General features: G+C 45.3%; 2 protein-coding genes across 4 annotated transcripts; both read right to left on the bottom strand.

Moving 5' to 3' along the window:
- Nucleotides 1-39,170: 39,170 nt before the first annotated feature.
- Nucleotides 39,171-46,392, bottom strand: LOC123452645 (casein kinase 1-like protein HD16). 2 transcript variants are annotated; one of them, XM_045129343.1, is made up of 17 exons: nucleotides 46,250-46,392; nucleotides 45,138-45,604; nucleotides 44,174-44,299; nucleotides 44,013-44,086; nucleotides 43,863-43,932; nucleotides 43,722-43,777; nucleotides 43,572-43,643; nucleotides 43,370-43,464; nucleotides 43,125-43,191; nucleotides 42,911-43,040; nucleotides 42,607-42,822; nucleotides 42,384-42,514; nucleotides 41,197-41,371; nucleotides 41,022-41,112; nucleotides 40,238-40,395; nucleotides 39,624-39,812; nucleotides 39,171-39,510 (listed from the first exon to the last, which is right to left on the bottom strand). In XM_045129343.1, exons 2-17 carry the CDS (start codon nucleotides 45,549-45,551, stop codon nucleotides 39,451-39,453), a joined length of 2,124 nt encoding a protein of 707 aa, XP_044985278.1. In that variant the 5' UTR covers nucleotides 45,552-45,604; nucleotides 46,250-46,392; the 3' UTR covers nucleotides 39,171-39,450. The 2 variants fall into 2 exon arrangements, with proteins under 2 accessions (XP_044985278.1, XP_044985279.1); XM_045129344.1 differs by having other exon boundaries at nucleotides 45,138-45,596; nucleotides 46,250-46,313.
- A 1,034-nt stretch (nucleotides 46,393-47,426) lies between these two features.
- LOC123452644 lies at nucleotides 47,427-53,904 on the bottom strand. 2 transcript variants are annotated; one of them, XM_045129341.1, is made up of 4 exons: nucleotides 53,556-53,904; nucleotides 48,263-49,345; nucleotides 48,021-48,164; nucleotides 47,427-47,931 (listed from the first exon to the last, which is right to left on the bottom strand). In XM_045129341.1, the coding sequence occupies exons 1-4, from the start codon at nucleotides 53,643-53,645 to the stop codon at nucleotides 47,614-47,616; spliced, it is 1,635 nt and encodes a 544-aa protein (XP_044985276.1). In that variant the 5' UTR covers nucleotides 53,646-53,904; the 3' UTR covers nucleotides 47,427-47,613. The 2 variants fall into 2 exon arrangements, with proteins under 2 accessions (XP_044985276.1, XP_044985277.1); XM_045129342.1 differs by lacking the exon at nucleotides 53,556-53,904 and adding an exon at nucleotides 50,605-50,846.
- Between the last annotated feature and the right edge of the window lie 18,185 nt (nucleotides 53,905-72,089).

The raw sequence follows: 72,089 nt of genomic DNA, 5'->3' as shown, positions 1-72,089 counted from the left end.
AGTTAACACCGCCTGGAACACCACAGCGTAATGGTGTGTCCGAACGTCGTAATCGTACTTTGTTAGAGATGGTGCGATCTATGATGTCTCTTACTGATTTGCCATTATCTTTGTGGGGTTATGCATTAGAAACAGCTGCATTCACTTTAAATAGGGCACCATCAAAATCCGTTGAGACGACACCATACGAACTGTGGTATGGCAAGAGGCCTAAATTGTCGTTTCTTAAAGTTTGGGGATGTGATGCTTATGTCAAAAAGCTTCAACCTGAAAAGCTGGAACCCAAAGCGGAAAAATGCGTCTTCATAGGTTACCCAAAAGAGACAGTTGGGTACACCTTCTATCTCAAATCCGAGGGCAAAGTGTTTGTTGCTAAAAACGGAGCTTTTCTCGAGAAGGAGTTTCTCTCGAGAGAATTGAGTGGGAGGAAGATAGAACTTGACGAGGTTGTCGAACCTCTCATCCCTCTGGATGGTGGCGCATGGCAAGGGGAAACCTCTGTCGTTGCGACGCCGGTTGAGGAGGAAGTTAATGATGATGATCATGAAACTCCAGTTCAAGTTTCTGTTGAACCACGCAGGTCAACGAGATCACGCGCTGCTCCAGAGTGGTACGGTAATCACGTCTTATCAATCATGTTGTTAGACAACAATGAACCTGCAAATTATGAAGAAGCAATGGTGGGCCCAGATTCCAACAAATGGCTAGAAGCCATGAAATCCGAGATAGGATCCATGTATGAGAACAAAGTGTGGACTTTGGAGATACTACCTGAGGGCCGCAAGGCTATTCAGAACAAATGGATCTTTAAGAAGAAGACGGACACTGACGGTAATGTGACCGTTTATAAAGCACGACTTGTGGCAAAGGGTTTTTCACAAGTTCCAGGAGTTGACTACGATGAGACTTTCTCACCCGTAGCGATGCTTAAGTCCGTCAGGATCATGTTAGCAATAGCTGCATTTTTCGATTATGAAATCTGGCAGATGGATGTCAAAACGGTGTTCCTTAACGGTTTCCTTAAGGAAGAGTTGTATATGATGCAACCCGAAGGTTTTGTCGATCCTAAAAATGCTGACAAGGTGTGCAAGCTCCAGCGATCCATTTATGGACTGGTGCAAGCATCTCGGAGTTGGAACAAACGCTTTGATGAGGTGATCAAAGCATTTGGGTTTATACAAGTGGTTGGAGAATCTTATATTTACAAGAAAGTGAGTGGGAGCTCTGTGGCGTTTCTAATATTATATGTGGATGACATATTACTGATTGGAAACAACGTAGAGCTTTTGGAGAGCATAAAAGGTTACTTGAATAAAAGTTTCTCTATGAAGGACCTAGGAGAAGCTGCTTACATTCTAGGCATTAAGATCTATAGGGATAGATCGAAACGCCTGATAGGACTTTCACAAAGCACATACCTTGATAAAGTTTTGAAAAGGTTCAAAATGGAACAGTCCAAGAAAGGGTTCTTGCCAGTTTTACAAGGTACAAGATTGAGTAAGACTCAGTGCCCAGCAACTGATGAAGATAGAGAGCATATGCGCTCCGTCCCCTATGCTTCAGCCATAGGTTCTATCATGTATGCGATGCTGTGCACTAGACCGAATGTTAGCCTGGCCATAAGTATGGCAGGTAGGTTCCAGAGTAATCCAGGAGTGGATCACTGGACAGCGGTCAAGAATATCCTGAAGTACCTGAAAAGGACTAAGGAGATGTTTCTCGTATATGGAGGTGACGAAGAGCTCGCCGTAAAAGGTTACGTCGATGCAAGCTTTGACACAGATCTGGACGACTCTAAGTCGGAGACCGGATACGTATTTATTCTTAATGGGGGTGCAGTAAGCTGGTGCAGTTCCAAGCAAAGCGTCGTAGCAGATTCTACATGTGAAGCAGAGTACATGGCTGCCTCGGAGGCGGCTAAGGAGGGTGTCTGGATGAAGCAGTTCATGACGGATCTTGGAGTGGTGCCAAGCGCATTGAATCCAATAACCTTGTTCTGTGACAACACTCGTGCCATTGCCTTAGCAAAGAAACCACGGTTTCACAAGAAGACCAGACACATCAAACGACGCTTCAACCTCATCCGCGACTACGTCGAGGAAGAGGACGTAAATATATACAAAGTGCACACGGATCTGAATGTAGCAGACCCGCTGACTAAACCTCTTCCACGGCAGATTTATTACAATGTAATTCACATGGTGATGTGAGGGCTAGATTATTGACTCTAGTGCAAGTGGGAGACTGTTGGAATTATGCCCTAGAGGCAATAATAAATATATAGTTATTATTATAATTCATGTATCAAGATAATAGTTTATTATCCATGCTATAATTGTATTGAATGAAGACTCATATACATGTGTGGATACATAGACAAAACACCGTCCCTAGCATGCCTCTAGTTGGCTAGCCAGTTGATCGATGATAGTCAGTGTCTTCTGATTATGAACAAGGTGTTGTTGCTTGATAACTGGATCACGTCATTGGGAGAATCACGTGATGGACTTGACCCAAACTAATAGACGTAGCATGTTGATCGTGTCATTTTGTTGCTACTGTTTTCTGCGTGTCAAGTATTTATTCCTATGACCATGAGATCATATAACTCACTGACACCGGAGGAATGCTTTGTGTGTATCAAACGTCGCAACGTAACTGGGTGACTATAAAGATGCTCTACAGGTATCTCCGAAGGTGTTAGTTGAGTTAGTATGGATCAAGACTGGGATTTGTCACTCCATGTGACGGAGAGGTATCTCGGGGCCCACTCGGTAATACAACATCATACACAAGCCTTGCAAGCAATGTAACTTAGTGTAAGTTGCGGGATCTTGTATTACGGAACGAGTAAAGAGACTTGCCGGTAAACGAGATTAAAATAGGTATGCGGATACTGACGATCGAATCTCGGGCAAGTAACATACCGAAGGACAAAGGGAATGACATACGGGATTATACGAATCCTTGGCACTGAGGTTCAAACGATAAGATCTTCGTAGAATATGTAGGATCCAATATGGGCATCCAGGTCCCGCTATTGGATATTGACCGAGGAGTCTCTCGGGTCATGTCTACATAGTTCTCGAACCCGCAGGGTCTGCACACTTAAGGTTCGACGTTGTTTTATGCGTATTTGAGTTATATGGTTGGTTACCGAATGTTGTTCGGAGTCCCGGATGAGATCACGGACGTCACGAGGGTTTCCGGAATGGTCCGGAAACGAAGATTGATATATAGGATGACCTCATTTGATTACCGGAAGGTTTTCGGAGTTACCGGGAATGTACCGGGAATGACGAATGGGTTCCGGGAGTTCACCGGGGGGGGCAACCCACCCCGGGGAAGCCCATAGGCCTTGGGGGAGACACACCAGCCCTTAGTGGGCTGGTGGGACAGCCCACAAGTGCTCTATGCGCCAAGAGAAGAAAATCAAGAGGAAAAGAAAAAAAAGGGAGGAGGTGGGAAGGGAGGAGGACTCCCTCCCACCAAACCTAGTCCAACTCGGTTTGGGGGGGAGAGTCCTCCCCCTTGGCTCGGCCGACCCCCTTGAGGGTCCTTGGACCCCAAGGCAAGGCCCCCTCCCTCCCACCTATATATACGGAGGTTTTAGGGCTGATTTGAGACGACTTTTCCACGGCAGCCCGACCACATACCTCCACAGTTTTTCCTCTAGATCGCTTTTCTGCGGAGCTCAGGCGGAGCCCTGCTGAGACAAGGTCATCACCAACCTCGGGAGCGCCGTCACTCTGCCGGAGAACTCTTCTACCTCTCCGTCTCTCTTGCTGGATCAAGAAGGCCGAGATCATCGTCGAGCTGTACGTGTGCTGAACGCGGAGGTGCCGTCCGTTCGGTACTAGATCGTGGGACTGATCGCGGGATTGTTCGCGGGGCGGATCGAGGGACGTGAGGACGTTCCACTACATCAACCGCGTTCTCTAACGCTTCTGTTGTACAGTCTACAAGGGTATGTAGATCACTCATCCCCTCTCGTAGATGGACATCACCATGATAGGTCTTCGTGCGCGTAGGAAAATTTTTGTTTCCCATGCGACGTTCCCCAACACCATTCATTCGAGCTACTAACACGATGACACACCGAAATTATTCCAGATGAATTTTGTATACAGATGACCAACATGCAGTGACTCGGCCGCCCTGCGTGCCGTCGCTCAGTCGGACGCATCATAATCAGTCGGTCCTCCCGCGCGCCGCCACTCGGCGAGACACATCTTCGTCACTCGGTTGTATGCGCCTTCATCAGTCGACCGCCCCATGAGCCGCCACTTGGCGAGACACATCTTCGTCACTCGGTTGTAGGTGCCTTCATCAGTCGGCCGCCCAGCGCGCCGCCACTCGGCGAGACGCGCCTTTGTCACTCGACCGCCCCCCGCGCCGTCACTCGGCTGGAGACTCCTTCGTCACTCGGCAGCTTCGCGTGTCGTCACTCGGCTAGAGGCTCCTTCGTCACCTGGTTGCTCTGCGCGTCGTCACTCGGCCGCCCCGCGTGTCGCCACTCAGCTAGACGCGTCTTCATCGCTTGACCGCCCAACACGACGCCACTCAGCCGAACGTGTCTACTTCACTCGACCGCCCCGCGCGTCGTCAGGCAGCTAAGTCATTTTTCTCAGACTCCATTCTATTAAATAATCGTTTCTACATTACCGAGTGTCGAGGAAGTCGCACATGACGTTCACTCGGAGGCCACGCCACTGAGTGTACCTCTGTACTCGGTTGTTTATTTTTATGTGGGAACACTTCACTTCCGGTTCGTTTGGGTCCAGTACTCAAACGAGTTCAGCCGGATCCTTCACTCTTTTAGACTCTTGCTGGTTCTGAACCAGCAATCACGTGGCACACCCAGTGGGTGTCTATGGGTGCAATTTACATGAACTATTTCAGAAAAGATCATGTTACTTTGATAATTTTTTATGCTGGCTTGTGCTATTTTTCATACACAGGTTACTCGACGCATCCGTGCGCCATCCTCGTCGCTGCTCAGGCTCAGTCGCCGCAACGATCATTCATGCGTTTTCACGTGTTCGGAAGCCCCCGCAATGACGTAGTGGACACGGCCGCCCCGCGTGCTGTCAGTGGGTCGGATGCCTCCTCGACATACATCACTTGGCCGCCCCGTGCGTTGCCACTCAGCCGGACGCGTCGTCAGCGCTCGGATGCCATGCGCATCGCCACTCCGTGTGGCACGTCTTCATCATTCGGCTGCCCCGCGCGCCACCGCTCAGCTTAGCTGTGACTCCGTGTCGCCTAAGTTAAAAGTACTCCGAGTACGGACACGCTCGACACTCAGGAACTTAGCTGCGACTATGTATCGCCTAAGTTAAAAACAACTATGAGTACGGACATGCTCCACACTCGGGGGCTTAGCTGCGACTCCGTATCGCCTAAATTAAAAACAACTCCGAGTGCGGACATGTTCCACACTCGGGGACTTAGCTGCGACTCCGTATCGCCTAAGTTAAAAACAACTCCGAGTGCGAACATGATCCACACTTGAGGACTTAGCTGCGACTCCGTATCGCCTAAGTTAAAAACAACTGCGAGTGCGGACATGCTCCACGTTCGGGGGCTTAGCTGCGACTCCGTATCGCCTAAGTTAAAAACAATTCCGAGTGCGGACATGTTCCACGCTCGGGGGCTTAGCTGCGAACTCCGTATCGCCTAAGTTAAAAATAACTCCGAGTGCGGACATGTTCCACACTCGGGGACTTAGCTGCGACTCCGTATCGCCTAAGTTAAAAACAACTCCGAGTACGGACATGCTCCACGCTCGGGGGCTTAGCTGCGACTCTGTATCGCCTAAGTTAAAAACAACTCCGAGTGCGGACATGTTCCACGCTCGGGGGCTTAGCTGCGACTCCGTATCGCCTAAGTTAAAAACAACTCCGAGTGCGGACATGTTCCACACTCGGGGACTTAGCTGCGACTCCGTATCGCCTAAGTTAAAAACAACTTCGAGTGCGGACATGCTCCACGCTCGGGGGCTTAGCTGCGACTCCGTATCGCCTAAGTTAAAAACAACTCCGAGTGCGAACATTTTCCGCACTCGGGGACTTAGCTGCGACTCCGTATCGCCTAAGTTAAAAACAACTCCGAGTGCAGACACGCTGCACAATCGAGAACTTAGTTGCGACCCCGTATCACCGAAGTTAAAAAATAAACTCGGAGACTTGACTTTGATCTAGAAATCATATAATGCAAATTCAACAAACATTCAACATGACAAGCACTGGAAGTCTTAAACCCTCTGCCAGACTCATCTAGTCCGACAGAGGCTCGGGGACTACACCCAGTGGGTGCACTGAGCGTGCCCCCGCAGGAAGAGAAATACAAAAAAGAAACATTCTGCTTGGTCAAGTCCACCAACAACATCCAAGTTCAACAGATTCAACAGATTCCAACCGACTACCAGCAGTCAGTCAGAGTCTCAAGATCATGTTGGTCACTCGGATCTACTTCAATTCTTAAGTTCACTCGGACGTACTACTCAGCGGAATCGATCAGGGCGAATGATGAAGACTTCAATCAACGCATAATTTTGCAAGGCCCTGAAGCACGTTCAAGTTCGGTCTGCTGCTATAAGATTTACATCGACACCTTCACCACTCGGACCCTGATCCATTCGGGGGCTAATGACGGGGATATAGCCCTAGGGTAGGGTCATAGGTCTGACCAATACGTCCTACCCAAGGGCACCTCATTATTAGTTTAAGGACTACAAGGGAAATTCCTACTGGATCGTGACAACATCTAATCCACTCGGGACGGATCCACTCAGACAAATACATTCCATCCACTCGGATGACAGTCAACCACTCGGCTGTATGACTCACTTGGTCATGCAAATACCAACAGTCGGCAAGACATCTGTAGTGGGCTGACATTATGGCACCAATGCCTCATCTTGTAACATAAGAGGTGAGGAGGTGGCGCACTCTATATAAGTCACCCCCCTCCACATAGCTGGGGACATCTTCTTCTTCTCCTCCTTCGGGCTCATTCTTTCCCTCGAGCTCTGTCTCTCTCTCTCTACACCATGTAACTCATGTCCATGACAAATAAAACAAAGCCTCTCCGGAACACGAGACGTAGGGTTGTTATCTCCACTGTGAGAGGCCTGAACTCGCTAAAACCACCGTGTCACCCATGTGCATCTTGATAGATCATGCTCCGTTATCCTACCCTCTTTCTATTATCGGAATCGTTACCACGACATTTGACGCCCACCGTAGGGCATAGCGTCTATCGAGCCATGATGCATATGGTTATTTCTTCAACCACCAACGGCAGCGAAAGAAAAACAGACATCCGTCCAAGCAGCAACAAGGGTGTGAAAGCAGGAAACTCCGACCTTGCACAGTTGACTACGCCTCCACGTTGGCTACCGGTGCCGTCTGCCTTGTCGTCGTCCCGCGCGGCTACCGGTGTCTTCTACCTCGTCGTCGTCGCGCGCGGCTACCAAGGTCGTCTGCCTCACCGTCGTCATGCACGACCGCCTGCGTGGTCCGTCTCTCCGCCCTACCCGACGATCTTCTTCAGCACATCCTGTCCTTCGCGCCGGCCAAGGAGGCCGCGACCAGCGCCGTCCTCTCGCGCCGATGGCGTCCGTTGTGGCTACCGGGTCCGCCCGAATTAACAGATATGGGAAGAGGTTCACTAATACTAAATCGATGACCAGGACGATGGTTCCCTACGAGATGCATAGCGGTGGCGTCGACCAACGGAGCCACACCACAACATCGTCTTCTTCAACCTCTTCCTTAGGAAAGACGCGCATGAGCGGTGGCGGTGCAACGACGATAGAGGCTAGCGCCCTCTTCCCCGCATCTTCTCCCACCTGATGGCTATGGCTACCGGGTTCTGGTTTCCTTTGTTACCGGTCTCCGACCACTGGCTGCTTGCTGTTTGGTCGGTATCCTCTTCACATGTTTGATCTAAACTTCGCATCGTCCGTCGGTTCTTCTTGCTTCAGTACAAGAACCAAAAGTAATAGTTTGGTTTTTTGTTGTACGTGGTTTGAGGGATCTTCTTCTTTGAGTTCAAAGTAAAATAGCTAATATTGCAAGTGAATGAGTGGATCTAGCGTCCTCCGGATAGTACCAGCTTTAGGTGGGATTTCAGTTCAACCTTTTGCATCTACGAAATAATATTTCTAGAATATTTTATACACTATTTGCATTGTATTAGATATATAAAGAGAAAGTTTATATTGTCAATAACTATCCATATTGTTTCCTACGTTTGAGTTCGCATGTCATTTTAATGGGTTTAGATTACCATGGCTACGTCTTCTTTACACACGTCATTCTTCTTCTTGCATTTATACAAATTAGAGGAAGGAAAGGTACTATATTTAAATGTTAATTAGGCAACATAAATCTTGTTTAATTTAAACTAATGCCTTTAAATGTTGTCCATATTTCATCTTCAGCTACCCTCTCTCTCCCCCATCTCCACCTTTCTCTCTCCCTCCCTCTCTCCCGCTTCTCAAAATTGATTTAAATTTGCATGGCTTAATATCATTTTGCTCAAATATTTAGAGATACAGAGAACATTCAAGCGATAATCAAACATGTCCCTCTTGTTGCACTCATGCTTCTGCAACAAGGACCTCGTTGCAAAAAAATTGGACCATTTTCCCAATATTTGCAACATGATCCTTGTGGTGCTCATGCTTATGCAAAAGGGTCTTGTTGCAAAATAATTCAGACAATTTTTTTCTCCATATATGCAACATGAGTCTAATTACGCAACAACGACCTTGTTGCAGAACCTTTTTGAACCATTTTTTTCTCCTATTTATGTAACATGAGTTGTATTGCAAAGTTTTTGCAACAAGAGTCTTGTTGCAAAATATATTTTCCTGTAGTGGGAAGAAGAGCACGGCTATGGATGGGGAGGCGTGTGCGGCCATGGATGAGGGAGGTGAGTGCAGTTGTGGGCCATCGTTGAGCAACACCGTCAATTGCTGCTACTATTTGCAACACTGTCGTTGTTGCATATACCACAACATATGTCTGGGCCTAACCGCCATGGCTATGGCCATGGACAAGCCCAAGCTCGGGCCGACCCCTTCCTGCCACGCCTGTGCGCCCCAGCCTCGGTCGTGCCCCCGCAGCGTGCGCACACCGCGAGCTCCACCTGGCCCTCGGTCCTCTTCGCAGACTTGATTTGGGAGAATGGAGGTCGTGCAAGATTGAGGAAGGAAGAAATGGCTGGGGCATGGCACTAGTAGAAAAATGGCCTTTTGTCCCGGTTCGTAAGGGCCTTCTGTCCCGGTTTTGGAACCGGGACTAAAAGGTCGTTACTAATGCCCTCGGCCTTTAGTCTCGGTTCTTACACCAACCGGGACAGATGGGCCTCCACGTGGCCGCTGCGGTCAGGCCAGGCAGGGGGGCCTTTAGTCCCGGTTGGTGACACCAACCGGGACCAAAAGGCATCCACGCGTCAGCACCTGGCTGAAGCTGAGTTTTTTTTTTGCAAGGGGCTGGTTTAGGGGTTAATTTAGGTTGTTATATACACCAACCAAGGAGCATCCATGAGCAAGCACAAAAAGAAATAATTTTATCTTTCATCAATGAGCATCCATGAGCATGCACAAAATTTCATCAGGCACACCACCATCATACTTAAAAAGTGAGTAGCAGTTCAACACTATCGTACTTAAAAGGTTTACACTATAAAGATTAAAGCTCCATGAGGTTCTTAAGATCTTCACTCCTGCTTCTTCACCTTCTCCTTCATCATCCTGATGCGCTTACCAGAATTGGCATGGCCCTGTCGCCCAGCTGTGGGATCACCATCGCTAGGCCATCGTCGCTGCTACTTTTGTTGTAGCCAGAGTCGCTGCTACTTTTGCTATAGCCAGAGTTGCTGCTGCCGTAGACATAGCACCTGATGCATTACTCGCTGCTCTTGCTCCCATTGCCTTGCCAAATGCAAAAAAGTTTTTTTTTAAAATGGGTGTGAGACATAGCCTAATGGATAGGAAGAAGAGACAGAGCGTACTGGCATCGTCGTCGTCCTGGTAGCGCCTCTGACACATAGTCGTGTCGAACACCTTCACGGCAAACGTGGCGTTGTCGTCGTACCTGAAGACAAGAAAGTACCCGTGCCGCAGGTCGTAGGCACGGACGAACTGCTTCCAGCCATGATCTAGGTACATGCTTCCATCGGTGTCGAACGCCACCTCCATGTCCCACAGCTTGCGAAGCCCGTTGCCGGCGTGCCTCAGCTTCATGTTCTATGGTCAATGACCGTCCAACATCTTCACAAAATTGTCCGGCAGCACCTGCCTGCTGGAGGATTTCTCAAGTATAATCGTGAAGAACTCCATCTCTGAAAAGCAGCAGAAGAGACCAATTACTACCCTTTACAACATTGTCAGTACTCGCTGCTCCTGCTCCCATTGCCTTGCCAAATACAAAAAAGTTTTTTAAAAATGGGTGTGAGACATAGCCTAATGGAGAGGAAGAAGAGATAGAGCATAATGGCATCGTCGTCGACCTAGTAGCGCCTCCGACACATAGTCGTGTCGAACACCTTTACGGCGAACGTGGCGTTGCCGTCGTACCTGAAGACAAGGAAGTACCCGTGCCGCAGGTCGTAGGCATGGACGAACTACTTCCAGCCACGATCTAGGTACATGCTTCCATCGGTGTCGAACACCACCTCCACGTCCCATAGCTTGCGAAGCCCGTTGCCGGCCTGCCTCAGCTTCATGATCTGTGGCCGATGGCCGTCCAACATCTTCACAAAATTGTCCGGCAGCACCTGCCTGCTGGAGGATTTCTCAAGTATAATAGTGAAGAACTCCATCTCTGAAAAGCAGCTGAAGAGACCAATTACTACCCTTTACAACATTGTCATACAACATTTATAGCAACATGATCATCAGTATTAGGTAGGACCTAATTAAATACCCTCTTTAAGGTAAAATAGCATAAAACAATATAGACCCTGACTCGAGGTCGGAGGGGGGTCGGTGACTGGGACGACGACGTGGATGATGGAGGGGGCTCCTAGATTTCTGCATAGTGCTCTCCAATTTTAGCATTCAAAGTATGAGTACTTTTCCAATTTGAGAATTCAATAAGCAAAACCAAATCGTAAAATAAAGTAGTATTCAAATTAGCATGCATTCAATTATAAGCAAAACTACATCATCTCTTGTCATACATATAGCATCTCTAATACAGCTAGAACTGTAGCGCCCGACGGGTATCGTCGCAGGCGGTGGACACCCAAAGATAAGGAACCATCACAGGATCATAGCTCTAGTGAGATCCCTGAAGAACCTGCCAGGTATTGTCGAACCTGCCCTCCAATGCAACCATGTAGCGACGGACGTGCTCGTCCTCCTCGCTGACACGGTGACGTACCACCTCTGCGGTGTCCGGAAGCCTCGGCACCGTCACTGGCCCACGCGACCGCCACCAAACAAGGATCGGGTCAACAACGGGCTGCCTCCTCACCAACCTACGTCCCCCGGAAGGTAGCACCTCACAATACCAGCCCGGCGGAGCCCAGTCCCGAACAAGGCCATGATCAAGCAGGCTTCCACCGCCGAGTCGACGACGACGAGGATGCGAGATAGGCATCGTCGACGTCGATGCGGGGACTACTTCTATATATAGTTAAATAAAGTAGTTTATTAATTAAATCAACTAGTTCAACCATTAAGCATTTACTATAAATAAATAAAGTAGTACTTACTAAAAACAAACTGCTTCTATATATAGTAAAAATTCTATGAACAGAAAAAAATCATAAAAAATTGACATATTCGATCTTTGCATATATATGAACATACAAACATGCATATTCAACAATAATATCACCAAAAAAATCTTTTAACAGAAAAAAATCTAACACAATATGAACAAATTAATTACACAATATGAAAAAAATCTAACTGAAAAATCTATGAACTACACATCTAACAAAAAAATCTATGAACTACAAAAAAATCTAACAAAAAAATGTAAAAAAAATCTAACAAAATCTAACTCAATTAACTACACATCTAAATTATACTACACATCTAAATTAACTACTACTAACATCAAATTAAATTAGCAAAATGTTTGCTCACGGCGACGGTGTCGGGGACGGCGACGGCGACGGCGAGGTGCGGCGCGGGGCGGCGCGGCGCGGCAACGGTCGACGGTGAGGTGCGGCGCGGGCCGGGGCGGGGCGGCGACGGGCAGGGGCCAGCGGCGTCGCGGGGCACGGGGCGCGGGGCGGGGGCGGCGACGACGTCGGGGCGGCGTGAGACGGCGCGGGGCGACGACGGTGACGGCGAGGCGGAGACGGACGGGCAGCCTGGCGGCGTCAGGCGACGGGGAAGAACGAATTGAACCAAATTTTCGCGAGTGCTGCTTATATAGGCAGAGCATTGGTCCCGGTTCATGGCACCAACCGGGACCAAAGGCCTCTGTTTTGGTGCCACAAACCGGGAAAAAAGAGGGGCATTGGTCCCGGTTGGTGCCACCAACCGAAACCAAATGGCGTGTGCTCGTGCGGTGCGGTGCTATGTTTAGTCCCACCTCGCTAGCCGAGAGGGGCTCAAAGTGGTTTACAAGCCCCGACGAACCAACCACTTTGAGCTCCTCTCTACTGCAGACTTACGGGTCTAAAATCACTCTCTGTGCTTGTGGGCCTATTGGGCCTACTGTGGGCCTGCATCCTGGCCCTAGTAATGGGTTTCTAGTCGTATGCAGGCCGTGGTGGCTCTGTAGGTGGCACTTTTTTTAAAACAAATCATGTTTTTTGCTTTCTTTTTTATTTCTAATTACTTATTTATTTTCTTTTACAATAATTATTTTTGCTATTAAAGTTTGTAACAAAATTCTAATTACTTATTTATTTTCTTTTATGATAATTCTTTTTGATTTTAATGTTTTGAACAAAATTCTAATTACTTATTTATTTTATTTTATGATAATTCTTTTTTCTATTAAAGTTTGTAACAAAATTCTATATAATTTTAGTTTTAATAATACTAGAGGTTTATAAAAGCTTTTTAGTTAATTCTTTTATTTTAAATTTTTCTCAGTTTTTTGCTTTCTTTTTTGTTTCTAATTACTTATTTATTTTCTTTTACGGTAATTCTTCTTGCTATTAAATTTTGTAACAAAATTCTAATTACTTATTTATTTTCTTTGATGATAATTCTTTTTTCTTTTAATGTTTTGAACAAAATTCTAATTACTTATTTATTTTCTTTTATGATAATTCTTTTTACTATTAAAGTTTGTAACAAAATTCTATATAATTTTAGTTTCAATAATACTAGAGGTTTATAAAAGCTTTTTAGTTGATTCCTTTGGTACGAGTTCTAAGGATGTTACAAAGGCATTTTATTTGGTACAGGTTTTAAGGTTGGGGCTCCACGAGCACCTTTTAGTACCGGTTCGTGGCAATGAACCGGTAAATGAGTTTTTTAGTTGATTCTTTCTGCAGCTGTGTTTTAGTCCCACCTTGCTAAGCGAGAGGCACTCGCAGCGGTTTATAAGCCCTGAGTGTAGAGACGATGAAGGGAGAAGCGCAGTGCTCACCTGCACGTTGGCCTGAAGCTAAGCAACGCGCAGGTGAGCATTGCGCCTCTCTTTTATTTTGGCATGGTATCATCATTTCATCCACATAGCATATCCAAGAAAGTTGAGAGGGTTACGGCAAAAACTGGATGCACTTCGTGTACAAAATGGACAATCTCTTTCGAAGTATCAGGATTTCATACGGAAACTTGTGTGTTACAACATGCATTTCAAATGAACTACAAAAAGGTTGAAAGTTGGCATGGTATCATCATAATAGTTGTGGAGGAAGTCTTCACTTTTTCTTCGCTTGTGTCCTTTCCTTATTGCGCCGTAACTATGGATAATCTTCATCATTTATCAGGATGCTTGGGTCAGCCTTGACTTTGAAGGGAGGAATTTCATGAAACTTTTCATAATCTTCGGACATGTCTGTCTTGCCCTCCACTCCCACGATGTCCCTTTTTCCTGAAAGAACTATGTGGCGCTTTGGCTCATCGTATGATGTATTCGCTTCCTTATTTTTTTCTTTTTCTCGGTTTGGTAGACATGCCCTTCACATAGATAACCTGTGCCACATCATTGGCTAGGACGAACGGTTCGTCAGTGTACCCAAGATTGTTCAGATGCACTGTTGTCATTCCGTACTGTGGGTCTACCTGTACCCCGCCTCCTGACACATTGACCCATTTGCACTAAAACAAAGGGACATTAAAATCTACTCCGTAGTCAAGTTCCCATATGTCCACTATGTAACCATAATATGTGTCCTTTCCCCTCTCGGTGGCTGCATCAAAGCGGACACAGCTGTTTTGGTTGGTGCTCTTTTGATCTTGGGGATCCTGTAAAATGTATTCCCATTTATCTCGTATCCTTTCCAAATCGTAACAGTGGAAGATGGTCCCCTGGACAACGAGTACAGCTCATCACAAACAGTGTTTTCATCTCTGAGACTTGTTTCCAACCAACTGCTGAAAGTCCTGATGTGTTCACATGTAATCCAGTCGTCGCACTACTCTGGGTGTTTGGAGCACAGACTGTTCTTGTGTTCATCGACATAAGGGGTCACCAAGGTAGAGTTCTGTAGAACTATGCAGTGTGCTTGAGACCAAGAATATCTGTCCCTGCATATTATTGTCTCCCCTCCAAGCGTGCCTTTTCCAGTCAGTCTCCCCTCATACCGCGATTTAGGGAGACCTATCTTCTTAAGGTCAAGAATGAAGTCAACACAAAACCCAATGACATCCTCTGTTTGATGGCCCATGGAGATGCTTCCTTCTGGCCTAGCGCGGCTACGGACATATTTCTTTAGGACTCCCATGAACCTCTCAAAGGGGTACATATTGTGTAGAAATACGGGGCCCAGAATGACAATCTCGTCAACTAGATGAACTAGGACATGCGTCATGATATTGAAGAAGGATGGTGGGAACACCAGCTCGAAACTGACAAGACATTGCACCACATCACTCCTTAGCCTTGGTATGATTTCTAGATCGATCACCTTCTGAGAGATTGCATTGAGGAATGCACATAGCTTCACAATGGCTAATCGGACGTTTTCCGGTAGAAGCCCCCTCAATGCAACCGAAAGCAGTTGCGTCATAATCACGTGGCAGTCATGAGACTTTAGGTTCTGAAACTTTTTCTCTGCCATATTTATTATTCCCTTTATATTCGACGAGAAGCCAGTCGTGACCTTCATACTAAGCAGGCATTCAAAGAAGATTTCCTTCTCTTCTTTGGTAAGAGCGTAGCTGGCAGGACCTTCATACTGCTTTGGAGGCATGCCGTCTTTTTTGTGCAAATGTTGCAGGTCCTCCCGTGCCTCAGTTGTATCTTTTGTCTTCCCATACACGCCCAAGAAGCCTAGCAGGTTGACGCAAAGGTTCTTCGTCACGTGCATCACGTCTATCGAAGAGCGGACCTCTAGGTCTTTCCAGTAGGGTAGGTCCCAAAATATAGATTTCTTCTTCCACATGGGTGCGTGTCCCCTAGCGTCACTCGGAACAGCTAGTCCGCCGGGACCCTTTCCAAAGATTACGTGTAAATCATTGACCATAGCAAGTACGTGATCACCGGTACGCATGGCGGGCTTCTTCCGGTGATCTGCCTCGCCTTTGAAATGCTTGCCTTTCTTTTGACATTGATGGTTGGTCGGAAGAAATCGACGATGGCCCAGGTACACATTCTTCCTGCAGCTTCCCAGGTATATACTTTCGGTGTGAGCTAAATAGTGTGTGCATGCGTGGTATCCCTTGTTTGTCTGTCCTGAAAGGTTACTGAGAGCGGGCCAATCGTTGATGGTTACAAACAGCAACGAGTGCGGGTTAAATTCCTCCTGTTTGTGCTCATCCCACGCACGTACACCGTTTCCATTCCACAGCTGTAAAAGTTCTTCAACTAATGGCCTTAGGTACACATCAATGTTGTTGCCGGGTTGCTTAGGGCCTTGGATGAGAACTGGCATCATAATGAACTTCCACTTCATGCACATCCAAGGAGGAAGGTTATACATACATAGAGTCACGGGCCAGGTGCTGTGATTGCTGCTCTGCTCCCCGAAAGGATTAATGCCATCCGCGCTTAAACCAAACCATACGTTCCTTGGGTCACGTGCAAACTCAGCCCAGTACTCTCTCTCGATTTTTCTCCACTACGACCCGTCAGCGGGTGCTCTCAACTTCCCGTCTTTCTTACGGTCCTCACTGTGCCATCGCATCAACTTGGCATGCTCTTTGTTTCTGAACAGTCGTTTCAACCGTGGTATTATAGGAGCATACCACATCACCTTCGCAGGAACTCTCTTCCTGCGGGGCTCACCGTCAACATCACCAGGGTCATCTCGTCTGATCTTATACCGTAATGCACCGCATACCGGGCATGCGTTCAAATCCTCGTACGCACCGCGGTAGAGGATGCAGTCATTAGGGCATGCATGTATCTTCTGCACCTCCAATCCTAGAGGGCATACGACCTTCTTTGCTGCTTACGTACTGTCGGGCAATTCATTATCCTTTGGAAGCTTCTTTTTCAATATTTTCAGTAGCTTCTCAAATCCTTTGTTGGGCACAACATTCTCTGCCTTCCACTGCAGCAATTCCAGTACGGTACCCAGCTTTGTGTTGCCATCTTCACAATTGGGGTACAACTTTTTTTGTGATCCTCTAACATGCGATCGAACTTCAGCTTCTCCTTTTGACTTTCGCATTGCGTCCTTGCATCGACAATGACCCGGCGGAGATCATCATCGGGCACATCATCTGGTTTCTCTTGATCTTCAGCAGCTTCCCCCGTTGCAGCATCATCGGGCACATCGTCTGGTTCCTCTTGATCTTCAGCAGCTCCCCCCGTTGCAGCATCACCGTATTCAGGGGGCACATAGTTGTCATCGTCCTCTTCTTCTTCGTCGTCTTCCATCATAACCCCTATTTCTCCATGCCTCGTCCAAACATTATAGTGTGGCATGAAACCCTTGTAAAGCAGGTGGGTGTGAAGGATTTTCCGGTCAGAGTAAGACTTCGTATTCCCACATTTACTGCATGGACAACACATAAAACCATTCTGTTTGTTTGCCTCGGCCACTTCGAGAAAAATATGCACGCCCTTAATGTACTCGGAGGTGTGTCTGTCACCATACATCCATTGCCGGTTCATCTGCGTGCATTAGATATAATTATGTGTGTCAAAATTAAGAAAATCAGACAAATATCTATCTAAAGTAAGAAAATCAGACAAGTATCATAAAGAAGATAAGAACAAGAGGCTCACCACGGTGGTGCCGGCGACGAGATCGGCGCGGGCGATCAACGGCGGTGAAAACGGGGACGGGGCGTGACGGGCCCCTAAATCTATACAAATCTCAAAAAAATGGAGCTCCTAGGTCGAGCTTCGAGAGGAGAAAGCTTAACTAGTGTGGCTCGGGCATTTCATCGAACACCTCATGTGCATAGGAGGTGAACACCTCATGTGCATAGGAGGTGAACTAGAAACCTCGCCGGATTGAAAAAACAGAGCACTGTGGAGTGCTCTGCCGCGGCGGTGGGTATATATAGGCAAGTTATTTGTCCCGGTTCGTGGCATGAACCGGGACTAAAGCCACCCCTTCTGTCCCGGTTCATGCCACGAACCGGGACCAATGGTTGTGGGCCAGCACCGAGGACCATTGGTCCCGGTTCGTGGCTCGAACCAGGACAAATGGTTCTACACGAACCGGGACCAATGCCCATGAGGCCCCGGCCGGCCCCCTGGGCTCACGAAGCGGGTCTAATACTCCCCATTGGTCCCGGTTCTTGAAGAACCGGGACTAATGAGCTGGCCAGGGTCGAACGATAGCCCTGTTTTCTACTAGTGTGGGAGGAGATAAGCTTGAGTGTGTGTGAACGGTTTGGATGATACATGGCTAGAAGGGGTATGTGATCGAAAGGACATTTTGTCCATGCGATGAAAGGGATCGGACGATGTACGAGGTGGTGGATGCATGAAAATCATGAGCCGGATGAATAGAATCGTTTTCCTTAGATCATAACATGTTTAATAACATAAAATATAGGTTGGTCCTAGTAATTATAGACACACAAAAATAAGCTTATTAAGATTTTTAGGCTCTCCCACTATCCGTCACTGGGTCTCAGTCATTAATCTAATGACAACACGAATCTTATTTAATTTAAACTAATGCATTTAAATGTTGTACATATTTCATCTTCAGCTACTCTCCCCCCTCTCCCTCTCTCTTCCTCTCTCCCGCTTCTCAAATTGGATTTAAATTTGCATGGCTTAATATCATTTTGCTCAAATATTTAGAGCCACAAAGAACGTTCAAACGATAATCAAAACACATTATTTTTATATGACATAATATTATATAAGGATCGTGTTGTAAGCCCCTGTCTGTTAATTATGGTGCCATTTGTGTGATAAATCATGCTTACCCATTAGAGCTCCAGAAAAATGACAAGATAAGGGAACCTAAAGATGAATTTTTACGTTGTTGCATAGGGTACCTCCAACACTTATAAGTATGAGAGTGGCTTCTCCATGATTGGATTCGTTCTTGGGAGTAGCTATTTGAAGTTTCAAAGTAAATGAAAAAAATGTACTATCGCAACTAGAGAGTTAAACCATGCATGTTACTAAGGCTGCTCATAGTGGAGAGTAACATATAGTAGTATCATGCATATGTTACTATTGTATGATACTACCTTCATAGTGCATAGTATCATAAACTAGTATCATAGATGATCTCATTTATTGACATGCATAACACATAGTAGCATAGCATTTAACATGTTACGGTATCTAGCTATGTTACTCTAATCCTCTCTCTCTTCTTTAATTACTTGTCACATCACCATGTTTGCTAGTCCCAAAACTATGTTACTAGCTATGATACCCCCACTATGACCACCTAAAACCTCTACTGCTAAAGGAGGAATTTGGTACGTCATTCGTCTCGCACCCCCTCGATCGAAAGAAAATCGTCCATAGACCCCGTGTCCCCCCTCCCTCCCACTGATTTTTCCACCACAAGCCACATAGTTTTTTCCTCAAAGAAAAACCGAGCCTACCCCCCACATCGCCGCTGCCAGACTCCTCACCCACGCCTCCCTCAATCCCTAACCAAGTCGTTGCTCATCTCCCCTTCTCTGACCATAGCCGCCGCCGCACCCCACCCCTTTCCTTCTCGCCCTCCACACATCTTCCCATACCCCTCCCCTATAGCCGCACATCTACTTCGGCCCCGACCCTCCACATGTTTTGCAAGGGTTTCAAAAGGATGGCGTTCCTGTTGAAGGTCGGGAATGTCCTCAAGAGATTAGCGGGCTCCGGCTCATCGATGCTCTAGGCGGTTCGGTCCATGTCCTCCTCCAAGGTCATCGTTTGATATTCGTCGGATTTCTCCCTCTTGTACATCTCATCTGTTACCTTTGCACCCTGAGATGAGATTTTCTTGTTGGGGGATCCCTCGTATATTATACTGCCCTAACTTGTCATGTCCTAGCAGGCATCTCGTATGGCAGGGACGAGACTATTGACACCAAATTTTGGCATGGTTAAAAACTTAATTAAGGTGACCTCATATGGAAAAGTACTCAACATGAGAAAGTTATACATCACCGAATGGAACAACTTTGATGCTTAGGTCATCACCTTCCAACCTCATATTAAGGGCCGAAATTGTACTCCTAGAATGATAATTTAACTTCGTGAGTGTTGTTCGGCTGATTAAGCCCCCAAGATGACCTCATTTGAGAAAATGTTCTACATGGATTATCTTCGTCTTGTCTCGTCGATCGATTTTGATATAAAAGCCATCTCAATCCGATGCAAAAGTTAGAGCCATCGGAATGCGGTCCTATCACAAGCCAAAAAGTGGCGCTCAATCACACATGTGTCTGATAGGTAGCGCCCTGATTTCTTGTTTTGCACGAGCATTTCGGCACACAACGCAGCCCTTAATCGAAAAATGTTCAACACAAAATTTGTTTGTCTCATCGAAACTATTAAATTTGCTTTTAGGCTCATCTTCATCCGAGGTCTTTCTTGGCCTGTGAGACCCAAAAACCCGAACTGCTGTCTTAGACTTACCTAAATCTGAGTTCGGTTAATTTTGAAAAGATTTGGACGGAGTTTGAAGTCTTTTTCTTATACGAGAAGTTCAGCCGCCTCAATACACCACAAATTCTAACATTAAAATGGCCGTTTGCGTCAACTTTTAACACCATCGATGTAACTGACTCTACAAATTTACATCATGTGGCAATACATGACAAACTTTTCCCCTAGCTTTATAACAAGAAACATCTCATGTATCAAGGACGATAAACCCAACATAGATTTTGATTTATTCTTTCAATGAGGGTCAATTTTGTTAACTTGAAATAACATACTAAGTGGATATGAACACACACATCCATCCTCAACATAGTCTCCATCTCTACCTAATAATAAGATAAATACTGCTTCTGGTCGTATGTCGTGATGTTTTTGTAGAAAGGTCCCTGTTGTTTCTGTTAATTAATCCGTAGTCCGTTTATAACTGAGACATAACCGTTTTTTTGCGTTTTACGCAAGACCCCCTTACTTTTACACTAAATAACCTGTGTTCCAAATTTTAGTCAGAATGAATCGTTTTTTTTTAATTTTACGTAAACCCCTGACATATGCATTAATAACCTCGGAGTCTATTCAGAATAAATATGTATTTTCAAATAACAATATCTTTTAAACCGTAAATTCAATTTAAACATGTTATATATGAAATTTGATTAGAAAAATGTGTAGAGTTTGAATATGTTGTTATTTTACATGTTAAATATTTTTTAAATACTATATAGGATACAATATTAATCAATATTTGTCTTTATTTCGTATCGACGATCTGTAGTGTAACATGTAAACTTAAGCGTCAATATTTGGAAAATGTTATAATCTTTGGGCATGATGTATTTGCACTAGGTTCTTTTTTTGTACATATTTTATAATCTAAAACCTTACGTACGTGTCTTTTTTTACAGAATCCACGCACGTTTTTGCCAACGGATTATACTTTTTTTGTAGTGAATACACAAACAATTTTTATAGGTTGTACATGCACTTATAAAATTGATGAACATCAGAAGTACATGGAGGTTTATTTTAAAAACATCTGAACTATTATCTGATAGTAATTGAATGTTAATAATTGAATTTTTTGTTTGAGGATAACAGTTGAATTGATAAGTACAATCTTAATTTGTGTTCATCTATTGCATGTGATGGATATACATATAGACTTTTTTGAATAGACTTAATTTATAAACACGGCCTCCTCGATATCGAACAACACCACGTCGATGATACCTGAGTGTGGTCGTAGGTGCACACCATCAATATAACGAATCAGAATCAAAATTGAATCAAAATGATAACGGCTCAGGTAAAAAAAAACTATCTGTTGCAACGCACGGACTGTTTTGCTAGTTAGCTAGGATACACATGTAGACGTTGGGTGTGTGTGTGATGAACTTGCTAGAGTGGGGCGTACATAGGTTCAAACTGCAGTGTGGCTGATCTCAGGTCCGAGTGGGGTTAGAAAAGGACACGGTTACTTATCCTTGGTGAACACGGGCAGGGCTGCAGTTTCTACCAGTCTCCGTCCACTGCTCCGACGGTGAATGGAGGGGGGTGGGCTCCGACGGTATGTTCAATTAGGTAGGGCTCGGTTTTTGTCCAGTGTCCCCAGAGCGGTGAGGACGGCGGCGTGTCGATAATAAATTGTCTCCGGTCCCTTCCTCACCATGACGATGCTCAGGGCGTTGAGGGGCCTGTGCGAGCTGTGCGCTTGCACAAGGCCCCCAAAATTCTAGGACCCCCAACTAGGGTTCATATGTATATGTATATAGTCTGGAAAAAAATCAGTTATATAGATCAAATATGCAAAGAGTTCACTGCCAGCCAGGGTCCGCTCCGCTTGAGGCTTTCTTGGGTCTGGCCTTTGGAATTGCCACGCACACGTACTAACAAATTGTCTAGCGTGGAAACTTGCCAGGCCCGCCAGGGACATTGTATTGTACTAGCGTGGAAACTTGTAGGAACGAGGTGGATGTGCATTGATCTACTAGCGAAACGAAAGTCCCAGCGCACTACTTTCCTAACCTCCGGCACCGATTCCTCTTCTTTCGGACTGAAACAGCGGCAGCAATCGAGATCGCTTTGCAGGTTGACGTGCGCAGCGAGCCGACAAGTAGAATCGGACGCCGGACGCCGCCGGCAGGCCGCCGCGCGCCCGCGCCGGCGGCCGACCGGCACTGCCGCAGAAGCGTCCAACAGGAACGGTAGTTGTGTGGTGCCCTCCCTACGCTCTTCCCCTTTTCTCTAACTTCGATACAAATTACAGAGATAATCACCTGATGCAGTCTAGTTCTGGAAGAAAATACGATTGCCTTCAAGCTTAAGAAGAAACAGAAATTAGAAGATGCTCAATCTCAGCATGGCGCTCTTGATAAATATGTTGTGAAAGGGCCCCAAACTAATTCTGACAATCAAACTCCAGATGCTAATATTGATGGAGATCAAGATGTTAATGCAGTAGAGGTTGAGGTTGTCGCCGCAAAAATTTAAGAAGGTGATCATGGTCATTGTGATAATGCAGAAGAGGTTGAGGTTACTGCTACAGAAATTGGTGAAAATAGTGATGTCAATATTTCTGATGAAGATCATGACCCTAATATTTGTAGATGTTAATCATGTTGCTCATGTAGGATTAGGAAAGAAAGCCAAACCGAGTCCTAGTAGTATTAGGATTCCTAGTCCTAGTCTATTTCCATAGTCCCTTGTGGACGTGTATAAAAGACACCCTAGGGGTGTTGATTGTAATACCAGAGAAAAAAGAGCAAAGCAATAAAACAAGGCACGTCAAGAGCCTTTGGCTATAAATCGATTCGGTGCAAAGTTTCTTGTTCTGCTACCTAGAGTTGATCGAAATCAACTAGAATAGCTCCGGCAAGACGCGTATTATACGCTGTGTGGCTACGGTCGATCCATCAACCTGGGTGGCTGCTTGCTTGCTTGTTTGCATAGCCAGCTTTGTGCGCGTGTGTAGCTCCCGGGTGATTTGATCCAGCGATTCGAAGCCAACATTTGGTATCAGAGCCTCGACGATCTACGATCTACGATGACGGACAGCGACGCTGAGTCGGTCAAGTCCGGCAGCGGCGGTGCCAAGGCGAACAAGAACGGCGACAAGGTGAAGAAGGGCGTCAAGTCAGCAACCAGTGGTGGAGGAACGAGCGGCGCTAACGTCCAGGCGCATCGCAACATCCCCATCCAGTACCCGATGCTCACCGACGCCAACTACGGCGTGTGGGCGGTGAAGATGAAGATTATTCTTCGATCCCTTCGAGTGTGGGAGGCCATCACGGACGACGACGTCGACGAGGAGCGCGACGAAGGTGCCATGGCCGCCATAGCCCAGTCTGTGCCGGATTCCGTGCTGATGACACTGGCGGAGTTCGAGACGGCAAGAGAGGCGTGGAACGCACTCAAGGAGATGAGGATCGGAGAAGATCGCGTCACCAAGGCTCGGGCACAAGTGCTGAAGCGCCAATTTCACAAGTTGCAGATGGAGGAAACTGAATCGGTGAATGACTACGCCATGCGTCTTACTACTTTGGTGGGAGAGATCCGCGCGCTTGGTGCAAAGCTCGATGAGACCGAGATCGTGGAGAAATTTTTCAGTTCTGTCACTGATAAATTCACGTACATCATCGGCACGCTCGAGCAGCTTTACGACATCGACGACATGACCATAACGAAGGCGATCGGACGATTGCGGACATGGGAAGAGAATGCTCGTGGCTGTCGGAAAGGCAAAGGAGGAGGTAGTGACCAACTCATGTACTCGCGCACAGACTGGGAGGCCCCAAGTAGCAAAGGAAGGCGTGACGGTGGCGAAGGCTCAAGCAACACGAAGGGCGATGGACAAACCGGAAAAGGCAAAGGAAAAGGCAAACCACAAGGTCGTGGTAAGGCGGGCCAATCTAAAGAGCAGAAACCACGGAACTTGGACTTGTCTGAGGTCAAGTGCTATAACTGCAATAAGATGGGTCACTTTGCGAAGGATTGTCCAAAGCCTAACAAGCGGGAGATCAAGGCAAATTTGGCAAAGGAGGAAGACGAAGGTCCAGGTCTTCTGATGGCCGAAGTTTGTGATCTCGCTGAAACAGTGGTTGTCAAACCAAGCCGGAAGGTGCTACTTCATGAGAAGAATGTGACACCTAAGTTATCCGGGGATCACAACGTGTCGTGGTATCTCGACACGGGTGCCAGTAACCACATGACGGGATGCAAGGAGAAGGGTTGATCGAGGTTCAACATGTGAACACGAAAGACCAACTTGCCGATATTTTCACCAAGTCCCTCGGTTATGGCTTGCCAAGAGTGATGATGATTCGTGGTTATGGCATGCTAGATTTGGACACGTTAACTTCTACGCCTTGAAGAAGATGTCAAAGATGCAGATGGTATCCGGGATGCCAGTTATCGACCATGTTAATCGAGTATGTGACGGGTGCTTGGTTGGAAAACAGCACTGCAGGCCATTCCCTGCTCAGTCTACCTATCGTGCAAGTGATGCACTCGAGCTGCTCCATGGTGATCTATGTGGCCCTATCACCCCGGCAACTCACGCTGGAAAGAAGTATTTATTCCTTGTGGTAGACGACTACTCGAGATATATGTGGGTCATTCTCCTACGATCTAAAGATGAGGCGTTTGAAGCGTTCAAGAAATTGAAGGCTGCAACAGAGATGGAACACAAGCTGAAGGTTCGCGCTCTACGGACAGATCGCGGCGGAGAGCTTACGTCGAATGAGTTCAACGACTACTGCGAGAAGATTGGCATAAAGAGATTCCTCACGGCACCTTACACGCCGCAGCAGAATGGGGTCGTTGAAAGGTGCAATCGAACCGTTGTTGACATGGCAAGGAGTTTACTCAAGAGCAAGAACCTGCCAGGGATTTTTTGGGGAGAAGCTGTCTCGACGGCGGTCTATCTTCTCAACCGGGCTCCAACGAAGGCGGTGATCGGCAAGACTCCGTATGAAGCAATTTACGGACGTAAGCCGAATGTGTCTCATCTACGGACATTCGGGTGCGTGGCACATGTGAAGACGGCGGAGCCGCACCTCTCAAAGCTTGCCGATCGTAGCACCAAGATGGTGTTCATCGGATACGAGAGCAGTTCTGGCACCAAGGCATACCGTTTCTACGATCCACAAATCAAGCGTCTACGGATTTCACGCGACGTCGTGTTTGAAGAAAACCAAGCGTGGAATTGGAGCGCCGCAGCCGACGATGCTCCAAACAGTAACATATTTGCAGTTGAATTTCCAACTGATGATGATGCAGGGGAGGATGTCCAGGTGATTGGCAAGACACCCAACCAAGGTGACCACAATGGTAGTGATCATCATGGTGCCGACACCGACGACGACGCGCATAGGTCGCAAGGAGATAGCGACAACGCAGCGCACGACACAGGCGGAGATCTCGACGACAACATCGACAACGAGGCGCATAGTGACGATGACAATCAAGATGATGGTCACGGTCACGACGACTACGCCGACGACACGGATGTCGATGACACACCAAGGTCTCAGCCGTCTTCCTCAAGTGCATCAACATCGACACAATTTGTGTCGCCTCCTTCGCAAGCCACAACGGACTCCTCAGGGCCTCGTCGCTACAAGACCCTCAAGAAAGTCTACAAGTACACAAAGCCAGTTACGCTCGAGTACTCCGGACTATGTCTGTTCGGAGTTGAGGAGCCGGCGAACTTCGTAGAGGCGAGAAAAAGTCCTAGCTGGACGCACGCCATGGATGAGGAGATGAAGGCAATTGAGAGCAATGGCACGTGAACTTTGGTAACCCGACCTCCAAACCAAAAGACGATAGGTTTAAAGTGGGTTTACAAGGTAAAGAAGGACACGGAGGGTGCCATTGTGAAGTACAAGGCAAGACTCGTTGCAAAGGGCTACGTTCAACGTCAAGGAGTTGACTATGATGAGGTGTTTGCACCGGTTGCTCGAATCGAGACGGTGAGAGTGCTCCTAGCTTTGGCAGCACAAGAGGATTGGAAGGTTCATCATATGGATGTTAAATCCGCTTTCCTCAACGGCGATCTCACAGAAGAAGTGTACGTGGAACAACCCCTCGGCTACGAGAAGAAAGGCGAAGAAGGGAAAGTTTACAAGCTCAAGAAGGCACTTTACGGGTTAAAGCAAGCGCCAAGAGCTTGGAACTCAAAGTTAGACCGAAGTCTGGTCTCGCTCGGGTTCAAGAGATGTCCCCTCGAGCACGCAGTCTATACAAAGAACTCCAAAGGCTCAAACCTGCTAGTTGGAGTTTATGTCGACGATCTGATTATCACCGGAGATAGCGTACAAGAAATTGAACGTTTCAAGGCGCAAATGAAGAACAAGTTTAGCATGAGTGATCTCGGATTACTCAGCTATTACTTGGGCATCGAAGTGAAGCAAAGCTCCGGAGAGATTTCCCTATGTCAATCGGCTTACGCGGTCAAGTTATTGGACAAGTGTGGCATGTCAGATTGCTACGCGACACAAGTTCCAATGGACCAACGTCAGAAGTTGAGCAAGCGTAGCTCAAATCCGCCGGTGGACACCACAATGTATCGAAGCGTTGTGGGCAGCCTAAGATATTTGGTGCATACCCGACCTGACTTGGCTTATTCAGTCGGGATCGTGAGTCGTTTCATGGAGAATCCGACAACCGAGCACATGAGCGCGGTCAATCAAATCTTGCGCTATGTGAAAGGCACCATTAATCTTGGTTGCACGTACAGAAAGGGAAAGGAAGGATTGATCCTTCGTGGATATTCAGATAGCGACATGACAGGTGATGTTGATGACCGAAAGAGCACAACGGGCATGGTTTTCTACCTTGGCCCGAATCCGATTAGCTGGAATTCTCAGAAGCAAAAGGTGGTGGCACTGTCTTCATGCGAGGCAGAATACATAGCGGCAAGCACGGCGGCTTGTCAAGCAGTGTGGCTGAGAAGACTCCTAGCTATTTTTGCAAAGCGGGAGGTGCAGAAGGTGTCACTGAAGATCGATAACCAAGCTGCAATCTCGTTGTGCAAAAATCCGGTTCATCACGAAAGGAGCAAGCACATAGATACCCGGTTCCACCATATCCGGGAGTGCATTGAAGAAGGGTTGATCGAGGTTCAACATGTGAACACGAAAGACCAACTTACCGATATTTTCACCAAGTCCCTCGGTCGACAGAAGTTCATCGAGATGAGGAGGAAAGTCGGAGTGCAAGAAGTGAAGTCAAGCAACAAGATTAAGGAGGTGAATGTAGATGTTAATCATGTTGCTCATGTAGGATTAGGAAAGAAAGCCAAACCGAGTCCTAGTAGTATTAGGATTCCTAGTCCTAGTCTATTTCCATAGTCCCTTGTGGACGTGTATAAAAGACACCCTAGGGGTGTTGATTATAACACCAGAGAAAAAAGAGCAAAGCAATAAAACAAGGCACGTCAAGAGCCTTTGGCTATAAATCGATTCGGTGCAAAGTTTCTTGTTCTTCTACCTAGAGTTGATCGAAATCAACTAGAGTAGCTCCGGCAAGACGCGTATTATACGCTGTGTGGCTACGGTCGATCCATCAACCTGGGTGGCTGCTTGCTTGCTTGTTTGCATAGCCAGCTTTGTGCGCGTGTGTAGCTCCCGGGTGATTTGATCCAGCGATTCGAAGCCAACAATATTTTGGATGACATGAATAATTATGTTCAGCCTGATATATTTGATCATAGAAATTGGGATGGACTTGATCCTAAAAAGATTGATATCTTGCGGAACTCCATGGGGCATGTTAATATTCTTAAGATTCTGATGAAGCGTCCCTTCTATCCTAATGCTCTTATTGCGTATAGGAATTTGATAACCATTTCTGTAACTGTTGCAATTGTGGAATAAACTCAAGTTGTTGAAATCCTACTTGCGTTCTACTATGGCACAAGAAAAGCTCAATGGTTTGGCGACAATAGCACTTGAAAATGATGTCTTGGAGAAGATTAACTATGAAGATATAATTGAAGATTTCATTTCAAGGAACACAAGACGGATGACACTTTTCAATAGAGCATGAGGTCAGTTTATTGGTTTAAGTATTTTACATTGATACTTGAGAATTTTCTGTGTATTGCATGAAATAACATAAATTTTAATTACATAATTAGGTGATCATGGTAGTGTTATTGTATGCTTTTTTAAAATGTTAGGAACCCATTTTGCTTTTTGCACCGGGGCCCCGAATTTCTGAAGACGACCCTGACGATGCTCTCCAAGGCGATGTTGATGTGCTTGTGGTCTCGTTCGCTTGCCATCCAATCGGGGAGGTGAGCTTTGTTTATTTCCTTGTGGCTGGTTGTTGCTCTGTTTCTAGAGAACGACGACATTAGGGAAGAGGTGGTGCTTCTGGAGCAAGATTGTTGGTCCGTGGGTGGGAGTTCTCGCATTCTTCCCCATCTCCAGCGGTGGGAAGCAATGGAGCCGGATCTAGGTCATCATGGGGACAATTCCCGGCCGACATGCCACATCGGTAAGTGCCTCGTTGCAAGCATCATGCATGTTCATCGGCTCGCAAAGCCTCATTGGCAATGGTGATGGCTTGGATCTGGGGTTGTTGGAGGCTTGCCTCAATTTCCAGCGTGCATCGCGACGACGTTGGGAGTTGGCGGCGGCTACATAATCGATTGTTTGCAGGGACTCTTCCATAGCAATAAAAGATTTTGATGCTGCCTTCTATTGCTATGAAAGAAGATACAACTATAAATCATGGCATCTTTTAGCTTTCTTCATCATTATTTGAGCATTATTGATGTGTATTGCTTCTTGATTTTAATTATCGTCATGTTCATAGGTGAAAGTTTCTATATATTCATTCTTATGAGAATAAGGAGTTCAATGAAGATTGTGTTCTCTATATCATTATCAAGAAAAAAAACGTTGAAAAAAGAGTAGTACCCCTTCATTATTTGGCTCACTCGTGAAATTCAAGGTAGCTCTTTATATATGTTTGTCATTTGACAATCTCAAGTTGTAAACTTTAAAAGGTTTATGAATTTTATGTTATCATGTTAATAGGTATTACAGATCAAATTGGGTTGAGGCAGTCTATGCTCGTGTTACCTTTTGATGATAGTGAGATTTTAAAATGAGAAACAAGTAGGTATGGAAGCAATTAGACAACCAATGGGACGGTATTTTGATCTCATCTCACACATTTTATTATGTTAGTTTTTTGTTACATGTTATTTTGTCATTATTTATATATATTTGCTGTATCTCCGCTTGCTATTTTTAAAAATTACCGTATTTCATATTATCATATCCGTATCAGTGTCGCCGTATCGAAGCTTCGTAGATCACAAGCAGATTTATGGAACGCAAGGAGAGGGCGTGGGTTTGATTCCACGCAGAGTCAATATCCCTTGGCAGGCCCATTAGGGACTTGTTCGGTTAGGCAAGGTTTGAAGAGGTTTGACAGGGATTGAAAGGAATTAAATCCCTTACAAGTCAAAATCCCCCTCAAACCTCTCCAATCCCCTTCAATCCCTGTGTTGAGGGGATTAACCGAACATGGCCTAGACTATGAGTTGGCCCACTTTGTTGGGATAAAACTATGAGGCAGCTAGGAGCCTGGAACGCTTCGCTCCGAAAAGGATAGAAGGAGGAAAATAACGCTTCGTCTGAGTCGCTTTTCTCAATTATATCAAAACGTTTTTTCCTGAACCCACTTAATCCTATAAGGACGGGCAGAAGCATTAGTGCTTTTATTGGCGAAAAAAAATCCCTTTTCGAGGCCGTGCTCCAATGAGGCATTTTTCAAAAAAAAAAATCAAATTCATCTAAATTCATCTACTACCAAATGGCCGGAGACTATGACGTTGCCCGGTGCAGCAGGAACGCCAAGAACCATGAAGTAGAAGAAAAGAAAAGGGTTCAGATCATGCTATTTCTTCAGACATGTCATTTTCTATACTAAACTCCTCAAAAAGGATGACATATGTTATTTTGGCCGTGATCCTGGTTCTGGTGCTAAGCTTCTCAAAAAAGGGTCAGAATGCTTATTTTGGCCGTGATTCTGATGTTGGAGCTGTTATCGGTAGTGTCTACATTCTACTAGTTGAAAAGATCGTACAGGTCAAAATGTTTAAGGACCCAAGGTCAAAATGTTTAAGGACCCAACTTAGGGTTTACAACAGCACCTCCAACGCGTAATTCCATTTCGTCCGTGCATATCTGTTTGAGTTAAAACGAACATAAAAATCAGTCCAATTCGTCGACATAAACGGACACGCATCCTTTTTTGTCCGTCTGTCGATTCATTTCCAGCCCAAAATTAAGCCTCATTTGCGTCGACGTCGGACATGGAATGGACGCGCGCGATGCCCGCCTACTCTTCCCCTAGCCCGCCAACCGGTGGCACAACCACCACCATCCCCCCCCCCCCTCACTTTCACAAAAAGCTCCGCCCGCTCGCCATGGACGACGTGCCGACCCTCGACGACGGCGTCGACCTCGCATCCCTCTCCTCCGGCCTCACCGTCGTTGCCTTCGCCAAAGGAAAGCGTCGCGCGGCCCGCAAGACAGCGATGTTGTCAAAGAAGCAATTGACGCCCGAGCAGCGGGCCGCGCAGTCGTCCAAGAGGAAGGGTCGGAGGCACGCGCAGGACCGCAAGCTCGAAGCTGCGGCTGCCGCCGCCCTCTGAGCTGTCGCTCGGCAACAGGAAGTCAATGCTCGAGTGGCTGCTGCAACGAGAAAGGCCTTGCTCTACCTAGGGGTAAACCCTGGCCATCACGGGCTCGTTAGCGTCATCGTGGCCGTGGCCAGCACGGGCTCGTCGGCATTTCATGGGATGGTACTGCCAGACTCGCCGCGCGCCTCTGCCACCCAGCTGATTCCCGGCTTCCATGTCTATCCGTAGGCCTCCCGCTTCTCCAGGGATGATCGCCGGACGTGAGCGTGGTGGTGCCTTCCATGCCCATGCCCATGGCCATCGACCTCAAGGTCACACCGATGGTCGGTGGATCATCCTCCGGAGAGGCGAGGAAATGCCCGCGGGAGATGTCAGCTGACAAACTTCCCGATGCCCGCGACCTGTTCGACAAAATGCCGGCTACCGGTGATGACGAGACGACCAACCATTTCATCATAGAGAACATCATCTTCGAAGGCAGTGCGAGAGTCGCTGCCTCCACAGGCGGTGCGAGCGCGGCCGCCTTCGATCCCGACAATACCCAAAGCCAAGACGTCCGACCGCCTTTCACGCATTCCGCCTTTGATCAAGCTGGCATGGACGACCCCTTCATGCAAGATCATGTCGGCATGGGTAGCACCTTCCCGCTCGAGCACGAATTCCCGAAGGACTACCACCTTGAGGAAGAGGATGAAGTGGACATTGACCGGGGAGCCTTCGTTCAAGGACGAGCTCAGCAACCAAGTCGGCGCAAACAAGCGCAAAAGCAAGCAGACGAAAGCATACACTCAGCTAGAGGATAAACTCATTTATCAGTGTTGGAGGGACATTGGACAAGACTCGAAGATCGGTACCGAGCAAAAGGCATGTACCGTTTTGCTTTGTGTTCATCGTGAGTACCATGAACGCAAGAAATTCGCGCCATACCAAATGAAGAGCAAGCGCGGGTGGGTGTCTCTCTCGAAGCAATGGAGGGTGATACAACAAGAGTGCAACAACTTTTGTGCATCCCTTGAGAGCACCCAGGCCCGTCCCGTGAGCGGCCTCAGCATCAAAGATATGGTATACATGCTCCACTCTTCGTATTCGTTTCCGTTGTGCTTGCATGTCCATTAGCTCATAGCTTGCATGTTATTCATTTATAGGAATCCCAAGCTTTAGAGGTATTCATGTTGGAATTATGCCCTAGAGGCAATAATAAATATAGTTATTATTATAATTCCTGTATCAAGATAATCGTTTATTATCCATGCTATAATTGTATTGAATGAAGACTCATTTACATGTGTGGATACATAGACAAAACTTTAGTTGAATCGGATTTGACCGAGGAGGTCCTTGGATGAGGTTAAATAGCAACTCATATATCTCCGTTGTGGTGTTTGCGTAAGTAAGATGCGATCCTACTAGATACCCATGGTCACCACGTAAAACATGCAACAACAAAATTAGAGGACGTCTAACTTGTTTTTGCAGGGTATGATTGTGATGTGATATGGCCAACGATGTGATGTGATATATTGGATGTATGAGATGATCATGTTGTAATAGAAATATCGACTTGCACGTCGATGGTATGGCAACCGGCAGGAGCCATAGGGTTGTCTTTATACTAACGTTTGTGCTTGCAGATGCGTTTACTATTTTGCTAGGATGTAGCTTTAGTAGTAATAGCATAAGTAGCACGACAACCCCGATGGCAACACGTTGATGGATGATCATGGTGTGGCGCCGGTGACAAGAAGATCGTGCCGGTGCTTTGGTGATGGAGATCAAGAAGCACGTGATGATGGCCATATCATGTCACTTATGAATTGCATGTGATGTTAATCCTTTCCTGCACCTTATTTTGCTTAGAACGACGGTAGCATTATGAGGTGATCTCTCACTAAAATTTAAAGACGAAATTGTGTTCTCCCCGACTGTGCACCGTTCCTACAGTTCGTCATTTCGAGACACCACGTGATGATCGGGTGTGATAGACTCAACGTTCACATACAACGGGTGCAAAACAGTTGCGCACGCGGAACACTCGGGTTAAGCTTGACGAGCCTAGCATGTGCAGACATGGCCTCGGAACACATGAGACCGAAAGGTCGATCATGAATCATATAGTTGATATGATTAGCATAGGGATGCTTACCACTGAAACTATACTCAACTCACGTGATGATCGGACTTGGGATAGTGTAAGTGGATCATGAACCATTCAAATGACTAGAGAGATGTACTTTTTGAGTGGGAGTTTAGCATATAATTTGATTAAGTTGAACTCTAATTATCTTGAACATAGTCTAAGTCCACTTTGTATATATTTGTGTTGTAGATCATGGTTCACGCGACAGTCATCCTGAATTTTAATACGTTCCTAGAGAAAGCTAAGTTGAAAGATGATGGAAGCAACTTTGTAGACTGGGCTCGTAATCTTAAGCTAATCTTACAAGCTGGGAAGAAGGATTATGTCCTTAATGCTGCGCTAGGAGATGAACCACCCGCTACGGCTGATCAGGATGTTAAGAACGCTTGGTTAGCACGTAAGGAGGACTACTCAATAGTTCAATGTGCAGTCTTGTATGGCTTAGAACCGGGACTTCAACGTCGCTTTGAGCGTCATGGAGCATTTGAGATGTTCCAGGAGTTGGAGTTTATCTTTCAGAAGAACGCCCGGATCGAGAGGTATGAGACCTCCGATAAATTCTATGCTTGCAAGATGGAGGAAAACTCGTCTGTCAGTGAACATGTGCTCAAAATGTCTGGGTACTCAAACCGTCTAGCTGAACTGGGGATTGAACTCCCGCAAGAAGCTATCACTGACAGAATCCTTCAATCACTGTCGCCAAGCTATAAAGGCTTTGTGTTGAACTACAACATGCAAGGGATGAACAAGTCTCCTGGCGAGTTGTTTGCGATGCTGAAAGTCGCAGAGTCTGAACTCCGTAAAGAGCATCAAGTGTTGATGGTGAATAAGACCACTAGTTTCAAGAGAAACGGCAAAGGCAAGAAGGGTAATTCAAAGAAGAGCGGCAAGCCTGTTGCCAATCCGACGAAGAAACCCAAAGCTGGACCTAAGCCTGAAATAGAGTGTTACTATTGCAAGGGTATGGGTCACTTGAAGCGCAATTGCCCCAAGTATCTGGCAGATAAGAAGGCGGCCAAAGAAAGATCAGGTATATTTGATATACATGTTATTGATGTGTACTTAACCGGCTCTCGTAGTAGTGCCTGGGTATTCGATACCGGTTCTGTTGCTCATATTTGCAACTCGAAACAGGAACTGCGGAATAGACGAAGGCTGGCGTAAGATGAAGTGACGATGCGCGTAGGAAATGGTTCCAAGGTTGATGCAATCGCTGTCGGCACAGTTTCACTTCAGTTACCATCAGGATTAGTTATGAACTTGAGTCATTGTTATTTAGTGCCTGCGTTGAGCATGAACATTATATCTGGATCTTGTTTGTTGCGAGACGGTTACTCTTTTAAGTCAGAGAATAATGGTTGTTCTATTTCTATGAGTAACATCTTTTATGGTCATGCACCCAATGTGAGAGGATTGTTCATATTGAATCTTGATAGCGATACACACATACATAACATTGAGACCAAAAGAGTTAGAGTTAACAATGATAGCGCCATATTTTTGTGGCACTGCCGCTTAGGTCATATTGGTGTAAAGCGCATGAAGAAACTCCATGTCGATGGACTTTTGGAGTCACTTGACTTTGATTCACTTGAAACGTGCGAACCATGCCTCATGGGCAAGATGACTAAAACTCCGTTCTCCAGAACAATGGAGCGTGCAAGTGACTTGTTGGAAATCATACATACCGATGTGTGTGGTCCGATGAGCGTAGAGGCACGCGGCAGATATCGTTATTTTCTCACCTTCACTGACGATTTGAGTAGATATGGTTATGTCTACTTAATGAAGCACAAGTCTGAAACATTTGAAAAGTTCAAACAATTTCAGAGTGAAGTTGAAAATCATCGTAACAAGAAGATCAAGTTCCTACGGTCTGATCGTGGGGGTGAATATCTGAGTTTCGAGTTTGGTGCTCACTTAAGACAATGTGGAATTGTTTCACACTTGACACCGCCTGAAACACCACAGCGTAATGGTGTGTCCGAACGTCGTAATCGTACTTTATTAGAGATGGTGCGATCTATGATGTCTCTTACCGATTTGCCGTTATTGTTTTAGGGTTATGCATTAGAAACAGCTGCATTCACTTTAAATAGGGCACCATCAAAATCCGTTGAGACGACACCATACGAACTGCGGTATGGCAAAAGGCCAAAGTTGTCGTTTCTTAAAGTTTGGGGATGTGATGCTTATGTCAAAAAGCTTCAGCCTGAAAAGATGGAACCCAAAGCGGAAAAGTGTGTCTTCATAGGTTACCCAAAAGAGACAGTTGGGTACACCTTCTATCTCAAATCCGAGGGCAAAGTGTTTGTTGCTAAAAACGGAGCTTTTCTCGAGAAGGAGTTTCTCTCGAGAGAATTGAGTGGGAGGAAGATAGAACTTGACGAGGTTGTCGAACCTCTCATCCCTCTGGATGGTGGCGCAGGGCAAGGGGAAACCTCTGTCGTTGCGACGCCGGTTGAGGAGGAAGTTAATGATAATGATCATGCAACTCCGGTTCAAGTTTATGTCGAACCACGTAGGTCGACGAGACCACGTGCTGCTCCAGAGTGGTACGGTAATCCCGTCTTATCAATCATGTTGTTGGACAACAATGAACCTGCAAATTATGAAGAAGCAATGGTGGGCCCAGATTCCAACAAATGGCTAGAAGCCATGAAGTCCGAGATAGGATCCATGTATGAGAACAAAGTGTGGACTTTGAAGGTACTGCCTGAGGGCCGCAAGGCTATTGAGAACAAATGGATCTTTAAGAGGAAGACGGACGCTGACGGCAATGTGACCGTTTATAAAGCTCGACTTGTGGCAAAGGGTTTTTCACAAGTTCAAGGAGTTGACTACGATGAGACATTCTCACCCGTAGCGATGCTTAAGTGTGTCAGAATCATGTTAGCAATAGCTGCATTTTTCGATTATGAAATCTGGCAAATGGATGTCAAAACGGCTTTCCTTAACGATTTCCTTAAGGAAGAATTGTATATGATGCAACCCGAAGGTTTTGTCGATCCTAAGAATGCTAACAAGGTGTGCAAGCTCCAGTGATCCATTTATGGACTGGTGCAAGCATCTCGGAGTTGGAACAAACGCTTTGATGAGGTGATCAAAGCATTTGGGTTTATACAAGTGGTTGGAGAATCTTGTATTTACAAGAAAGTGAGTGGGAGCTCTGTGGCGTTTCTAATATTATATGTGGATGACATATTGTTGATTGGAAACAACGTAGAGTTTTTGGAGAGCATAAAGGATTACTTGAATAAAAGTTTCTCTATGAAGGACCTGGGAGAAGCTGCTTACATTCTAGGCATTAAGATCTATAGGGATAGATCAAAACGCCTGATAGGACTTTCACAAAGCACATACCTTGATAAAGTTTTGAAGAGGTTCAAAATGGAACAGTCCAAGAAGGGGTTCTTGCCAGTTTTACAAGGTACGAGATTGAGTAAGACTCAGTGCCCAGCAACTGATGAGGATAGAGAGCATATGCGCACCGTCCCCTATGCTTCAGCCATAGGTTCTATCATGTATGCAATGTTGTGCACTAGACCGGACGTTAGCCTGGCCATAAGTATGGCAGGTAGGTTCCAGAGTAATCCAGGAGTGGATCACTGGACGGCGGTCAAGAATATCCTAAAGTACCTGAAAAGGACTGAGGAGATGTTTCTCGTGTATGGAGGTGACGAAGAGCTCGCCGTAAAAGGTTACGTCGATGCAAGCTTTGACACAGATCCGGACGACTCTAAGTCGCAAACCGGATACGTATTTATTCTTAATGGGGGTGCGGTAAGCTGGTGCAGTTTCAAGCAAAGCGTCGTAGCAGATTCTACATGTGAAGCAGAGTACATGGCTGCCTCGGAGGCAGCTAAGGAGGGTGTCTGGATGAAGCTGTTCATGACGGATCTTGGAGTGGTGCCAAGCGCACTGAATCCAATAACCTTGTTCTGTGACAACACGGGTGCCATTGCCTTAGCAAAGGAACCACGGTTTCACAAGAAGTCCACACACATCAAATGACGCTTCAACCTCATCCGCGACTACGTCGAAGGAGAGGACGTAAATATATGCAAAGTGCACACGGATCTGAATGTAGCAGACCCGCTGACTAAACCTCTTCCACGGCCAAAGCATGATCAACACCAGAACTGTATGGGTGTTAGATTTATTACAATGTAATTCGCATGATGATGTGAGGGCTAGATTATTGACTCTAGTGCAAGTGGGAGACTGTTGGAATTATGCCCTAGAGGCAATAATAAATATAGTTATTATTATAATTCCTGTATCAAGATAATCGTTTATTATCCATGCTATAATTGTATTGAATGAAGACTCATTTACATGTGTGGATACATAGACAAAACACTGTCCCTAGCAAGCCTCTAGTTGGCTAGCCAGTTGATCAAAGATAGTCAATGTCTTCTGATTATGAACAAGGTGTTGTTGCTTGATAACTGGATCACGTCATTAGGAGAATCACGTGATGGACTAGACCCAAACTAATAGACATAGCATGTTGATCGTGTCATTTTGTTGCTACTGTTTTCTACGTGTCAAGTATTTGTTCCTATGACCATGAGATCATATAACTCACTAACACCGGAGGAATACTTTGTGTGTATCAAACGTCGCAACGTAACTGGGTGACTATAAAGATGCTCTACAGGTATCTCCGAAGGTGTTCGTTGAGTTAGTATGGATCGAGACTGGGATTTGTCACTCCGTATGACGGAGAGGTATCTCGGGGCCCACTCGGTAATACAACATCACACACAAGCCTTGCAAGCAATGTGACTTAGTGTAAGTTGCGGGATCTTGTATTACGGAACGAGTAAAGAGACTTGCCGGTAAACGAGATTAAAATAGGTATGCGGATACTGACGATCGAATCTCGGGCAAGTAACATGCCGAAGGACAAAGGGAATGACATACGGGATTATATGAATCCTTGGCACTGAGGTTCAAAGGATAAGATCTTTATAGAATATGACAATCGCGTTTCTGCGGAGCTCGGGCGGAGCCCTGCTGAGACAAGATCATCACCAACCTCTGAAGCGCCGTCACGCTGCCGGAGAACTCTTCTACCTCTCCGTCTCTCTTGCTGGATCAAGAAGGCCGAGATCATCGTCGAGCTGTACGTGTGCTGAACGCGGAGGTGCCGTCCGTTCGACACTAGATCGTGGGACTGATCGCGGGATTGTTCGCGGGGCGGGTCGAGGGACGTGAGGACGTTCCACTACATCAACTGCGTTCTCTAACGCTTCTGTTGTACGGTCTACAAGGGTATGTAGATCACTCATCCCCTCTCGTAGATGGACATCACCATGATAGGTCTTCCCTATTTCCCATGCGACGCGTTCCGCAACAATTCATGGCCCAACACGACGACATATCCTTCAACCTCACCCATTGTTGGATGGTCATCAACAGGGAGAAGTTTAAGACGCAATATGCCGCCGCCAAGGCGCATGGGGGAGGGGGAGCCTAGGGTTTAGGGAGGGCAAGAAGCCACGATCATGGGGGAAGACCAACTCCAAGGAGGACAAGCGTGATGCGGCGGCGATTGCCTTGCATGCCATTTTGGAGGGCATGATGAGCAAGGACACAAGGGAGGAGAAGTGTCGGCAAGCTAAGGAAGATCAAATGAACGTCTTCATCAAAATCCAAAGGAGGAGGCTTGAAGTAGATGCAAAGAAGCAAGCCAAGATGTAGGCGGAGAAATAAGAGAAGCTCAAGATCAAGGCCGACAATACCAAGACCAACGAAAAAAAAGTGTGTGACGACATGTGCGTCGGCCACTGACGCATGAACTGTGTGGTGTTTTCTCAAGGCTATAAGGAAACCCCTTTCTTTTTGAAAAAATAAAAATCTATGCAAACATTAAATGGGTCTACACGTTGGTCGTACCCCAAACAAATAAAAAAACGAACAAAGCACGCTTTTTGAAGTTGCTCTAACAGACCATCCACTAATCCCATGTCAGGCGGATGAGCATGGCACTAGTACGTCCAGGTGTCCTGTGTACCAAAACCTTTTGGAGTCGGTTACCAAAAGGTTGCATCAAGGATTGCAAGCAACTCAACCAGTCAGGTGTGCTGCTGTGCGCCAAACCTTTTGGAGTCGGTTAGCAGAGGTTGCATCATGGATTGACAGCAACCTCTGGAGCTTCCTCACATTAGGATATTGCTACAGGAGAGCTGCGGAATGAACAACAGCAAATCTGCCAATAATATGACCTTATCTTATCAACAGGTTCATATCCATCCGATGAGGACTGACTGATACAACACCGATGATCTTCACGAGATTCTTTACAATTAGAATAGCATGCCGCCAACCGAAAGAGGCCAGCCCAGTGCCAGTGCCAGCCAATTGCGCTTGAAACCTAGGTAATAAGGTTGACGCGGAGTTTGTTCCGTCTCGAACTCTCTTCTGGCTCCAGTGGTAAAACTCAGGTGATTTCGCCCTCAAGCTCAAGTACGGCATCAACACGCAGTTCGTCCGTAGCAGATCGAGGCGATGTACAGGTTCTTCGCCCACTTCTCCTGAAATATTTCAGTTCCGAAGGTTGGGTTCAGTAAAGACACTAATAATAACCACATGTAACATATGGTTTTGCACGTCCTTGTAGTATGATGGACAGAAATGCACGAGGTACCTTCACATGGTTACTAGGGAAGGCAGAAGTTCGAAGGGTTTCCTGGGTCTCGTCCAGTGGCTTCCTCTTTGGTATGCTCAAGATAAAAGCAGCTTGGTCAGGTGTGCCTGCGGATGAAGTTATTCTGTAGCCACTCTCCCATCGCCGATGCAGTCCTTCACTTGGATACAGAAAATCCAACTCCACAACCTGCAGGTTGCAACACAGATTCAGTTTCAGCACTGGCCACACCTTATGACCTATATGTATGAAAATTCAGACTTGGCACAACTCTACATAATTACTCATCAAAACAGTAGAGCCCAGTTCTATAAGATAACTGAAGCCATCCTAGCAGCAGCATATGCTTTTACAAGTAGATACTTTACATGCAATGCTCAAACTGATGGTTGTCAGATTTGAACCATCTAACAACTCAAAAGAGTTTAGCTTGCAGAGATCTACAGAACCGAAAAGCAGACACATGTGAAATATTGCTTTTCATCTTTTTTTTAGAACATATGCAGTCATCAAATGTATGTTTAAACACACGAGGAATTATAGGGACCACCAAATTCATGAGAGTTATTCTTTCCAAATGATTTATCACAAAGAAGTGCAGCATGTGTTTTGACCTGGTCAGAGTAGCCAGCATTCCTCGACATGACAACTCCCCAACGGTTCCCAGCAGTACCCATGGATGTTACATGAAAACCTTCTTTCCACTTTTTATTAATCCACTTATAAGGAAAAGATTCGCTGACTTTGTATGACTGCTGCGTGTACGGAGTTCCTGTAACGATATCAAAGATCAGATTACATGTATAAATCACAGGAAAAGGACCAACGGGCTATACAAAAAATCAAGGCTCTAGACAGTAAACAGATGCTGATAATTTGTTTAACTTCATATGTAAATATTAAAAACAGAAAACTAGTAACATTGTTTGCTCAGCACTAGTTTATCAGACTGACTGATGTATCCTGTACCAACAATGCTGTGGCAACCTCCACACACCAATTCTGATGACCTCTTACATAACCATGGTGGCTTGGAGGTCCTGCTAAATGGCTAGTTTGCAAGACAACTGCTCATTTTAAAAAGGGAACGAATGCACATACAGCAAAATCAGGTATAAATTTTGTACAGATGATCTAATATAGTAATATGTGATACTCCCTCCATCCGGAAATACTTGTCGAAGAAATGGATAAAAATGGATGTATCTAGAACTAAAATACGTCAAAGATACATCCATTTCTTCAACTAAGTATTTCCGGATGGAGGGAGTACATCAGTAAAAGCATACTAGTTCGTGTTACACGTATAGCAGTTCTCTGTCAAACATGTAATCTTCACCAAACGGAGAAGTTTCAACAAATGAGCAGTTGTCAAGAGAGAAGAGGTAATTTACAAACCTTTGGACATCACAACCAGTGAGCTTCCATTGGTTGCTCCAGCTATTGCTGTTATATAGAAGTTCTTTTCCCATTGCTCCATAATCCAATCCTATATAAAAAGTCATAAACAATATAGCATCAATATTCTGGATTATCAAAATTCCAACTAGCGAGGACGGAGACCGTAGCGCACCTTGTGCAGGAAAATTTGTGAAAGCTCATACACTTGAGAACCAAAACCGGTCCCAGCGTCCATTATGAGAGCCCAAAAATTTGCTGAAGAAGCTACGCAACTAATGTACAAGCCATCTTCATTGCCTTTTTCTATATGCTGGTGCAACCTTGAATCAGCTACATTGTAGTGGTATCTATAAAAAGGACAAATAACCAATACATCAATTTACGAAGGATGATAATTGATAAATAATTGACCGTTAAATATTTCAAGCTCAAGAAAGCAAGCGTAACCAAACAGGAGCTTCACAAGCTTAAATCATAATAAGCACAAACCAAGCCCCTTCCATCACTAGAGCTACCATGAATGCTTCAGTTACAAAAAACAATAATACTCCCTCCATTTTTATATACAAGGCCACTTTGTTTTTCGTGTCAAGCTTTGACTTGTAATTTTGATCAACAAAATATGGAATATAATTTATAAAAAATATATTATTGAAAAGTTCTTTCAAATATGCATCCAATGACATACTTTTTATGACATATGACTCACATTTTGTTGGTAAAATTAATGTTCAAAGCTAGAAATAAAAATATGAAGTGGCCTTATATTAGTAGATGGAGGGAGTAGTGTAATTCGAATCACAGCTTTTACAAGGTAAATGACACTTCAAAGTGTGAGTTCACACTAAGATAACTCAAATTCTAGCTTAATCCAGCTAAGTACAGCCATCCAATGCTTAAACATCTCATCTGATCCCTGATCTCGAGCATAAAGATCATGTGACGAGTGTTGACTGCTGACTATGGGTCAGGAAGGGAGAGGGGAGATCGTATGTTCGACATGAATCACCACAACACGGTAACTCAAATTCTAGCTTAATCCAGCTAAGTACAGCCATCCAATGCTTAAACATCTCATCTGATCCCTGATCTCGAGCATAAAGATCATGTGACGAGTGTTGACTGCTGACTATGGGTCAGGAAGGGAGAGGGGAGGGTGTACGATACTCGTGGCAAGGCTAAGTTTGGCCAATAATGTATGCAAGAGCCAACTTATGTCAGTTTAAATGGCACCTGAATCACTAGAACAGGCATATTTTTCAAGGGCAAGGAAATGAGAATTCATGGAAGAAATAATGTCTGGGAAAGCAGACATGACAATGAAGAACTCTGCACCAAATTCATATTTAAGATAATTACCGCTGCTTCATGGGCCGCCTAGCATTATAAACCGAAATCCATTGAGTTGCTGGGCTCCCCAACCGAACTTTCTTCTTAGGCTGTTCCTCTTCTTCAAGATTTACAACCATTCTTCCACGTTTCTGCCCAACCTACAATATATAAAACAGATGCATGATCAATTTCAATACACAAATAATTAAACTACAGAGCATAGGTACAGACTGGGTACAGCATAGCAAACCTTTAGAGCCCCATCAATTCTGATGGGTCTTGAAGCAGGCACTTCAATCAAACTATCAAAGAGAGAAATGAGTTTTGCGTAATTTGGCTCTTCATCAAATTTCATATTAGTGACCATCTCAAGAAAATGCTTGAATGGAGGTGGACAAAAGCAACTCAGAACATCTGCAGAGGTAGCCATCTTCTTCTTACAAACAAGAAAGCTCTTGTTGTCTCCCTGCATTAATAAGCAATTAACACTATATTGGGTTCAAGAGGAAACAGTAAATTATTAGTCAAACTCTTATGAGCACATCTAAGGCTACCTGAAAACCTTGCCAAGGTAATCTTCCTCTTATTAAAAAAATAAGGGTGTACGCTAGTGACTCCAAATCATCCCTTCTACTGCCTGTCCGGCCTAAATGAGCATGGACACTAGCATATCTAATTGTTCCCCTGGAAATCATAAAAAGGAAAGAGGTCAGTTAATAGGTGAATAATTTTTAGTTTTGCACATAAAGAAGATAGTATAGAACCAACCTAAAGATGTCTGGCCTCTGGTCATATTCAACATGCTGACTGGATGATGCTTTTTTCCACTTGGATGCTGCATAATTTAGATATTAACAAAACAACGTGAAAAAGGTTACAGTGGGGCATAAAATGTGTCAAACCATCAACATCCTATTATGTAGCAATTCTTATGACTGAAGGCCACAGTTCACTGAAAAAATGAAACTGCATATCTACATATAAAGATGAAACTGTCTTAAACAAGAACATACCTAAACCAAGATCAATTAGGAAAAGCTTCTTCTCATCAGGTGATCCAGGTTGACCAAGCAGAAAGTTTTCTGGCTTTACATCTCCATGGACAAAGCTGACATAATAGGAAGCAGAGGAAGTGTTAATACCAACAAAGAATAGGAGAATGATGTCCATGGACTCCAGGATCATTGACAGAGACACGTGGCTTTAGAAAATTACCCTTTGGAATGAAGCTTCTCAAGGATTGATATGGACTCCACGGCAATGCAAGCCACCATATGAGAAGACATCCTGTTTGGGATATGGGTGCTTTTAGCAAGGAGTAAGAAAAACAAGCTGACAAGGTGAAAAGATTGGTAAAACACTCACGCCTGTCCCATTGAATTCCAAACATCCCAGAGGCTAGGACCAAGCATATCCATGACCTGAAATTTTGAAATCCAGGTTGAATTGACTTTGAAAGATCATATTAAGAGGCAGTCTGGAGTGCATAACTATAGTTGAACTCACAAGAATGTAGTAGTCTCCCTGGCGACCCTTGTAGTGGACTGATGGTATGCCATAACAACCATTGAGAGACCTGTCACAGAAAGCTTAGCATGCCATGCTCCACAGAAAATAACATAAACGTAAAAAGGATTGATTGTGTATAGTTCTTACTGATAAACCTGCCACTCAAACGGGGGGCCATAACTACATCCTTTGCTTCTTCGATGTTCAAGTTTGAGTGCAACCTACAGCATGTTAATCCATATAAGATTCGACTAGATCACGAAGCAGGACTCCTCCAGTGTCCAAGTGAGGCAGGTTTGAAAAGAAACCTCGTATGCATCTGGGCCTGTACGAGAAGCCCCACCAGTTATTCTTCTGCCAACATAGACCTGGCCAAATCCACCTTTGCCCAACTTCCTATCAGTTATATATTCTGGAGAGCCACCAACTTGAACCTGCAATAATTAGATATAACATTCAGATTTTTAGGAGCTTATATCATGTAAACAGAACTCCACTATGCAAAACTGTACTGGTGGATCAATAATACTATCACCACGAGAGCAAACTAAACAGCGCTGCAGAAAATGAGAAACCTATTTTTGTCTTGAAGCTTTATGTGAAAAGGAACCAATCCTATATATATATATATATATATGTACTATTCACAGCAAAGTCGTCAAATTAGGGAACTCAGGAAATGTGTGTTACTCTGCTATACTTAGCACTGCCCAGTGGAAGACAAACATGCAGTGTTTTTCCCAGAGAGAAAGAGCACGGAAATTGATTGGGTTTGCAGCCAAAACGACAATATTTCTGTATTTATGTTGTTGAACAGAGGGATGTGAAATTAGTTTCTTCTTTTTAATTCCATCTGGTTTAAATTTCAACATCTTATTAGATGTTTGCTTTCTGCTACAAAACAAAACTACCATAATACAGCCACTCAGTCTTGACTACTCTCATGGAAGTATAAACACGATCTCTGATGCAAGTGTTTAGCTTTTCGCTATGTTCCCTCTTCAGATGAACAATCATCAATTATTACTTATTAGTCCCTCTAAACGCTCTTATATCACAAGAAAGTTTCTAGAAGGAGAGATAGGTAGGTATGCATGATACAACAAAAGAACAATGCATTTCCACATGATGGTACAAATATTGCCAGACAAAGTTAACAGCATAAGCAAACAACATAACAAACATAAAGGAATGGGAAGAAATACTTAAGCAGTCGGTGTAATAACAGGACAGTCGACATAAACAAGTGCACGGAAAAACAGGAAGTCATACCCTCTCAGGCACTGGCGTCGTCGTGGCTTCATCCTCCGCCGCTGCAAGTCTGTCACCGCTTGCACCTTCCATTTTGAAGTTGGCGGCCCTGTCAGCTACCTTGTTCAAACCAAGGACCTGCTGGGCTGTGCCTGCAACTGCCTCTCCAACAATAGCTTCAGGGATGTCCTCAAAAGGCTGGTCAGCCAAATCAATAGCCTCGACCCTCTTTCCTCTAGCCTTTGGAGCTGGCCTTCCTCTTCCCGCGGCAACTGCTTTCTTGTTGCCCCTACCAGCCGCACCACCACCACGCCTCCCACCCCTCCCCCGGGGAGCCGGCAAGACAGGAGCGGCTACCTGATCTGCAGCCTGGACGTCTTCAAGCCTGCTGGACCTCAGACGAGCTCTCCGAACACCACTTCGCAGCTCTGGCATTATCCGTCCATGCAACCCGGCGTGCCGTTACACCCCTCGGCGCTCCTGGCAATCTCCCCATGCACAAGAAACCAAACACAAAACAATGAATACCGGTAAAAAAGGAATCGGTGACGGACACCCATACATACAGACATGAAAAGTCTCAGCTCAGAAAACTTGCTCCTTCCCCATGCCTATGAAAACCAAACCAAACATTAGCAGACGAGATAGACAGACAGACAAAAATCTGGGGAGGAATCAACGCCGGGGGCGTTGAGGCAGTAGTCCTAAAGAGACGGCCTGCCCTCAAACCGGAATCGTATGCCGCCACGGCCGCAAAAGGGAGACGGGCTATCCCCGTCGCCCGATGCCTCCTCCCCCCCACAAGGGGATCTCCGCCCACGGCGGGGAAAATCCCGCCTTTGCCCCGGGGCTCCGGCCAATCGGGCCCCAAATCGCGGCCGGACGAGCCGCGGGCCGCGAATCCCACGCGAGACGCGCGTCCCTCCTAACAAATCCAACGCGCCGTACGCGCGCCTCCTACCCACGAGACCAACACGGAGAGCCGGCGCGCGAATCGGCCGCCGGAGGACGCATCGGGCCGGCGGGGGCCCGTCGGATCGCGCCCGGGAGCCCGGCGCGCGGCCCGATCGCGAGGAGCGCCGCGCGCCGATTGGAAAACCGGAAAACCGTGCGAAATGGGGGATGGGGCTTACATCGGGGACGCCGGCGACGGACGGAAGGACGGTCGGGCGGATGCGGATGCGTCGTCGTCGGCGGCGCCTCGGGGGCCGTGAGGGAGGGGGAGGGGGAGGGGGAGGGGATGGGGCGGGCGACCGGGGGCCAGAGATTGTGGGGGGAGCGCTCCCCTCTCGGGCCTTTGTCCTGGAGGGTGTAGGTTGCGGGGGGTGCTAGTGCTGGTGCTCGGTGTGCCGCAGCAGCTGGGGGTGGGGCCGGACGCGGTGGCTGACTGGTAGGGCCCGGGTGGTGGCGGGGGGGTCGGGGCACCTGGCTGGCTGGCTGGACCCTTGCCTTGCATTGCATTGCATGCGGGGGTACACTACAGCCTGCGCGCACCGCGGATGTCTACACGGCATTTCCACCGAGGTTTAAATTTACAGAGAGGGGGAGACGGATTTTGAAGGAAATGCAGCAGGTATAGGAAACTGATGAATTTCTCAATAAAAGTCGCAGGGGGCACGCACCTGTTCATCTGTGCCCTACCACCAAGCCATACACATCGGCTCGCCATAGTCATTGGATTCCGCACGAGGACACATCAAGTTTAAAGTTTCACCTTTTTGAAACTAGTGCTTTTGTTGGGGGGGTTTAAATGAAAATGGGTCTTATTTGCAAGCTCATGACACAAGAAACATGAGTATGAAAACAAAAGGCTTAATTTGAGTTTTACGAAATACTGATATATAGACCCCGAAGAAATACGGGGTCGGCGTGCCACAAATTCCATGTATAGACCAAAACATTATCTGCCTGCTAACTACTCCCTCCGTTATGTAAATAGTGTCAGAAACGATCTTATATTATGGCAAGGAGGGAGTATATCAGTGTCTTTTTTCGGTTTTGATGTAACTTTGTGTCTTTTTCGGTTTTGATGTAAATTTGGCCGGTGGTATGAATTTAACCCAATGCTTGAAGCCTCCAGCGCTCAGTTGGGATACGCTTCACAATTCAACTATTGGACGTCAATGTTGTTGTTCGTGGACCACAAGTAGGCAGCAGTAGTCAACAATATCAGGATGCTGCAGATCTTTTTTGGTTCTATCAGAAAGGAAAGAAAAAAACAGGAAAATATCTTTTGGGCGTCCAAGTGGTAATTTTGCCTAGTCAAGCCACACCACGAGCACCACGGAATCAATCATCCCAACAGCTAGCTACATCCATCCTCTCGATAATAATCCAGCAAAAGTAAAGCACAAGATACCAACACAAACTTCCACATGTTGTTCATCTTTTAGAGCCAGCATAACATAATCATTAGGAGGCCATGGCATACAGCTGCAATCCCTACAAACGGAAGGCCACCAGCACAGCAACACTCGTACCAAAAGTCATTCCAAAACTATTTCGAGATGCGGCCAACTAATCCCGTCTGCGAGGTCTCCGAGCACCTCCGATCTCTCGCGCTCGTGCCACTACCGGCGGCGGGTGGCGGCGGCGGACCATCCCGCTCTTCGTCCTCGACAACATGCCCGTCCAGCAGGTGGACGCACTCCAGGATCGGCGACGCCTGCATGACCCGCTTCACAAAGCATGTCTGCCACGCCGCCCCGTCGAAGCCGATGACCACGAGCTCTTTCAGGTGATTGTGGTGCTGATGGTGTTCCGCTTGCACATCTGGTGATCCTGTTGCGCCCGCCTTCTCTGAGTTGTCGTCAAACTGCGTTCGCAATTCTTGATTTCAAGAATTATCTCAAAACCAACAAAAAAAGTAGTACCAAGCTTGACGAAATCGTAGGATGAACATACATGAACATGGAGCGACTCCAGGGCAGGTGCGGCAGCAAGTAGGTGGAGAATCCAGAATGTATCCCAGTTCATTGGCACGTTTGCAATGAATAGTTTCTTGAGATGATTGAGCTGGTCGGGAATGGTGGTTAGTTCAATCCACATCTGCATAAATGAAGTGATTGTTTAGTACTGTTTTATGCACCGAAGCAATTGTTATGACCAATAAAAAAGAGATCGTTTCAGGAAAAGCTACTACTTACCTGACGCCCTCTTAACTGCAGAACAAGGTACTCTAGCTGTGGCGGCTCCCCTAAAAAGAATTTGCTTAGTCGATATGTCCTGTTGCTACCGGAGGAATCATCCTCGCCGTCATCTCCAGTTTGCAAGAAGTTCAAACTCGCATGCCTAAGTCGAGGCACCACGCCATAGTATAGTATAGTTGGCTGACCACGACAAGCAAATGTTTCAAGATAAGGCACCAAACTAAGGTAGACACCCACAGTGTTGTAGTTGTCCAATTGCAGTCTCTTTAACTTTGAGTTAGGAACAAAGAGATGAAAAGAAGCTTGGCGAGAACTACAATCTTTCAGCCTCAAATCCACCAGCTGCATGCAGTTTGCCAGAATATCATCAACGCGTGGCATATGTGAACTTTCTTTGCAGAGAGTAAGTGATGTGAGCCTCTGAAACGTCAAGGAGTTGGGTGCAAAACAATGATAACAATCGGATAGCACAAGCCGTTTCAGTCGCACATTCTTGCATCCATCCAACAGCCGGAAGTCATAGCGCCAGAAAGAGTTGTCAATGACAAGCTCCAAATCTTCAACGCCCCATCTGCCAATCGCCTCAGTAATCCATTGATCAGTGAAATAGCTCGTCCCACAGGCTTGAAACCTCAGCTTCTGGATAGAACACCGCTGAACATTGTTGGGAGACAGAAGGAATGCATTCACCCGTTTAACATAGCGTCGCATGGCCCAACGCTCATAACGCTGCAGGATGGGTGTTAGCAGGCGGACTTTCCACTTCCAGTATTTGAAGGAATATAACTGGTCTCTAGAAGCATGACTGCGGTCCGACTTCAGTGCATTCTTCTCTGCCTCATACCCTGCCTCCACCACAATTTGCTTCAGTCTGTGGTACCGTGGAGGGAGAATGTCATCAACCATAAGGTTATAACATGTGTGCGAGTGTGTATAGAGATCCCGCCATCGCTTCGAAAGGATAGTGGTGATTGTCGCTGTCCATGCATCAAGCTTGTCGATGATCAAGATTAACATATCGTCAGGTAAGCTGCTCATCTTGTCCTCGCGGCAACTGTTGTGCTCCTCGCCCGGACGCATCTGGTTTTGTTTTGGAAATAAATGAAATAGTAGTCAGGGAATTCCAAATAACTTAAGCAGATAACTGGACAACTTGCCTTAAAAGTAAGCATTAACGACATTCCTAGTAAATTTCAGTGCGTGAACAAGCAAATCGATTTTGTTTTGGGGATCTAGGAGCAGAGTATGTTTATACAACTAGGATGTGCCGCTTGCTTTCTAGGATTAGGTAGGTTCGTTCAGATCTTTGATCCTGTTTTGGGGGACAGGAAATTCACAATTTGCAACGAATGCTCTGGAAGAAGCATTTTTCTACTTTAGTACCCATCATCATACTGTCTTACACATGAGAATTAGTGAGAGGAAGGTTCCTTGAATGTAATTTGTCTCAACGCAATTAGTAGGTAAGCAGCTCCTGCTACATGAGTTCCATACTCCAGTCTAAATATGCTCTCAGTAAATGGTAGGCACCCAGATCAACTTTTGATTTGTATTTTTGTATCCCTGGTTCTACGCTCTGTAACTTTTATTACGTTTCAAAAATTAAGCATGCCAGTCAAGGTTCTCTTATTATGTGTAGGCATTTTTCATGTTATTTTCCCGAAAACAGCTTAAGTGTTATCCTTTAATTGTTACCTACTGCCATTTGTGCCAGCATTCATATGCTAGCCTACATAAATAGATATGGATGAGCATCCACATGTTTTGCATATGCATGTTTTTGCAGGGAGACAGTAGGTATTTCCCTTTGTTCTGCTATGTTTGGACATAAGATTCTGAAAACTAATCATTTCATCATATTTACACCGGTGACATGCAATTGGTGTTTTACTACATTCCGGAAATGTAATTGCATGACACACAATTTTAGTCATCTGTAAAATGTTGTGGAAATATAACAGTCAGAGTACTACTGAAATATTTCTATACGGACATGGATTGCATATGTGAAGATGAATTTCCATTCGCCTGTTTCCTACCTCTATGGATGCTTAGAATGCATAGGCAGCGAGCATGTTGGGCAGGATTGTAATGCCCAGTTTCCGAAACAAAACAAAAAAACTCATAGCCCTTGCATTGTGATTGTTAAGAATGTAAGCAAAAGAAAGAATGCATGTGTTCATCCTATGCACTTGGTAATTTGCTGCCAGTTTCAAATTGTTTCTGTGTCTATTTTTCGCAAATGTAATCTTGAGCATTGGAAGATTTATGGCCTTATGCGGTGATTATGCTGAGGATTTGACGTCGTTAATTATTTATGTACAAAAAACAAAACTTACAGTGGATCTGTTTATTATTTCCAGTCTAGCTTAAGCTAAGCATTATGAGTGACATGCTGTTTTCATCCTTCTGTTCTCAAGAATTGATGTGGGTATGCTTTACTTCTCTCTCTGCAGCCAACTTGTTGTAGTTAGTGAAGAAGAAGAGAGATTAAGTAAGGACCATGCTATACTGCTATGTTGACAAGAAAAAAAATTATGGGTGCAGTACTGGAGACTGGAGTTGTGTAGAAACTTCAGGAGAGGAGGACAGCCAGCCATGTTAGAGTGTGCATTATTTTTCTATTTTTAATGGGCTGCTGCGCATGCATTATTTGTGCTTAACTCAAATGAGCTCATTAATTCACTAAATTTTCCTTGTGATTTGCAGCTCTTGTCTAGAATCAACATAATCCAGTGCAAACTTCAATTAACTGGAATTAATGTGCTGATCTGGTGCCCGAGGAATGGCACATACTGACCTCAGGCTGGAGAATGTTCATGTAGAAAAAAAAAATGTCATCCTACGCTGTATTTTTCTGGAGCATGCATATGAAAGGAATCTCTAAATACTAATGAAGATATACTTCTCTACACCCTTCTGTAGTTGTAACTTCTGATAAATGCTTTCTAAGCAGATTAGGTGAATTTCTCTGCAACGAACAGCTCGACAGAAGTTCCAGTCAGGCTTTATGTTTACTTGCTTCTCTGTCTTTTGCTGCAGCTGCACTGGTTGACACTCACGGCACCGACCCATTTGACCGAGAGGAGCTGCTTCAATGTGAACACCTCTTGTGTCCAGAATGAGGATGACGACGACAACGATGACTATGGCCTGTACGACGGCTCCGACGATACCAGGTAAGAAGCAGACCCGCCCTGGCCTGGCACTCTCAGGTGAGAACGGCACTTAGTCTATTGTATTTGTACACTGTTGGGAACTCTAAATGTTTGTTCCTAAAAACAAGTGTGTTCTTAGTAAGATCCTAAAAAGGAAAAGAAACAAAAAATATTAGCCTACTTCTCTGTTCATATCCAGTACTTGGTTGTATGCATCTCGAAAGAAATCATGGATACGCTTGACTTCATTAAATAGCCTCTAAGATAAAGTCATGGTTTTTTCATATGTTGCACTCCTAATTCTGAATGTATACATCCTTATTTTTATAGACAGAGGTGGAAGCATGAGACCATAACATTCATCTTCTCAACTTCTTTTTACCCAATCAAGTCATGTGTTTTGCATTTTTGATTGTATCATCAATAGTTTCCTGCCTTAAATGATGGTCACAGTCTCCGAACAAGTTTTAGGGGTTAATAATGTCACAATTGTTGTTGTGTGGTTCACCCAGGAATTTTATGTTAATATGTAATTGTGCATGTAAAATTGATGAGCCATACAATGAAGCTATGGGAGAGAGTCATTGAGCACCGCTTAAGAAGAATCACAAGCGGGACCAAAAATCAGTTTGGTTTCATGCCTGGGAGGTCGACCATGGAAGCCATTTTCTTGGTACGACAACTTATGAAGAGATATAGGGAGCAAAAGAAGAACTTGCATATGGTGTTCATTGACTTGGAGAAGGCCTATGATAAGATATCGCGGACTGTTATGTGGTGGGCCTTGGAGAAACACAAAGTCCCAACAAAGTATATTACCCTCATCAAGGACATGTACGATAATGGTGTGACAAGTGATCGAACAAGTGATGGCGATACTGATGACTTCCCGATTAAGATAGGACTGCATCAGGGATCAGCTTTGAGCCCTTATCTTTTTGCCTTGGTGATGGATGAGGTCACAAGGGATATACAAGGAGATATCCCACGGTGTATGCTCTTTGCGGACGATGTGGTGCTAGTCGATGATAGTCGAACGGGGGTCAACGGGAAGTTGGAGTTATGGAGGCAAACCTTGGAATCCAAAGGTTTTAGACTTAGTAGGACTAAGACCGAGTACATAAGGTGCGCTTTCAATACTACTAAGCACGAGGAGAAGGGGGGTGTTAGCCTTGATGGGCAGGTGGTACCTCAGAAGGACACCTTTCATTATTTGGGGTCAATGTTGCAGAAGGATGGGGATATCGATGAAGATGTGGACCATCGAATTAAAGCCAGATGGATGAAGTGGCGCCAAGCTTCTGGCATTCTCTATGACAAGAGGGTGCCACAAAAGCTAAAAGGCAAGTTCTATAGGACAACGGTTCGACCGGCAATGTTGTATGGTGCTGAGTGTTGGCCGACTAAAAGGCGACATGTGCAACAGCTAGTTGTAGCGGAGATGCGCATGTTGAGATGGATGTGTGGCCACACAAGGAAGGACCGAATCCGGAATGATGATATACGAGATAGAGTTGGGGTAGCGCCAATTGAAGAGAACATTGTCCAACATCGTTTGAGATGATTTGGGCATATTCAGTGCAGGCCTCCAGAAGCCCCAGTGCATAGCTGACGGCTAAAGCATGCTGATAATATTAAGAGAGGTCAGGTTAGACCAAACTTGCATGGGAAGAGTTTATAAAGAGAGATCTAAAGGATTGGAGCATCACCAAAGAACTAGCCATGGATAGGGGTGCGTGGAAACTTGCTATCCATGTGCCAGAATCATGAGTTGATCGCGAGAACTTATGGGTTTCACCTCTAGCCTACCCCAACTTGTTTGGGACTAAAGGCTTTATTGTTGTTGTTTTATGTAATTGTGCATGTCCAATTAGACTTTATCCATGACTGCAGGTGTTCTAGCTGCCAAATTTTAAACATAAACTGAGAGATTAAATAGGGGGAAAAAATCTGTAGCAGAATACAGACCAGACTGCATTTTCTCTTGTCTGCAGCACTAGTAGTGCTCAACTAGCACCGAGCAATCCAGAAGTAAACAGTTATCTCACACTATTTGGCCGTGGGCTGCGAATAGATGATTGTGACGATGGAAAACATCCAACGGAAATCACAGGGATGGGCGCCGTGCTTACCCGTTTCGGGGGCGGGTAGGCGGCGGCGGTGCGGAGGTCGGAGGCCTTCCTCAGCCGGCGGTGGCGTGGAGGGTCTTTGCCCGTGTCCATAGGATCCGAGGCCCGGTGGCGGCCGGCCGGTCGGCGGGGAGTGGACGGCGGCGGCGGATTCGCGGAGAAGCTACGGGGCTGATTTGGACTGGAGACTCAGAGAACAAATCCCACCCAAAAGCCGCCGAGCGCCGACTACTGCGCGCCCTCGCCGCCGCTATGGGTATGGATTTGGACTGGAGACTCAGAGAATAATTTTGATGGCATTTCTCTTGTATGGGGATGACAGCTTTTTCAAATCAACATGATATTTTCTGAAAAGATTTTTTTTTGGAAAAATGTTGCCAATCCTTCATTCTTAAATAGTGCGTAACTCACTAGCTAATTTTTCTCTCCATTCAACATTGTCACATCATCAAGTGATGCATAGAGTCATAAGTTACTTCTTCCATTAATTTTTTCGTGCAAAACATACTACCTGGTGCATTATTTTTTCCTAAGAAATTAAGTCATGTAAGAAAGTTTTTATATTTGTCTTTTACATTAATTTTAGCTTTTTTATCATTTATTCATACTTTTTAACAAGATACCCGCTGCAACAGGCGAGGCATCCTCTAGTTTATTTGAAGTTCGCAAGCCCCGTTGTTAACTCCAAGCGCCGGGGCGGCCCCGGAGCTCGGGCGTCGTTCCTGCTGGGCGGCGCGGTGGTGTTGGTTGCGGGCCAAGAGAGAGCATCCCATCATGCTGCGGCGATGGGGATGCAAGATTTGGCTACCTGGGTGGCTGATGCGTGGAGGTGCAGCGTAGAGGAGGTCCGAAGGTGGGCTGACGGATTGGCTGTCGACCAGAGGATTTCGAAGGCTGGGTGAAAACCCGTTTCTGTCCATGGCTGGAGCCTGTGACGGCGGCGTCCGTGGACGCCGTGACCTTCCTGAAGGCGTCGACGGGACGCTCTCCCTTCCTCTGCGAGGGACAACTCCGGAGGAAACTCCAGACCCGAGGGTCGGTCGTTGGCAGCATTTGACGTCGCTCCCCTCTTGAGGGCATCGATTTTGGAGGTTAATCCGGTGAGAGGGACCAAGGGGTGTGTTGGAAGGTTAGGTGATGGAAAGCGTTGTTGTGGCATCGAGGCTGCCGTGGCAACGATGATGGGGCGAGTGAAGTCAGAGGCGTTGTGGTGGTTGCGGTAGTCGGCTCTTTCTCCGACGTGTCCGTGAGATTACCTCGGTTTTGTTTGTTGCAGTGAAGTCGGAGATGCGGCGGCGGGGCCCCTGTGGCAATGATGACAGGCAGCAGCTGGTCCGTTCGGTGGTCTTCCACGGCGCCAGCCTGGCATAGTTCTTCTTTGAATCTTTCCTTCAGAGTCGGAGCTGCCTGCCATAGAGTTTTGGAGGCAGGCGGGAGCGGCCTGCCTCGAGCACCCATTCTGGGAATCACCGGGAGAAGTTCGTAGGTCTTTTCTGGGATGTTTTGTTCCCTTTTTTCCTCTTCTTCTTTTTTCCTTGATCCTTAGGATCATTCCCACCTTGTTGTAGCCCGCCTTTCTACCTGCTTTGTTCAATATGAGCCAGCTAGCTGCTGGATCTTTCAAAAAAACTCCAAGTGAATGCACTCCGAAAGATCATGAAGTCAAATTTTACATAAGGAATTACACCAAACTTTTCTCGCTAAAATATGTGGACAGCATTGTTAAAGTAAAACTACTAGTCTTAGAGTCCAATTTAGCCATTTGTTAGCCCAGCCTAATACATAATTGCACTTCACAAGCAGCTCAGCCCCTCCTCCATTTGTTTCTAGATTCGCCACTTTTCGCACCCAAGCAACGTGAAAATCATCAAAAGCCCCGAGCAGCACTTTGATCTCCTCAACTAGGTGCTCATTAGCTGTGAGAGATCTTTTTAGGTAGATGTTACTTTCCTCACCGCCACTTGTCAGTCTCTCTCTATGATCACCTTTTGGACATTGAGTTCTTGTGCAAGAAGAATGGCTCGTCTACACGCAAGGAGCTCGACCACCTCAGCATCAGCCACGACCGGGGAAAAGTGGCTTGCACATGCAATGAACCCATCAGAGCAACTCCAACTGAGCGATCCATTTCGTCTACCATCGTTCGTTTGGGTCGCCACGGACAAAGGTGATAGCCCAACGCACCGACCCATTTCCGAAACACGTTCGCTTCCCGTCCGTGCGAACCCATTTCAGGCCCAAATTCGGGGCTGAAATGCGTCATGCGCCCTTTTAGTGTTTGCTCCGTCCACACGTGGCGGCCAGTCAACTACCAGTGGTGTCTTTATTAATGACGACCGCCCATCGTGGGCCCACGCGTCAGCAACTGCGGTTGTCCTTTGTTAATCCGAGCATGCGGGGGAGGCCGGCCTCATCCTCTTCCAGAAGCCATCCCCATCTAGCCACCCCGATGCTCCCCCACCGACGACAAACCCTAGCCACCATCATGGGCTTCTTCCCCGGCGCGGATTCGAGCTCTGGCAAGGACAAGGACAAAGCCCCCGCCGTCATTGTCCGCACGCTCCCCTCGTCGACGTCTTCCCGCCCGACTCGGTAGCGGATCAGCATACCAGTGTGATACTTGTGATCTGTGTTGGTTTTTCCATGAAGAGGAATGGGTTATTGCAGCATAATGTGGTAAGTAAATCCCTAAGTTATGAAACCGGGGTTTATCGAACCAATAGGAATATCAACCACAACCGTCTTCAGCGGCTGCACACAAAATAACAAACAACTTGCACCCAACGCAGGCAAGAGGGTTGTCAATCCTCTGGTCTTGTTATTTGCAAGCAAGTGAGGTGTGTAGATAATTGTATATAGCAAGATAAAATAAGAACAAGTAAATGGCAGCAAGGTATTGAAGATTTTATCAATATGTTGTGAATAGACCGAGGGGCATAGTTTTCCTTAGTGGCATATCTCATGAAAAATAGCATACAATGGGTAAACAACTTACTGTTGAGCAATTGGTAGAAAAGCGGATAGTTATACGATATTCATGGCAATGATCATGTGTATATAGGCATCACGTCTATAAACAATTAGGCCGACTCCTGCCCGCACCTATTACTATTACTCCACTCATCGACCGCTATCCAGCATACATCTAGAGTATTAAGTAAAATAGAGTGATGCATGGAGAACAATGACATGATGTACACAAAGTAAATTCAAGCAATATGAATAAACCCCATCATTTTATCCTTAGTAGCAGCAACACAAAGACGCATCTTTTCCCCTTCTGTCACTCGGATATATAAATTCGCCAGGTTGAACCTACCACAATGCACCTCTCTCACCAAAGAAATATCGATCTAGTTGGCCAAACTATTTCAATAGATCGGAAAGAATTACGAAGTTATCATAATCATGCACATAAGGATCATATAAGTATTCGGAGGAGACTCAAATATTTATCATGGATAATCTGAACATAAACCCACAATTCATCGGATCCCAACAAACGCACCGCACAAAGGAATTAGATCATATGGATCAAAGCGAATATGTGATGATCATTGTATTGAAGATAAAAGAAAGAGAGAGATTGGCATCTAAGCACTTGCTATGGACCTGTAGGTATGCGGTGAGCTACTCACACATCGTCGTGAGGGCAGCAGGGTTGATGAACAGGCCCTCCGTGATCGATCCCCCCTCCGGCAGGGTGCCGGAACGGAGCTCCAGATGGCCTCCCGTTGGAACAGAGACTTGTGGCGGCGTAAAAAGTGTTTTGGGACTCCCTCTGATGTTTTTAGGGTACATGAGAATTTATAAGCCTAAGAACAAAGTAAGGAGGGCCACAAGGGATGCACAAGCCATCAACCCCCCCTCCCTGAGGTCGCGCCGTGTTGGTTTGTGGGCCCTCGTGAGGCCTCCAGACTTCTTCTGATGCTCGTTGATATTCTTTTGTTCTAGAAAAAATCACCAAAAAGTTTCAGGTCAATTGGACTTCGTTTGGTATGGAAAACCTAAAAAGTGAACAACACGCAGAAAACAACAACTTGCACTGGGCACTGGGTTAATAGGTTAGTGCTCAGATATAATATAAAATGGTAAATAAATACCCCCAAAAGCATACCAGAATGATAATATATCAACATGGAACAATAAAAAATTATAGATATGTTGGAGACGTATCAAGCATCCCCAAGCATAATGTCTGCTCGTCCTCGAGTAGGTAAATGATAAAAACAGAATTTTTGACGTGACATGCTATCCATGATGCAACCTTATGCATGTATGCTAAATGAGAAACGATGAATTAACAAACATTGACATAGCAATACTTATATGTATAAGCAGCAAATCATTAATCTTTCAAAGTATATGATCCTCAAAGATTGTTTTACCCCCCACCCATCTTTATTATATTAGCAAGGCATGGCTCCATCTTCACCGTATTAATACAAATGTAAAGCACCACGGTGTTCATGTCAGGCAATCGGATTGTACTTTTTTCAATATGCATCAACTTTTTTGTTCTTCACGCAATACATGAGTGTGAACCATTGGACATAACATAAAGGTGGAATAGAATATGGTGATAGGTTCCAAAGGGTAAAAGCGGAGAAGATAGTCCCACATCAACTAGGCATACCAAAGAGTTATGGAGATGTCCATCGATAGATATCAATGCAAGGAGTAGGGATTGCCATGCAAATTATGCACAAGAGCTATAAGTGTATGAAAGCTCCACTAAAGCTAAGTGGGTGTGCATCCAACTTGCTTGCTCATGAAGACCTCGAGCATTTGAGAGAGCCCGCCATCAGAATATGCAAACCAAGTTTATGAAAAAAGTGATTTCCACTAGCATATGAATGATATAACATGAGAATCTCCATATGAAGAACAAGATGCCACTTTGAGACACAAGTGTGGTAAAGTATAGTAGCAAAGTTCCTTTTCTCTTTTTCTCTCATTCATTTTTTTCATTTTTTCTTATGGTGGGATCATTTGGCCTCCCCCATTTTTATTTCCTCGCCAGAATAATGATCTAATAATGATGATAATCACACTTTTATTTACTTACAACTCAATATGACAACTGATAGGACGATATGACTCTGAAAGAATGCCTCTGGCAGTGTACCAGGATATGCAAAGATCTAGCATGACATGTATCAAAAATATGATGAACGGTGGCTTTGCCACAAATACTACGTCAGCTCTATATGATCATGCAAAGCATTATGATGATGAATGAACTAGTCATGTGAAGTGACGATGCCATTTGCATGGCAATATATCTCGGAATGGCTATGGAAATACCATGATATGTAATTATGGTGGCTATTTTGAGAAGGATAATAAAATGGTTTATGGGCAACAAAGCGTGTCATGTTACAGGGTTTCGATGCATCGACGAAACTTGCACCAATCCTCAAGGTGAGAACTGTTGGAATTATGCCCTAGAGGCAATAATCAATATAGTTATTATTATAATTCCTGTATCAAGATAATCGTTTATTATCCATGCTATAATTGTATTGAATGAAGACTCATTTACATGTGTGGATACATAGACAAAACACCGTCCCTAGCAAGCCTCTAGTTGGCTAGCCAGTTGATCAAAGATAGTCAGTGTCTTCTGATTATAAACAAAGTGTTGTTGCTTGATGACTGGATCACGTCATTAGGAGAATCACGTGATGGACTAGACCCAAACTAATAGACGTAGCATGTTGATCGTGTCATTTTGTTGCTACTGTTTTCAGCGTGTCAAGTATTTATTCCTATGACCATGAGATCATATAACTCACTGACACCGGAGGAATGCTTTGTGTGTATCAAACGTCGCAACGTAACTGGGTCACTATAAAGATGCTCTACAGGTATCTCCGAAGGTGTTAGTTGAGTTAGTATGGATCAAGACTGAGATTTGTCCCTCCGTGTGACGGAGAGGTATCTCGGGGCCCACTCGGTAATACAACATCACACACAAGCCTTGCAAGCAATGTGACTTAGTGTAAGTTGCGGGATCTTGTATTACGGAACGAGTAAAGAGACTTGCCGGTAAACGAGATTGAAATAGGTATGCGGATACTGACGATCGAATCTCGGGCAAGTAACATACCGAAGGACAAAGGGAATGACATACGGGATTATATGAATCCTTGGCACTGAGGTTCAAACGATAAGATCTTCGTAGAATATGTAGGATCCAATATGGGCATCCATGTTTCGCTATTGGATATTGACCGAGGAGTCTCTCGGGTCATGTCTGCATAGTTCTCGAACCCGCAGGGTCTGCACACTTAAGGTTCGACGTTGTTTTATGCGTATTTGAGTTATATGGTTGGTTACCGAATGTTGTTCGGAGTCCCGGATGAGATCACGGACGTCACTAGGGTTTCCGGAATGGTCCGGAAACGAAGATTGATATACAGGATGACATCATTTGATTACTGGAAGGTTTTCGGAGTTACCGGGAATGTACCGGGAATGACGAATGGGTTCCGAGAGTTCACCGGGGGGGGCAACCCACCCCGGGGAAGCCCATAGGCCTTGAGGGTGGCACACCAGCCCTTAGTGGGCTGGTGGGAAAGCCCAAAAGGGCCCTATGCGCCTAGAAGAGAAAAATCAAAGATAAAAGAAAAAAAAGGGAGGTGGGAAGGGAAGGAAGGACTCCCACCCACCAAACCAAGTCCAACTCGGTTTGGGGGGGAGCCTTCCCCCTTAGACTCGGCCGACTTGAGCCCCAAGGCAAGGTCCCCTCCCTCCCACCTATATATACGGAGGTTTTGGGGCTGATTTGAGATGACTTTTCCATGGCAGCCCGACCACATACCTCCACGGTTTTTCCTCTAGATCGCGTTTCTGCGGAGCTCGGGCGGAGCCCTGCTGAGACAAGGTCATCACCAACCTCCGGAGCATCGTCACGCTGCCGGAGAAATCTTCTACCTCTCCGTCTCTCTTGCTGGATCAAGAAGGCCGAGATCATCGTCGAGCTGTACGTGTGCTGAACGCGGAGGTGCCGTCCGTTCGGTACTAGATCGTGGGACTGATCGCGGGATTGTTCGCGGGGCGGATTGAGGGACGTGAGGACGTTCCACTACATCAACCGCGTTCACTAACGCTTCTGCTGTACGATCTACAAGGGTATGTAGATCACTCATCCCCTCTCGTAGATGGACATCACCATGATAGGTCTTCATGCGCGTAGGAAATTTTTTGTTTCCCATGCGACGTTCCCCAACAGTGGCATCATGAGCTAGGTTCATGTGTAGATGTCTTCTCGAGTAGAACACAAAAGTTTTTGTGGGCGGTGATGTGCGTTTTGCTGCCCTCCTTAGTCTTTTCTTGATTCCGCGGTATTGTTGGATTGAAGCGGCTTGGACCGACATTACTCGTACGCTTACGAGAGACTGGTTTCATCGTTACGAGTAACCCCGTTGCTCAAAGATGACTGGCAAGTGTCGGTTTCTCCAACTTTAGTTGAATCGGATTTGACCGAGGAGGTCCTTGGATGAGGTTAAATAGCAACTCATATATCTCCGTTGTGGTGTTTGCGTAAGTAAGATGCGATCCTACTAGATACCCATGGTCACCACGTAAAACATGCAACAACAAAATTAGAGGACGTCTAACTTGTTTTTGCAGGGTATGCTTGTGATGTGATATGGCCAACGATGTGATGTGATATATTGGATGTATGAGATGATCATGTTGTAATAGATAATATCGACTTGCACGTCGATGGTACGGCAACCGGCAGGAGCCATAGGGTTGTCTTTATACTAACGTTTGTGCTTGCAGATGCGTTTACTATTTTGCTAGGATGTAGCTTTAGTAGTAATAGCATGAGTAGCACGACAACCCCGATGGCAACACGTTGATGGAGATCATGGTGTGGCACCGGTGACAAGAAGATCATGCCGGTGTTTTGGTGATGGAGATCAAGAAGCACGTGATGATGGCCATATCATGTCACTTATGAATTGCATGTGATGTTAATCCTTTTATGCACCTTATTTTGCTTAGAACGACGGTAGCATTATGAGGTGATCTCTCACTAAAATTTCAAGACGAAATTGTGTTCTCCCCGACTGTGCACCGTTGCTACAGTTCGTCGTTTTGAGACACCACGTGATGATCGGGTGTGATAGACTCAACGTTCACATACAACGGGTGCAAAACAGTTGCGCACGCGGAACACTCGGGTTAAGCTTGACGAGCCTAGCATGTGCAGACATGGCCTCGGAACACATGAGACCGAAAGGTCGATCATGAATCATATAGATGATATGATTAGCATAGGGATGCTTACCACTGAAACTATACTCAACTCACGTGATGATCGGACTTGAGCTAGTGTAAGTGGATCATGAACCACTCAAATGACTAGAGAGATGTACTTTTTGAGTGGGAGTTTAGCGAATAATTTGATTAAGTTAAACTCTAATTATCTTGAACATAGTCTAAGTCCACTTTGAATATATTTGTGTTGTAGATCATGGCTCACGCTACAGTCATCCTGAATTTTAATACGTTCCTAGAGAAAGCTAAGTTGAAAGATGATGGAAGCAACTTTGTAGACTGGGCTCGTAATCTTAAGCTAATCTTACAAGCTGGGAAGAAGGATTATGTCCTTAATGCTGCGCTAGGAGATGAACCACCTGCCACGGTTGATCAGGATGTTAAGAACGCTTGGTTAGCACGTAAGGAGGACTACTCAATAGTTCAATGTGCAGTCTTGTATGGCTTAGAACCGGGACTTCAACGTCGCTTTGAGCGTCATGGAGCATTTGAGATGTTCCAGGAGTTGAAGTTTATCTTTCAGAAGAACGCCCGGATCGATAGGTATGAGACCTCCGATAAATTCTATGCTTGCAAGATGGAGGAAAACTCGTCTGTCAGTGAACATGTGCTCAAAGTGTCTGGGTACTCAAACCGTCTAGCTGAGCTGGGGATTGAACTCCCGCAAGAGGCTATCACTGACAGAATCCTTCAATCATTGCCGCCAAGCTATAAAGGCTTTGTGTTGAACTACAACATGCAAGGGATGAACAAGTCTCCCGGCGAGTTGTTTGCGATGCTTAAAGTCGCAGAGTATGAACTCCGTAAAGAGCATCAAGTGTTGATGGTGAATAAGACCACTAGTTTCAAGAGAAACGGCAAAGGCAAGAAGGGTAATTCGAAGAAGAGCGGCAAGCCTGTTGCCAATCCGACGAAGAAACCCAAAGCTGGACCTAAGCCTGAAACGGAGTGTTACTATTGCAAGGGTATGGGTCACTGGAAGCGCAATTGCCCCAAGTATCTGGCAGATAAGAAGGCGGCCAAAGAAAAATCAGGTATATTTGATATACATGTTATTGATGTGTACTTAACCGGCTCTCGTAGTAGTGCATGGGTATTCGATACCAGTTCTGTTGCTCATATTTGCAACTCGAAACAGGAACTGCGGAATAGATGAAGGCTGGCGAAAGATGAAGTGACGATGCGCGTAGGAAATGGTTCCAAGGTTGATGCAATCGCCGTCGGCACAGTTTCACTTCAGTTACCATCAGGATTGGTGATGAACTTAAATCATTGTTATTTAGTGCCTGCGTTGAGCATGAACATTATATCTGGATCTTGTTTATTGCGAGACGGTTACTATTTTAAGTCAGAGAATAATGGTTGTTCTATTTCTATGTGTAACATCTTTTATGGTCATGCACCTAATGTGAGAGGATTGTTCATATTGAATCTTGATAGCGATACGCATATACATAACATTGAGACCAAAAGAGTTAGAGTTAACAATGATAGCGCCATATTTTTGTGGCACTGCCGCTTAGGTCATATTGGTGTAAAGCGCATGAAGAAACTCCATGCTGATGGACTTTTGGAGTCACTTGACTTTGATTCACTTGACACGTGCAAACCATGCCTCATGGGCAAGATGACTAAGACTCCGTTCTCCGGAACAATGGAGCGTGCAAGTGACTTGTTGGAAATCATACATACCGATGTGTGTGGTCCGATGAGCGTGGAGGCACGCGGCGGATATCGTTATTTTCTCACCTTCACTGACGATTTGAGTAGATATGGTTATGTCTACTTGATTAAACACAAGTCTGAAACATTTGAAAAGTTCAAGCAATTTCAGAGTGAAGTGGAAAATCATCGTAACAAGAAGATCAAGTTCCTACGGTCTGATCGTGGGGGTGAATATCTGAGTTTCGAGTTTGGTACTCACTTAAAGACAATGTGGAATTGTTTCACAGTTAAACACCGCCTGGAACACCACAGCGTAATGGTGTGTCCGAACGTCGTAATCGTACTCTATTAGAAATGGTGCGATCTATGATGTCTCTTACTGATTTGTCGTTATCGTTTTGGGGTTATGCATTAGAAACAGCTGCATTCACTTTAAATAGGGCACCATCAAAATCCGTTGAGACGACACCATACGAACTGTGGTATGGCAAAAGGCCAAAGTTGTCGTTTCTTAAAATTTGGGGATGTGATGCTTATGTCAAAAAGCTTCAGCCTGAAAAGCTGGAACCCAAAGCGGAAAAGTGTGTCTTCATAGGTTACCCAAAAGAGACAGTTGGGTACACCTTCTATCTCAAATCCGAGGGCAAAGTGTTTGTTGCTAAAAACGGAGCTTTTCTCGAGAAGGAGTTTCTCTCGAGAGAATTGAGTGGGAGGAAGATAGAACTTGACGAGGTTGTCGAACCTCTCATCCCTCTGGATGGTGGCGCAGGGCAAGGGGAAACCTCTGTCGTTGCGACGCCGGTTGAGGAGGAAGTTAATGATGATGATCATGAAACTCCAGTTCAAGTTTCTGTCAAACCACGCAGGTCGACGAGACCACGTGCTGCTCCAGAGTGGTACGGTAATCCCGTCTTATCAATCATGTTGTTAGACAACAATGAACCTGCAAATTATGAAGAAGCAATGGTGGGCCCATATTCCAACAAATGGCTAGAAGCCATGAAGTCCGAGATAGGATCCATGTATGAGAACAAAGTGTGGACTTTGGAGGTACTACCTGAGGGCCGCAAGGCTATTCAGAACAAATGGATCTTTAAGAGGAAGACGGACACTGACGACAATGTGACCGTTTATAAATCTCGACTTGTGGCAAAGGGTTTTTCACAAGTTCAAGGAGTTGACTACAATGAGACATTCTCACCCGTAGCGATGCTTAAGTCCGTCAGAATCATGTTAGCAATAGCTGCATTTTTCGATTATGAAATCTGGTAGATGGATGTCAAAACGGCGTTCCTTAACGGTTTCCTTAAGGAAGAGTTGTATATGATACAACCCGAAGGTTTTGTCGATCCTAAGAATGCTAACAAGGTGTGCAAGCTTCAGCGATCCATTTATGGACTGGTGCAAGCATCTCAGAGTTGGAACAAACGCTTTGATGAGGTGATCAAAGTATTTGGGTTTATACAAGTGGTTGGAGAATCTTGTATTTACAAGAAAGTGAGTGGGAGCTCTGTGGCGTTTCTAATATTATATGTGGATGACATATTGCTGATTGGAAACAACGTGGAGTTTTTAGAGAGCATAAAGGATTACTTGAATAAGAGTTTCTCTATGAAGGACCTAGGAGAAGCTGCTTACATTCTAGGCATTAAGATCTATAGGGATAGATCAAAACGCCTGATAGGACTTTCACAAAGCACATACCTTGATAAAGTTTTGAAGAGGTTCAAAATGGAACAGTCCAAGAAAGGGTTCTTGCCAGTTTTACAAGGTACGAGATTGAGTAAGACTCAGTGCCCAGCAACTGATGAAGATAGAGAGCATATGCGCTCCGTCCCCTATGCTTCAGCCATAGGTTCTATCATGTATGCAATGATGTGCACTACACCGGATGTTAGCCTGGCCATAAGTATGGCAGGTAGGTTCCAGAGTAATCCAGGAGTGGATCACTGGACAGCGGTCAAGAATATCCTAAAGTACCTGAAAAGGACTAAGGAGATGTTTCTCGTGTATGGAGGTGACGAAGAGCTCGCCGTAAAAGGTTACGTCGATGCAAGCTTTGACATAGATCCGGACGACTCTAAGTCGCAAACCGGATACGTATTTATTCTTAATGGGGGTGCGGTAAGCTGGTGCAGTTCCAAGCAAAGCGTCGTAGCAGATTCTACATGTGAAGCAGAGTACATGGCTGCCTCGGAGGCGGCTAAAGAGGGTGTCTGGATGAAGCAGTTCATGACGGATCTTGGGGTGGTGCCAAGCGCACTGAATCCAATAACCTTGTTCTCTGACAACACGGGTGCCATTGCCTTAGCAAAGGAACCACGGTTTCACAAGAAGACCAGACACATCAAACGACGCTTCAACCTCATCCGCGACTACGTCGAGGGAGAGGACGTAAATATATGCAAAGTGCACATGGATCTGAATGTAGCAGACCCGCTGACTAAACCTCTTCCACGGCCAAAGCATGATCAACACCAGAACTATATGGGTGTTAGATTTATTACAATGTAATTCACATGATGATGTGAGGGCTAGATTATTGACTCTAGTGCAAGTGGGAGACTGTTGGAATTATGCCCTAGAGGCAATAATAAATATGGTTATTATTATAATTCATGTATCAAGATAATCGTTTATTATCCATGCTATAATTGTATTGAATGAAGACTCATTTACATGTGTGGATACATAGACAAAACACCGTCCCTAGCAAGCCTCTAGTTGGCTAGCCAGTTGATCAAAGATAGTCAGTGTCTTCTGATTATAAACAAAGTGTTGTTGCTTGATGACTGGATCACGTCATTAGGAGAATCACGTGATGGACTAGACCCAAACTAATAGACGTAGCATGTTGATCGTGTCATTTTGTTGCTACTGTTTTCAGCGTGTCAAGTATTTATTCCTATGACCATGAGATTATATAACTCACTAACACCGGAGGAATGCTTTGTGTGTATCAAACGTCGCAACGTAACTGGGTGACTATAAAGATGCTCTACAGGTATCTCCAAAGGTGTTAGTTGAGTTAGTATGGATCAAGACTGGGATTTGTCCCTCCGTGTGACGGAGAGGTATCTCGGGGCCCACTCGGTAATACAACATCACACACAAGCCTTGCAAGCAATGTGACTTAGTGTAAGTTGCGGGATCTTGTATTACGGAACGAGTAAAGAGACTTGCCGGTAAACGAGATTGAAATAGGTATGCGGATACTGACGATCGAATCTCGGGCAAGTAACATACCGAAGGACAAAGGGAATGACATACGGGATTATATGAATCCTTGGCACTAAGGTTCAAACGATAAGATCTTCGTAGAATATGTAGGATCCAATATGGGCATCCAGGTCCCGCTATTGGATATTGACCGAGGAGTCTCTCGGGTCATGTGTGCATAGTTCTCGAACCCGCAGGGTCTGCACACTTAAGGTTCGACGTTGTTTTATGCGTATTTGAGTTATATGGTTGGTTACCGAATGTTGTTCAGAGTCCCGGATGAGATCACGGACGTCACGAGGGTTTCCGGAATGGTCCGGAAACGAAGATTGATATATAGGATGACCTCATTTGATTACCGGAAGGTTTTCGGAGTTACCGGGAATGACGAATGGGTTCCGGGAGTTCACCGGGGGGGCAACCCACCCCGGGGAAGCCCATAGGCCTTGAGGGTGGCACACCAGCCCTTAGTGGGCTGGTGGGACATCCCAAAAGGGCCCTATGCACCTAGAAGAGAAAATCAAAGAGAAAAAAAGGGAGGTGGGAAGGGAAGGAAGGACTCCCACCCACCAAACCAAGTCCAACTCGGTTTGGGGGGGAGCCTTCCCCCTTGGACTCGGCCGACCCCCTCGGGGCTCCTTGAGCCCCAAGGCAAGGTCCCCTCCCTCCCACCTATATATACGGAGGTTTTGGGGCTGATTTGAGACGACTTTTCCACGGCAGCCCGACCACATACCTCCACGGTTTTTCCTCTAGATCGCGTTTCTGCGGAGCTCGGGCGGAGCCCTGCTGAGACAAGGTCATCACCAACCTCCGGAGCGCCGTCACGCTGCCGGAGAACTCTTCTACCTCTCCGTCTCTCTTGCTGGATCAAGAAGGCCGAGATCATCGTCGAGCTGTACGTGTGCTGAACGCGGAGGTGCCGTCCGTTCGGTACTAGATCGTGGGACTGATCGCGGGATTGTTCGCGGGGCGGATCGAGGGACGTGAGGACGTTCCACTACATCAACCGCGTTCACTAACGCTTGTGCTGTACGATCTACAAGGGTACGTAGATCACTCATCCCCTCTCGTAGATGGACATCACCATGATAGGTCTTCGTGCGCGTAGGAAATTTTTTGTTTCCCATGCGACGTTCCCCAACAAGAACGGGCGATGCACGGTACCGAAGAGGCTAGCAAATACGAGGAGGTGAGATTGTGTATGTCCATGGTGTCACATTAGTCATGAAGAACTCATGTAATTATTGCAAAAGTTTTATTATTTTTATGACAAAACAAAGTACTAATCACATGCCCTGAGGGAGAGGGATGGTAGGAATTAACCATCGCACGACTCCAACTCAAAACAACACTACGATTTCAATGAGGAATAGAAATGCTCACACACAATCACCATGCCTTTTTAATTTTTTAGATGAATAAGAAGTTTTACATCTCTTAATATCGACACTTATCTGAATTAATAATAATGCACTCACACCTCTTCCATATCACCACATCAATATCATTAACCCATAATTTCTCTATATGTGGTACATGATGGTTTTAATTATCACACATTGTATACCCATTATTTTTTATCTAGTCTTATGACCCATGCAAAGTACCTTCACTATTTATCCAGCTCTCAAAAAAAATAAGTGAAGAACGAGAGCATAATATTTCTATAAAATCTACACAGCACCGTGCTCAAAAAGATATAAGTGAAGTACTAGAGCAACTCCTAAGCTCAAAAGATATAAGTGAAGCACATACAATATTCTAAAAAAATTATGATGATGTGGTATCTCTCTCAAATAGGTGTGTCTAGCAAACAATGATTATTGCAAACTGAAAGTAAAAGCAAACAAAAGCAAACGATGCTCCAAGCAAAACTCATATCATGTGATGAATAAAAATATATCTCCAAGTAACATACTGATAGATTGAGCGAAAAGAGGGGATGCCCCAAAAGGCTCCCCCAAGCTTAGACGCTTGAGTCTTCCTAGAATATTACCTTGGGGTGCCTTGGGCATCCCCAAGCTTAGGCTTTTGCTGCTCCTCAATCCTTATAAGCAACATACCAAATACTTTCGGGTGTTGTTATAAGCAACATATCAAAACTTCGTGAGATCCGTTAGTAGGTGGATCCACTAGCAAATATGAGGAGGTGAGATTGCGTATGCACATGGTGTCACATTAGTCATAAAGAAATCATATACTTATTGTAAGGTTTTACCAGTCTTATCACAAATCAAAGTACTACTCACGTGCCACGAGGGAGAGGGTTGGTAGGAGTTAACCATCGTGCGACTTTGACTCGAAACAACACTAGGTTTTCAACGAGGAATAGAAATGCTCCCACATCATCACAATGCCTTTTTAATTTTTCAGATGTTCAAGAAATTTTAACATCTCTTAATATCAACACCTCTCTGGATTAATAGTTATGCACTCACACCTTTTCATATCACCACATCAATATTCATTAACCACACTTTCTCTATATGTGCTACATGATGGTTTTAATTATCACTTATTAGACACTCATTATTTTTGATTTAGTCTTATCACCCATGCAAATTACCATCACTATTTGTCCAGCTCTCGAACAAATATAAGTGAAGAACGAGAGCATACTATTTCTATAAAATCTACATGCCACCGTGCTTATAAAAATATAAGTGAAGTACTAGAGCAACTTATAATCTCAAAAGATATAACTGAAGCACATAGAGTATTCTAAAAATCACGATGATGGTGTCTCTCTCTAAAATATCAGAATTAATCCTTGCAAATAGCGAGTTCAAGGGGCTTGACAACCCTGTTGCTAGTGTTGGGTGCAAGTGTTTGGGTTTGTGTGTGTAGGTGCCTGCTACATCTTGAGCTTGCGTTGGTTTTTCCCTTGAAGAGGAAAGGGTGATGCAGCAAAGTAGAGATAAGTATTTCCCTCAGTTTGAGAACCAAGATATCAATCCAGTAGGAGTATCAAGATGAGGCACCAAGGCACCTGCGCAAAGACAAACAAACTTGCACCCAACGCGATAAAGGGGTTGTCAATCCCTTTACGATTACTTGCAAGGTGAGATCTGATAGTGATAAGAGGTAAATATAAATAAATAAATAAAAGTGCAGCAAGGTATTTTTGGTATTTTTGTATGTATATCTGAATATATAATGTGTAAAATAGACTCGGGGGCCATACTGTTCACTAGAGGCTTCTCTCATGATAGCAAGTATTACGGTGGGTGAACGAATTACCGTCGAGCAATTGATAGAATCGCTCAAAGTCATGACGATATCTAAGGCAATGACCATACATATAGGCATCACGTCCGAGACAAGTAGACTGATACTTTCTACATCTACTACTATTACTCCATACATCGACCGCTATCCAGCATGCATCTAGTGTATTAGTTCATAACAAACAGAGTAACGCCTTAAGCAAGATGACATGATGTAGAGGGATAAATTCATGCAATATGATATAAACCCCATATTTTTACCCTTGATGGCAACAACACGATGCGTGCCTCGCTACCCCTTCTGTCAGTAGGCGAGGACACCGCATGGTATGAACCCAAAACCAAGCACTTCTCCCATTGCAAGAATTATAGATCAAGTTGGCCAAACGAAACCCATAACTCGAAGAGAATTACAAGGATACGAAATCATGCATATAAGAAATCATAGTAGACTCAAATAATATTCATAGATAATCTGATCATAAATCCACAATTCATCGGATCTCGACAAACACACCGCAAAAGAAAGTTACATCGGATAGATCTCCATGAAGATCATGGAGAACTTTGTATTGAAGATCCAAGAGAGCGAAGAAGCCATCTAGCTACTAGCTATGGACCCGAAGGTCTGTGGTGAACTACTCACGCATCATCGGAGAGACAATGGTGTTGATGAAGAAGCCCTCCGTGTCCGAATCCCCCTCCGACAGGGCACCAGAAAGGTCCCCAGATGGGATCTCGCGGAAACAGAAGCTTGCGGCAGCGGAAAAGTATTTTCGTGGCTCTCTTTGTTGGTTTGGGGATTTTAGGGAATTTATAGGCGAAAGAGGTAGGGCAAAGGAGGCACGGGGGGCCCACGAGCCTGCTAGGCGCCCCCCTGGGGAGCGCCTAGGGGGCTCGTGGCCTCCTCCGTGGCCCTCGGCCTTGGTTCTCAAGTCTTCTAAATCCCTTCTGTTATGGAAAAAATCATCCCGAAGGTTTTATTCCATTTGTACTTCGTTTAATATTCTTATCTGAAAAAGGTCAAAAATACGGAAAAAACAGAAACTGGCACTGGGCACTGAGTTAATAGGTTAGTCCCAAAAATGATATAAAATAGCATATAAATGCATATTAAACATCCCAAGTTGATAATATAATAGCATGGAACAATCAAAAAATATAGATACGTTGGAGACGTATCAAGCATCCCCAAGCTTAACTCCTACTCGTCCTCGAGTAGGGAAGTGATAAAGACCGAATTTTTGATGTGGAATGCTACCTAACATATTTGTTCTTTGTAACTTCTTTATTGTGGCATGAATGTTCAGATCCATAAGATTCAAAACAATAGTTTAATATTGACATGAAAACAATAATACTTCAAGCATAGTAGCAAAGTAATCATGAACTTTTGAAATAACAAGGCCAAAGAAAGTTATCCCTACAAAATCATATAGTCTGGCTATGCTCCATCATCCCACACAACGAATTTAAATCATGCACAACCCCGGTATTGGCCAAGTAATTGTTTTCACACTCTTACTTTCTCAAACCTTTTTCAACTCTCACGCAATACATGAGCGTGAGCCATGGATATAGCACTATAGGTGGAATATAGTGTGCTGGAGGTTGTGAGGCAAAAAGGAGGAGATGGTCACATCGACTCGGCGTAGCAATGGGTTATGGAGATGCCCATCAATAGATATCAATGTGAATGAGTAGGGATTGCCATGCAACGGATGCACTAGAGCTATAAGTGTATGAAAGCTCAAAAATAAAAACTAGTGGTGTGCACCCAACTTGCTTGCTCACGAAGACCTAAGGCAATTTTGAGGAAGCCCATCATTGGAATATACAAGACAAGTTATATAATGAAAATTCACACTAGTATATGAAAGTGACAAAACAAGAGACTCTCTATCATGAAGAACATGGTGCTATTTTGAAGCACAGGTGTGAAAAAAGATAGTAGCATTGTCCCTTCTCTCTTTTTCTCTCATTTTTTTTGTTTGGGCTCTTTGGGCTCTTTTTTCCATTTCATTTTTTTTCCTTTTTTTTGGTGGGCATCTTTGGCCTTTTTTTTATTTGGGCTTTGCTGGCCTCTTTTATTATTTCCTCACATGGGACAATGCTCTAATAATGATGA

The sequence above is a fragment of the Hordeum vulgare genome, chromosome 5H (genome assembly GCF_904849725.1).
Source record: "Hordeum vulgare subsp. vulgare chromosome 5H, MorexV3_pseudomolecules_assembly, whole genome shotgun sequence".
Taxonomy (NCBI): Eukaryota; Viridiplantae; Streptophyta; class Magnoliopsida; order Poales; family Poaceae; genus Hordeum; species Hordeum vulgare.
This window is presented reverse-complemented; position numbering and strand designations above follow the sequence as displayed.

Bases quoted from the DNA above. Each gene is read 5' to 3' on its own strand.
- LOC123452645 (XM_045129343.1), bottom strand. From the start codon at position 45,551: ATGCCAGAGCTGCGAAGTGGTGTTCGGAGAGCTCGTCTGAGGTCCAGC. The intron at 43,041-43,124 runs GTTGGTTCTATA...TATGATTTCCAG, and splicing joins CAGAGGCCAGACATCTTTAG to GGGAACAATTAGATATGCTA. The intron at 42,515-42,606 runs GTTTGCTATGCT...TATATATTGTAG, and splicing joins GAATTGATGGGGCTCTAAAG to GTTGGGCAGAAACGTGGAAG.
- LOC123452644 (XM_045129341.1), bottom strand. From the start codon at position 53,645: ATGGACACGGGCAAAGACCCTCCACGCCACCGCCGGCTGAGGAAGGCC. The intron at 48,165-48,262 runs GTAAGTAGTAGC...TCATTTATGCAG, and splicing joins TGCAGTTAAGAGGGCGTCAG to ATGTGGATTGAACTAACCAC. The intron at 47,932-48,020 runs GTATGTTCATCC...TTGCGAACGCAG, and splicing joins TGGAGTCGCTCCATGTTCAT to TTTGACGACAACTCAGAGAA.